Here is a 72089-nt window from a genome sequence, read left to right as displayed (position 1 = left end):
ATCCTGTAAAATAAATTGGAATCTTTCCTTTGAACATTTTACTCAGTCCCATGCTGCACAATGTATATTTACCATTGCATTGTCAGGTTCAGTTTTAAAAGCTGTACCTTTTTCAAGTGGTGTGAAACTGAAATGTAAAAGGAAATATGGTACTGTATTATGTGCAGAAGAAAAGCTTATTAGACTTCAGAAACAGTTAATAAAATCCAGTCTTGAAACAGAAAATATATTTGCAAAACAGAAATATGAGATAAGACTTTTGTCTCAATCAAGAAGACTTTTCCAAAAAGTGTGAAATACAACAGAGGACAAAGTTACATTTTTGTTTCATTTTTAACAGCTTGGAAAAAAAAATACTAGAGCCAAAATGTTGCCTTTAATGTTATTTTCAATATTCCATCATGATTTTTATCAGTCATCTCCCTTTTTAACAAGGCCTTTTTTCTCTTTCCATGTTGGGCCAACTTTACTACAGAGCAAAACAGATCTTCATTTCCTTTTTCATTTTTAGCATAGACAAATGGTGAGAAGAAACATACCAGTCTGATGTGATCCCACCCTCTCTTTCTCTTTTGTAAAATGAGATATCAATAAAACACTAGATCATTTCAAAGTGTTAGTTACAGAAAACCTAGCTATCTTATGTGCTGAACATAATAGGAAAATCACAAGCCATGTTTTAAGGAGCATCAGTTTCAACTGGTTTTACAAGGACTAGGCAAAGAAGGTGAAAATAAAACCGAGTATATTTAAAAAAAAAAAAAGAAAAATATTTGAAGGAAGACTTCTTTCATTATGGGGTAAAAAAGCTAAAACAATAAAAATACAGGACTTTTTAATAGGTGTGGGGGAGGTACTTGTAAGCAGTTGAAAAGAATCAGAAAATGAGAAATCACAGGTTGAAAAAAGTTTAAAAGGTGAAAATAATGAAATGTAAATAAATGAAACATAAATCAGAACCAGACTGGCTAAAATAAATTGAGCAGAATTTACAAGGGAAGAAAGAAATAAAAAGAAGCAGATTTATTTCAGAGCTAAAGGCCCTTCAAACAAATCCAAAATGTGTAGGAAAGTTGACCTAAGTGAAAGGATGTGCAGCTAAAACTGGAAACATAATTAAAAGTAAAGTGGTTGGAAATATTATCATGAACAAAAACCTGAATACTTAAAAATTGAAAAGAACCAAAGAATAAAAATTAATACTTCTGTCTGAAACATAAAACTCAAAGTAAATAAAATAGAATTTAATTCAAAGTACAAAAATAATATGACACAAAAAGCTGCAAGAAGTAAATGTGTTTATTTCTAAAACCTACCTCAATGGAAGACTTGACCTTCATTTTAAATATACAAATCAAAATGGGAAACCATTCTTTTCCATAAGTAAAACCAAAAGCTGTCACTTTTTATTTGCAGCACTGTTGTGTTTGGGTTTTCTCTTACAATTTCTGAACACAGAAGTTGGAAACACACTAAAAGCACAGATTTTTTTTTTTATTTACAGCCATTACATTGGCAAATATATTCCCTGAAACAAGGTAAGACCACAGTCCTTCCCTGATACCCCCTAATAGCAGGCTCGATATCTCTGACTGTCTTGACTGACAAGTGGCTACAACTGGACACAGAAGCTTTTTCACACAAAAGCAGACTTTTTTTGCATGTATTTTTATACCAAAGGACAAAATTAATAATTTCTTCAATGAGAGGAAGGATAAGAGAGAAAAATCAAGTTTCTATCAACTTTCCTGAAGTCCCATGAAAGCTGGTATTAAATTTTCTTAACTGACCAGCTAGTCGGGATCAAGTACATCTTTATTTTATGTACTGTTATAGGCTGCTTGAGGTAGGAACCTGTTCTTTTTCTGTACTCACAGTGAGCTCTGAAGTTTGCATATCTGATTCCTGTTGAGAAAGAGTAGATATAAAAGACTTAAAGATAATCTGGTATCTAGGTTAAATACTCTTTCTTTTAACTTCAGTATTTTTTTAACCTCAGTTTAAAACCAAAAACAAAATAAAAACTGCAGTGTGAGTCTGGTGAAATGAGGCTGCCAGACTAAATTTCATATATTTATACTATACTGGTTTTAAAGCTCTAGATTTGCTAAGTTTTTATTCCTTGTATTACCTTGAATTTACTGCCTGTATTAAGCATCTCTACAATAAATAGTTATATTTCTTGTTCTGGTATATGGATTAGAACTAAAGAAAATCATCACTTCTGAAATCAAAATACCATGTCACCTTCAGTCACATTTTTAAAAAAAGAAAACCTTTAAGAATACAGCATGAAGTTATTCTGAGCCACATTTACAGCAAGTATGCATGTGAAGAAAGAGACTTTCAAGACATAAAATCTTACTAATGAGTATTATATTTCCCACTATTGGAATAATAATGCACCATTCTCTTTTAAAGTAGAGTATTTTATTTCAAAATATTACCTGTGGTTACTATTGTATAAGCATCCCCAATGGTTTTAAAGTCACTTTTGAAACTCGATTTGATGCCAATAACTCTGAATTTGTGTTTCTTTTGAAAACTCTGAAATGTAGGGAACAATGTATTTGAAAAGAAGTCCTTATATAGGAAACATTCCCTAATCCAACATGGAACAGAGGATAGCTGCTCTCCATACTATAGAAATATTTTCTAATTTTGTATAAACAAAATGGAAATGAAACTGTTCTTTATGAGTGTATCCTTAAATGTATAGTAGCATATTCAAGGCTGGCATTGAGCAACAGAATTAAAGAAATGAATGTCGCCTGATGATTTGGCTAATGTTTTCATACCAAGAAACAACTTCTTTCCTATTCTCTGCAGGTCAGCTGGCACAAGCACTCATGATTGAGAAAAATGGTACTGTCTCATTTTGTTGAAAATGATAAATGTCAAGAACACCCTACACTGGGATTGCAAACCCTTCATAATTCATAGGCCAACATGCAGGGTCAGAGGCTTGTCACAGCAATAAGAGCACTGACACAATACCAGTCTAAGAGAAGATGATGCTTACAATGAGGAAAAGGAAGGATGGACATCTGTAAGTGTAGCCAAAGGCTACACTGCTGCAGAATCCTGGACAAAATCCTACAAACTATATTCCACAAGATATGAGCTTAGGTGTCAGGATCATTTAACTTTTTCTTGGTTTCTTTTTTGCCATTCTTTTATTATTTCAACAATGCCAATGCTGCTGGGTTTTGATGCATTCAGACAAGGATTCTGTGTTGCTAAGACCCTTCACTGAAAAAGGAAGGGAATGTTTACTATGGACAGTATGCACCCTCCCCTGCCTGAACCACAGTTTCTGAAAAACCTTTGTGAAAATTAACTTTTTCTAAAAAGAGGAAGGCACGGGAAAAAAAAGTAAAAAACCAATATTTGCGCTTTTGCCCATTCTTACTGTGCCAGAGAGGAGCTTTGCTGTTTCAAAAGTCTCTTAGTAAGTCTCCTAGTTAGAATATGTCCCTATACTTTAGCATAATTTTCAATATTGTATTTTGTTTTCCATAGTGAGTTAAATCATCTGTATCTAATATTATTATGTTGTACGAAAGCTGTCTGAAGAAACATTTTCAAAGTTTTATGACAAAAGGTATAGAATTTCCAGAAAGATGATTAGCTGCTCCTTGTCACAAAACTGATGCATGATTTGGAAGCTTTAAATACAGTTATTAGTTACCTAGGGAGAATGAACAGTTAGGAATACAATGTGCATTTGTCACTAATCTGACAGGGCAGTTGAAGTACAAGAATAAAGAATACAAAGGAATCTAATTATTATGCATGTGGTTAATGATTTTTAGTATGTTTACTGAGAGAAAACATGAAATTTTCTTCATTAAATTTGTAGATGGCACACAAAGAGAAAGTGTATTTATATTCAATTTATTTGGCAGCAGGGGAACTGCTGGGGTGGCTGCTGTGAGATGAGGTCAGATTAACCCACTATAGTCTTTTCTGGTGCCACATGTGTGCTCTGGAAGAATTTGAGAAAAGAGCAGTAACCAAGAGAGGTAATCAGCAAATCTTGATCTGAATGTTACCAGAAAGCAGAATATTTGTGAGAACTGTTCTGTAGTTGTAATGTGGTGTAGGGACAAAGGCTGTGGCATGCATGTGTTGTCCACCAGCATCGGTGCAGTCATGATATCAGTTCAAATTTGGTGGACAAATGCTCTTTATCAACATATGATTTATCAATGTTTATCAAACCTCTGTGTGAGGTTTGTGTAGACTGTGTGGTGAATGCATATTTTAATGATAATTTTAAAATATGTTCTTCACAGAGAGGAGAGTGGGATATCTGGGGGGTGCAGAATAGAAGTAACCTGAAGGAAGCTGCAGCCTGTGGGGACCTGCACTGGAGCAGCTCTGGAAGAATTGCAACCCATGGGAAAGCCCCTTGTTGAAGAAGTTCATGAAGTATTGTATCCCATGGGAAGGACCCCACAGTGGAGCAGGGGAAGGACATGAGGAGGAAGGAGCAGGAGACCTGAAGCATAATGAGCTGTCCACAACCCCATTCCCTTCCCTCTGCCCCATTTAAGGGTCTGGGGGACAGAGGTATGGGAGTCAGGAGAATCTGAGCCTGGAAAGAAGTGGGAGTGGTGAGGTGTGTTTAGTTTTGGTTTTGTTTCTCACTAGACTACTCTATTTTCAATTGGAAATAAACAAAATTATTCTTCCTCAGTTTTAATCTCTTTTGCCTGTGACGGTAATTGGTGAGAGATCTCCATCAGTCTACCCATCAGCTTTTAATCTGATATTGTTCCCTTGTCCTGCTGAGGAGCAGAAGTGACAAAGTGGCTGGGTGGGCACCTGACAGCCAGCCAAGGTCAACCCACTGCAGTACTGAACCATGGAAGGGTAGTTTCTTATCAATATCCCTGTTCTCTGCAAAGTCTCTGCAGTTAAAAAAAAAATCAATAAACTACACAAACTGGTGGGCAACTTTTAAAAAGCAATGAGTAAGAAAAAGGTACTGAGACAGCCAGACGAAGGATAATTGGTTGAAATCACTTTCTGATAAGTGCAATTTTTGGGAATATCATGATGAATTTCTCATGTGTAAGCTGAGCATAAGGATTGGAAGGTGCAAATGTAGATCTTGTGATTTCCTATTGTCTTCCTCTGTGAGGCACTTGAGAAATAATTTTTTGATGATGATGTCCGCTTCTGGAGTTTATCCAAGAGAAAAATAAGGCAATTGCATTAATTTCTGTAGGTAAGTGTGGAACAAATTTCTTAAAGTACAGAAATCTATAACAGGCAGAAATGTTACAATATACAGTCTCTGTAGGCTTATATAAGACAAATTCAGACTAATATTGAGGAATGCCTTTTTAACACAGAGTAGCTGGCCATTGAAATAGCTTTCCTAATGAAGCATTGAATTTTATATCATCTGCAGTCTTTAAATAAAGGCTAGATAATTTTTATAAAATGTCTCTAGCTCAGATGTTGCAGAGTGGATACATCACTTACCAGTTTAAATTCTATAGCTTCTACAAGCAGGTGAAGCTACAATGATTTCTTATAGACCTGAAATCTGTGTTAATTCTTAAGCCAAATAATAATGTGAGGGATAGGTTGGAAAAGTAATTGCCAAGAACAACAAGGAAACTTAGGCACAAATTTAGTGAAGTGCTTGTAGAAGTGAAAAAGGCCAGCATAGACTTGTTTTATAAACACAAAGGTCTGCATCCAAGAAAATGTGTGGATTCAGTGCATGACAAGTGATTTCATTTTAATGCATCTTACTATGGGTTTTATCTTGTAAGACGAACTGGAAAGATTTTGGAGAAAATCAACAATTCTATAGGATAGAGCTTCTTTTTTATTGTGGTAATTGTATTTAATTGTGTACATTTAATGTTTGAATTCTAACATTTTAGTCAATGGGTACAAATGGCAAAGAAAGGAAAGAAAACATGGTACAGGACACTCATCTTTCTGTATACTTACCCCCCAAAAAATCTGGTTTAAAAGTAGGATCACTAGCATTTCATCACATCCAGATTTTTGATGTTTTCTATTTTCATTATTCAAGTTATATTTTCTGGAGAAACAGCTCTAGAATAGGGTGAAGCCTGGAGTTTATCACAAACCATATTTTATATGTAGTCACAGATCATTTGTTACAACTATAGCCATGTCCCTCCATTCAGGCTGAAAATTTCACTGGTTTTTGGAGGTGTTTAGAGAATGCTTGAAGACGAAGAAGAAATTGCTCCTAAATTTATCCAGCTTGGAACAACTAGCATAGCATTGCTCCCTGAACTTTTCAACACAAGAAGCTGACTTTAACACAGCTGCTGACACCAGAAGAAGAACACAGCAAAAATAAGTTGTCTACCATTAAACATGGAGCAAACTTACGACAAAGCAAATAAGTGTAAGTAAGAACTGTTACGGCTGACACCATGCAAATGGTTTTGGTTTTTTTTTGCTTTCCAGTCTCTGTGTTCTATCAGAGTAGCATTATGCTTTATTTTATTAACAATAATGCTTTGCTCCAGAAAAGAAGAGTGATTAATGATTCATTTGCCATTGTTTTCTACTTTACCATGTGGTTCTTGCTATGCTTCAATTTAAATGCAGGGTTTATTGCCAACAACTTTGTTTTACATCCCTTAAAGATTGCTTTTACACAGTAGGAATAGCAAGGAAAACTGCCAAAGGAAGGCCAAAATTTCACGTAGCACTTGTGCACACAAAGGCTGCACATCCCAAGTCTGTCAGAGGGCAGACCAAGATGATCAGTATAGTTCCCTTTTCTTTTAAGGACAGTGTGGATTGTGGAAAAGCAATGTCTGAAGTTTGACATCCTGCTATGCACTTCCTTATCTGACAAATAGAAATTAGGGTATTTCCCAGTTCATATGAGGGCTGTTCAGATTTGGGAGTCATGTACAGTGAAAGTTATTTGGTATGAAGTCCATTTTCCGTTCTGGTTTGATTCTTCCCCTGGCTTTAGCAGCCTATCTGGTCTAGCCAACTGTATTCTCTCCTTTTCTGGATGGCATTCACAGGCAGCTCATTTTTCAGCTCCACACTGGAACAGAGTTTTCATGGAGTAGTTCTTCTTTCTCATAATTGAGGATGACAGCTCAAATGTTCTTAGACCCCTTGCTAAATGGATTTTGGATGGTCTCTTAAGAAGAGGCAGAGCTGGATACTGATCAGGATGTCTTGCTGTACTAAAGTAAGATGCATGGGTGTAGCAACCTTAACCTTTTTTTCATTTTCTCCTTGACTGCAGGAAAAAGCATTGTATTAAACCACAGCAATGTGGATTCAAATACAGGCAGAGTTTGGAATAATTTTATTATTAATTTTTTATTAAATTTTTTATTATTTTTATTATTATTTTTTATTAAATAATCAAAGTATCCTTTGATTGTTTCTCTTCTTTTGGGGCCCACCAATTCATTAACTGACTGACTAACTAACTAACTAGCTAGTTAACTAACTAACCCACTCTTAACTAAACTGGCACTAAACCTCCATCCCTGCATCTCTTAGAATCTAGGAATTTTAACAAGTGGAGCTGATGCTTTCCTTGGGCAATAGGTGGAGTGGCAGCCACTGACACGTTCCAATATTATATCCTGCTTCTAAACAAAGTTTATCCCGTAAAGCACATTTACCAAGAGTAATCCCACATCATTAAATCTTTTAGTATTCATAATTTGTATCAGCTGATTGCTATTATCTTTCACTCATCAAAAAAAGTTAGAAATCTCTTCCACATGTGATTACCCAGATAGCTGGGTGTTGACTATGTGTGAGTCACTGGGGGAAAGTATATCACTACTAGTGAAATTTTAGAAGATACACCAGGGTTCTCATTGTGTGGTTTTATGAAATTATGATGCATTCAATTGGTTTGCTTCAAGTTATCCATTATCCAGTTCCTGTTTTACATGAGGATAAAGAGTACTATCCAAGTACAAACCCCGACCATTTATTATAGCAAGTAATTCATCTCTATCCACAAAAACAAAAAGCTATTTCCCTAGAAATGTTGTAAAACAGATCACGCAGTTGATTTAGGAAAACTGAGCTTTGCTCGCAGTAAAATATGACTGGCTGGTAAGCAGACATTTCTTTTCAGTAGCATAGATAATGAAATTTCTGCCTGACTCATACTTGTGGATTGAAACAAAGAGTACAAAGGTCTCAAGGCAGGGTGTTTTTCACCTTTAGAAACATGTCTCCCTTCATATTTTAAAATTAAATTTATTTTCTATATATAGAGAAAAGAAATTGAAGATCCAGTGATAAACTAGTTTTTTCTGCATTTGGGGGAATTTCTATAGTCCCTTGTTACTAGACAGAATGAGACACTACAGCCTCCTATGTAATTTTTTCTTCTTATTTGGCTGGCAGTACTGTACACTTTCAGCAGCTACATGGCTATGCTTCACTGTGTCTTTTGTGTCCATGAGTTGTACGTTTCCAAAACTTAGAAGTCTGATTCAAAGAAACTATGAAAATGCACAGGCAGCAGAAATGACAACCTACAATATCTTCTGTGGTTCCCTATGGATGGGAGCCATGAATTCTGACTCCTCTTATTTTGCGTGGGTGGTCATTTGACAAGTTATCTGCAGGGATATTACTAATACACTGATACTTTTATTTGAAGTCCAAGCCTATCAGTTAGAATGAAATCATGCTGAAGAAAAAACACATTTTACGAGGGCAGTGAAAACTTTCTTTGAAATGAAACTTAGCCTCATGAAATCTGCAGCTCTGGCAAGTGTCTCCAAGTGGATGACCTATTCATCACCAGCAGTTTCTGTAGTTGCTTGAGGAAAACTATCAACAAAACACCTCATTCCCATGAGCATTAGGACATCCCTGCCAGAAATAGGCTCATTTTTATGGCTGCATAACCTGCCAGCGTCTAAATGTGACTATTAGCTGCAACACTGTGGAGAAAAAATGCTTTGATTTTGTGAGCTGAGTACTCACAGATCCCCATTACACAACAGTCCTAATAAGAAATCCAGGTCTCATACGGCCTGGATTTCTAGGAAGAGCTGCATGTACACTAGCTACAGAGGTATTTTACTTCATGCAAAAGCCACCAAAACTTCTTGTGCCACTCTACAATGGTAGAGTTTTTCTGAAAAAGCTAAACATATCCTTTCATTAAAAATAAAATCAGGCATTAATAAAAGGTTTCAATATCTGCTGTTCTCATCCTGTTTCTTTGATTTCTAATTTTTTTAAAGGAAATAACTGGGCAAAACATTATATTTTCAAGCAAATTTCAGTATCAAATAAGCATCTTTCTACCACACAGAATTTTTAAGCAGCTATCAACTTCAGTTTGTCAATTTCACAAAATTATTACAAAATCCCAAACCCTCCTTGAAACCTGCACATAAACCATTCTTTTTGTCCTGCAGTTCTCTGAGTGAAAGCAGCCTTTCCCACATTCCCCTGTATGTGAATTAAGCCTGAATTAAGAGTGCCAAATTACAATGTGGAACTTCTTGAGAAGAGCTTCATTTGATGTCCCTGCTGGATGCTTTTTCATGTTCCATTGTGTGTGGGGGCAGCCTCATGTATCATGCTGTCTAACCTATTCATAATTGATTACTTCAAGCCTCTGTCCATAAAGCTGAAATATTATGCACAAGACTGTATTGAATGGGCTGGATGCACACTTATGACTACACTTGAAAATGAAATGGGTAGATGCTCTGCCCAGAATATAGTGCTCTATACTGCCATAATGAAGGAAACATAATAGAGTGTCACAGAAAACTCTCAGGCTCTTCTGTCGTTGAGAAGAATAGTTTTAATGAGGATTGACCAATCTATCTATCTCTGTACCAATCCATATTTCTGTCTTCATTAATCTATTTCACAAGAGATATGCAGTGTTTCTCCAGATGTGTTGCATAGATTAGAATCTGTTCTCTTTTCAGCAAATCTTTTGACCCAAAGCACTTTAACAATGTACAATGAAGGACTCACAATAAATTAAAATCTACATTTGCTTACAACTCTGGTAATCTCAGTAGTATTTTTCTATTTTGCTTTGAATTTGAGCAAACTTTCAAATAAAAGGCAAAAAATTAACCTGAATCTCATAAGCCTTAGGAGTGGAATAATTTTATTATCCTGCAGATCAGGTATTGTTACTGTTATTACAATGATCAGATTCATGGTTGTACTATTTCATTCCCAGTGTAGTCATATACTGGTAGAAAATTGAATCAGTAGATCAATGACTTTTGCCTTTACAAAGACACTTTCTGTCCTGACCAGCCACAGCCTAACTAAAGAGGAAAGAGAAATTACTTATGAACATAAGTATGAAAGTGCTAAGCCAGCTTCCTTCAGAGAAAGTGTGAGCAGATATTTATGTCTCAAAGTAGTCCCAGCTTATGTGGCTTAAGATACAAGCAACCTCAGCAGCACCTGAGATCCCAGGCTATGAAAAATCTATGCTTTAGCTAAGTCAGATGGCTGTGACTGTTTTTGGTGGAAAGAAAAAGTCAAGGGATTCTCTACTGCTGGTGGAGCCGGCTGAGTCTAATACTGACTGCAGGAGACCTAGGACTTTATCACTGCTAATCTGATATAACTTTCCTTCACTCGAGTGCACCTAGAATTCCTTATGCCTTCTTTAAAAGAAACTCAACATGAAAACAGAATGTTAAATATTAACCAGAAAAAGGTTACTCACTCTGCTATTTTGACTATCTTCAATGTAAAAGTGACAAAATAATAATAATAATAATAATAATAATAATAATAATAATAATAATAATTATTATTATTATTATTATTATTATTATTATTATTATTATTATTATTATTATTATTATTATTATTATTATTATTATTATTATATTAAGATAAGGGTGGAAACATATTCAGACTTTATGCAGAAAAGGACAGGTAGAAGAGAGATAAATTCAATGAAATCACACAAGAAATCTTAGTCAAAGTTACGTTTAGATCTAGTATTCCCTGATGCATAACTCTGTATTTGAACCTTAAGAAATCCTCTCCTGTCAGCTACTTGTTGCATATGCAGAACTGGTTTCAAGCTTACATTGTGTACCTGTCCTGACATTCCTGGTGCTCAGCTGTTTGGACATTTTTTGCACCCTATGTCACAGCTCCACATGTGCCTTCTCTGTACAGCACCTGTTGCCAGACAATCTCATTCTCCCAAAGCACACTCGTGTGCTATATGTAACTGCACACCATCAGGAAATGTCAACACTCATTTGAATTTTCTACTTTTAAAGAAAAAAATCCCCAATTATTTTTTTCCACCTCAAAAAAAAGTAATAGGAGAAAAAGATAGCTAAACCCCTCCATTAAACTAGGGAACTGCCTGCTCCTTCTGTTAGTTCAAAAAAACCTATTAAAAAACCCCTTACTTTAAACACATTTCCCAAGGGTTATAGGGCTGGTCAGCTCTGCAGTAGGTATGTGAAATTGTATCAGTATCCATCATCTCTTAATCCCACAAAATACATTTTAAAGTAAGGACATATTTCTTTATTTGTCTTTATAAGGAAAGTTTCAGCTTCTTCCTCTCCTTTCTAGGGACTGTGATCTGATCTTTGTTTCTAAATCTGTCACGAACTTCATTTGTATTTCTTTCTAGTTTTTTCTTCCCTGCGCAATAGAGATCAAACATCCTATTTCATGGGATCTTTGTGTAAGTACAGATTTAAACTAAAAAAAAAAAAAAAAAAAATTAAAAAAGAGCATGCATCATGGGTCCCACAGTACTGGAAAGGGGCTAAAATGATCCAAAATATTCTTGCATTCTCATAGGCTTAAAAAAGTTGGAGAATCAGTGTTGTCATAAGATCAGCAAAGGGAGAAGTGCTATGTATGTTGTGCACAACTTGTGCACTGCTGGTGGTTTTGAGCAGTAGTAACAAAGCAACTCATTCCCAATTGCTGACAGCATCCTGCCTCCTGTAGATTGGTACCTGCCCCTTTCCAGGAGTAGTGTAGTGGCTGGGAAGGAAGTGTATCCTATGGAAATTGCACAGTTCTACCTGCACAAGAAGAATTCTCCCACTTGCTGATTTGGAGGTTTTTACAAGCTTACCAAGCATTATTCATGACAAAGATGATAATCTCTCAGGTTTTGAAACAAACCTACCTCATTGGAATAAATTCTCAAATCTGAAATCTGTTTTTCTTCTTTTCTTCTTCTTCTTCTTCTTTTAATTTTTAATTTATTTTTATTTTCTACTTTTTATGAAAAGAGATGAAAAGTTGAAGGTGAGGAAATACCAAGTTACACAACCTCCTACAAGTATACTCTTCCCTCCCATGAAAGAAACTGTCATGGGAAAGGATTTTTTTACAACTCAATTATTTTTAATGACACCTATTAATGAGTGGAATGGTCTCCTCCATGTAGAAAGGAAGCACTTGCCAGCAGAGGTGAATTCTTTCTAATGCTGGTGATGATGCAGCTATATTAGTTCAAGGCTAGACTGTCAACATAAATTAGGAACCAGAGTACTGTAAGTCAAAAAGATACTGGCACTAACAGCACTAACTGGCACAATTGTGTGACGTGAGTCAGGATGTGTAGTACATGACGGATTCAAAAATCAAAATCTTCATTCCTAGTGGTTGCACAGGGTCATATCTTCAAAGAGTTAAGCTGTGTGACACCCATTAAAGTAAACAGAGGTTTAAAGCTTAAATCTTCTGTCCCACATTCAAGACTTTCCACACTGTAGCATGAAGTTCTTCATACAAAGAATGAAATATCATATTTTCCCCTTAAAACTTGAAATCAACAAAATGAGGGGTAAATCCCTTTAGTTTATGATGCACTATCTCACTTTCTTAGCATGATATACACAAAAAAAATATGAAGAGAGGCATTATTTTCTCACTTTTGGAGTGGTTCACTTATTTTATCTTTCAAGAAAGGCAGGTGAAGAGGAATATAAGTGAGCATCACAGTTAATGTCTCTTTTTGTTGCTGTTGCATTTTTCTAACCGTTTTAAGAATTGTAATAAATCTGAGTTTAGGGTGATGACTGGGGCAACAGTGATGCTACCCCACAGATGACTTCTGTCCAAAGGGCCAACTGTAAGAGTGTTCATGATCTCTGAGCTTTTGTTTTCTTTCCATTAAAGAATTATATCCATGTCTCACTAAAGATCAGTATTCATTTGTCCTTTGTCAGTCTTGAGGGAAGAGTAGGTATCTCCCACTGGAGAGTGGAGATGGCAGTGGTATGGATAAACATGAGTATGTTTATCCATACCACTGGCTGCCAGTACCTTGCCTGAAGCAAACCCCAATTTTCTTCATTTCTAGGCACAGTCTTAAAATCTGTTACACCACGTTCTGGTTTTCTGAAATAGCTTGCCTGGGCAGCACTCAAAATGTCATATATGTCTGTAAATGTGCTAGGAGTCAAATTTGAGATCTGACTTTGGACACATTTGAAGTCTTTAAAGAAATGGTTTGCCATAGCTAAGTAATGATATACCGTTAAATAAAATTAGCTATTCAGTCTTATGACTATGATGATTAAAGGTCAACAGCACACCCAATCCCCTTCAAGGCAGGGAAACTTCCCGAGTTCAGCAGCAGCAAGCAAGCAGATTTAAAAAGTAAAGAGTGGCAAATTCTTATATTCACTTTGAAGACAGGATAAAGCTCTAATATTTCCCTCACAATTTTTCCAGAGATCATTAACATGCTTTAATAAGAATGTGCTTTATGAATTTAATACATAGAGTGAAAGTTCATGTGCACATAAGATAGGCTTTTAATTGATATAGGGAATTTGAGAACTGCTTCTTCTAGGCCAAAATTTAGATTATCCCATCATACATCTCTCTCTTGGTGAAATGCTACATGACTGAGCAGATATAATAATTTCATTACTAATAAACGAGACGTGGCCATTCCCTAGCCAACTCCAGCAGTCCATTCCTTTCCTGACTGTACAGCACCTCCTCCCTCCTGCATCTATGCTTGCACTCACTTTGTCCTGTGATGAATCAGTTTGATTCACAACTCAAAAAAAGTCATTAGAATAAGAGGTGAAGGAGTTTCCTGGGCTAATGAAATGGATCTGTCCGTGAGGGTCTGATGAATATGAAGTGGGCAGGAGTGAGAGTAGGAAGATAGAAAGAATCTCCTCCTCCTCCTCTTCACCAAATTGCTAGATTTGCTCAGTCGCTTGTTCAGCACATGCCACAACAGGTGCTTCAGTGAAGAATGGTTTGAAGTGTTGCAGAGAATGAGAATTAGATCCCTGTGTCCTTTACACAGCCAATACAAAGAGATGCAGGATGTGTACACAGTCAGTGCTTCTGGAGCAGACTCCTTCTGACCTGTGCAGTACTGGCACAAGTGTTTTCTGTCCAGCACAGCAGTACAGGCTCAGCTTCTCTGCATTCAAACTGCAATTCAGAAAACAAATGTAGATAATTCAACAGTGATTTTTTTTTGTGTGTGTGTGAGGCTGCTTCTGCAAAGTCCAGATGCTTCAACAAACTATTGAGTCCTGAAGACTGCTAATTCTGTAAGGGGTAAAAAACAGATATGGAAGGATACAAAATGTAATCTCTGACAACAGAAGAAAAAGTCTGTGTAATGAAACTTAAGAATTCTGATTCAGTTTTGTTTTTAATGATTGTTATAAAGTCATGATTTAGTGCCACCAGTGTTTCTTATACGGCTGTATGGCCATGTGTCTGTACTCCATGGGTTGTCTAATTTTCAGCTACCTGACAACTGTAAATGATGTAAAACCCTTAAGAGGCTGGATACTTCTGCAATTTTTTATTTGTAACATGTTTTCATAGAGAATACTGAATATTTCTAAAGCTGAAGGCAAAACCCCTTGTTTCTTTCTTTGGTGGCAGTGGAGGTGTAAGGAATTTCTGCTCTCAGCCCTTCCTTCCTGTCTCCACACCACCACATCCATTGTGCCAGCACTGCTGCTTCTGCAGCTTGTGGTGAAAATGGGAACCATCTGATAAATCCTAGGGCAGCAGAGAGGAATCAAAATCAAAAGGAAGCTTATAACAATGTGTGAATTAAGATGTGTAAGAGGCTAACCTTGAATTGTGACATCTATGAGATCTGTGGAGGCCTTGTTAAGTTTACCCTAAAAATCTGAAGTCTAGGGAAACTTTTAGAGTCTCTTATGAAAATATGTCTGAAGAGCCCTCTTATTTACTCAATTCAAAACCTCTTTCTAATGACCTTACTTTTTAGCTGGTTGCTGCTTCAAAGATTCTTTATGGAGAAATACTAAACTTATTTAAAAATAAACCTTCTTGAGGAGTTAAGACAGACCTTTAAATGCCAACTGCTCCATCTCCTTTTTGCTCTTCTCTCAGAAAGTAAGATGAACTGTTGATACATATATATGTTTATGTATACATCTAGGTAAAGGGAATGTGTACATATAATCTTTGCAACATTTCTGAAAGCCACTCTATTTTTTTTGTGTCAGGTAAGCAGGTTGGTTTTGCTGCCTATGGGAGAGCAGAACATTCATGACAGCTTTCTTAAATACAATATCCATATAATTAAACACAGTTTTATTCAAAATATTTCATACTTGAACAAAGCTGAACATTTAATTTCTGCAGTGACCCACAGACACTGATTTCTCACCTGTCTGTTGGGCAGCTTCTCCAGTGCCTCAGTTCCTTCTTTTTTTGATAACAAGGGGTTCTGTCACACTTAAGTCTCACATCAAATGTTGCCCATTTATAGGCATGTAATTTTGGAGCACTTCACTGTCCAGATGCTCTGCATATGGGAGGCTGGGTATCTGGTTTCCATTCCAGGGACCAGGCAGTATAATGCATATCATTTAGGTGCTTTGAGATTTTGGCTAATTTCAAGTCTGTGAATAATGGTTGGAACTATTCACATCCTTGATGCTAGGCAAATGCCCAAGAGATTTGCTAAAATGTTAAATCAAGTAACACAGTGGTCTCCAACTCAGAGCTTTCAGTCACTCACTCATTTTTCTTCACCTCATATTCTCATGAATACACTGAGTTTTCTGTGCTTTTAGGTAATTATTTTTCCCCTTAAACCTTCAATACATGGCAAAATTTCACTGCTATTTTGCCCTGATAGTTTTGTCTTCAGATCAGACAGCTAAAATGAAGTAATTTTGGAAGGCTGCATTTCCTTAACATCTTTCTCCAGAACATCTCAAAATGTGCTATGAAAAATAATCAAGCTCTTCAGTACAGTGTCAGAGACACTGAATACTTGAAGGGAAATTAATTCTGGCACAGCTCAAGTCTTTCTTCCCAGCTCAGCATTCTCCTGTCCTGATTCATTCCTCCTCTTTCCTTTTCCTCCTATGCTAACAAAACTTCAACTACCTTTGATTCATACCTCTGTTTAACAGCTATATCTTACTGCAGACTATTTCATCTAAAGGCTTGATTACACTATACTTCACCAGCCATCAAAATCTGTTTTCCTTCGGAAGTCCTTTTTTTTTTCACCCGTACCCCTTTATCTTTCTGATCAACTACTACCTGGTCAATTTACACTTTGTCATTTATTGAATCAGTCCTGTTTCCTCAGTATCTCTTTCCTTCCTCTTTTAATGTGTTCCGTTTAAGTTCCACCCCCTTTCATCAATCTTTTAACATGTTTCTTAATTCTTTATTTGCAGAATTGCAAACCTGACTCTTTCTTTGTATGTGTTTCCTTTTTGCTTGAATCAAAAATCTGAAAATGTACTAGACTGGCTTTGAAGGAAATTTCTTTTGCCTTTTCACACCATTCTTCTTTCAACTTCTTTCAGCTAAGAGAATATCTCACATCTTTGAATCTCGAGTGTTGGAAAACACATTCTTTTTTTTCACCTGTTGAGTTTGGGTTGGAAAGATTCAGAGGGCATCACGAAACCAGAAAATTACATCAGACTGAATAAAAAGGGAGAATTCCTACACCTGTTTTTTCACTGAATGTATTCTTTAATACCCTAATTTAAAGACTGTCATGGGAGCTCTCATTGTCATTCTGTGTGCTTTGCTGGATAAAAATCACTAAAGGCATATATTGATGCTGATTCCAGACAAGGTTGTCTTGGTTAGTCTTTTCACTCACTTGTCAGTAACAATGAGTTCAGTATAAATGGAAGACACGGTGGTTTTGTCAGAGCTAGTGAGAAATACTTCACACCTTCCTTACCAAAAGGGTTAAACAGATGCCCAAGGCACATTTACCAGGCTCTAAAAACCAGATATCTCAGTGGCTGCTTTCCTCAGAAGCAATGCTGCAGGCCAGAGCAACACCTTTCATCTACCTCCTGGCAACTTTAATCATTTACTGATGATGGCAGTGAGAAGCCCTGAAGTTTTTAATATAATTATCAGTGTTAGTAGTAATATTAGAGTCAGAGATTCTCCTTTCCACTCATTTGTCAACTAACTACTTTGCTAATTTAAGAAATAAAAATAGCTATTAATAAGACATTTTAAAATAATAATAATAATAATAAAGCATGTTAGAAAGTACTGTTTCAAAATACTGACTCAAGACCCTACTGCCTACTCGCAAGACCCAAAAGTGTACTATTTGACAATGGGATACTGACAGCTTGGTTTTGCTTTTGATAGCATTAAAAATTTGGGGGTTTTGAAAATAAAAACCCAAATATGTATGAAAACTGCTGAAGGAACAGATTAATAAATTTCTGAGCTTTAGCAACACCATGATCATTCAGATGTCTTGTCTTGATAGAGAATAAAAATATATTATTCTGTCCTTTTCAAAACTCTTGAGTGTAACATTTCCCCAGCAGACGTGACATACGAGCACCATCAAGTGGCAAGGCATCCCAATTACAGCTAATATTTTGACTTCTTTTTTCTCAAACCACAGAATCTAACTAGGCACTTAGATGTTGATATTAAATTTCTGTATTTTTTAAAAATTCGCATAACCGTCTTTCTGCTAACTTCTCAAAGATGTGGTAGAAGTAGAAAGCTTTATTTAAATACTCTGCATGTCACCTGAACAGGGCACTTGAGTGTTCCATGCTGGTTAATATAGGCAAGTATTTTCAGAGTATCTAAAATTCTTTTGCAAACACATCCTTTTTTTTTCTCTGCTACTGCTACCACAATCATAACTGATTTCTCCCTAGTGTACAAGACCATTGTTCCCCTTATGGCAGAATAAGGATTCATCAACTAAACTGTATCTGCTGCTTCCTGAGAACAGGGGTAAGATTGTTCTACCCTTTTTTCATGCTTATATATTTTCCTTTTTCTTCTCCCTATTCCCTTTCTTTTCTTCACTGCATGATACTCTGTAAGGTATCAATAAAATTTTGATCCATCAAAAAAGACTAAAATCAGGCATCAAGACTGTATGTCTATCCTGTACTTCAGTGCATTTGGGAATCTCCACTGATGAGTATGGAGGTAATTATGTGGCCTTCATTTGTGCCATATTAATGGTGACTGATTCTTTTAAATTTCTGTAGCAAAATCAGATCCCAAAATTAATATTGGTTAGAGGAACCTTATGCCTTCTGCAATAAATATATTGGAAATCTATTTTCACTTTCCACATGGATGATCTTATTCTTAGGCCATTTCCTAAGAACAAAATTGTGTAAGACTCAATTAGGATTTTCTTTAATTTTAAGTATGACTGACTTCTGCAATGATCTCTTACTTAAACCACCCCCCTCACCCCCCCAGATTAAATGTAGCTATAACTGACATGACACACAGACTTTCAAGTAGGTAAATATGAAACCTCTCTCTTCTGCCCTCTCCTTTTACTACTTTGCTCCCAAAGCTGAAGAATCAAAGCAATGTAGATTCCCTTGGCTTTAACAGCAAATGTACATAAAATTTCTTTTGCTTCAGTAGTTCTTTCATTAATATGTAAGAACCTGGATGTCACACTTTATAGTAATTACTTTTAGATTTTTTAAGTCTTCACATCTGGCTGTTTTTTTTGACCAGTACTGCTTCTTTAGGCTGAACATATTGTGCCTTTTTAAGAGACCATCATACTAAACCACAGCTAAAGAACTTCTGCACTTGAGCATGTTCAATCATAGTTATTATAAATGATGAATTGAACATCTGACAGCAGACAGGACATACATTCTGGGTTTTCTCAAGCCTGAAATATTTAATGAAGCTCAGGTGATGTGCTAACTGGAGTTAATAGGAAGCAACCAACCAAGAACTAATGGTTTAAATGAGTGGAAAATCTTAATACTTCTAAAAAGTGTTTAAGTAAAGAGCAAAAGGGCAGACATATCCAGGCAGAATAATCTTCAGCAGTTGGCTAAAGGAGCATTAGTCCCCTTTGTGATGCTTTAAACAGAAGTAGCTATTGCACCTTAATAGTAAGATCTTGCTCACATTCATTTTAAGAGCTCTTTCTAGCAGCAAACATTTGACCATTGAAAACTAGGGTTTATTAAAGTAAAAGCATGTGTCAGTGCAGGTAACTCATCTGTAAGAACAGAGTTCTGCACTCTGTGGACTGGGCACAGAGGGATGCATGGCAACTACCTTGAAGAGTCATGTTAGAAACCTCATGTGGTATGATGGTGGAAATTTGCTGCTGCTCTGCCACAACAGGAATATTTTGTACATGCTGGCTCTGTCTCTAATGGTGAGACATTACACACATGCTAATGTTGCCAATACATCAGTTATAAAAGAACAAGCTGCTTAAATTATGCCAACTCTACCCCATATGTTCCAATACGTGCATTTTAGAGGACTTCTTTAAATGCTTCTTTATGTGCACAATTTCTATCACATGTAAAATAAGCCTGATAATTAAATACAGCTTTTTGTCAGCTAATGCTTCTAGTTCAACTTTCTGATGATTGGAAATGATTTCAAAAGCTCTCAGGTTAAAAGTAGAAAATTATCTGAGTTTATTCTCCTATGGATAACAGAAGAGTTATCCATAAGGAATTTTATCAAGTTGCTAAAATGTTTTGTTTTAACATTCTGCTTCTTTCCATTTATTTGTCATAGCTTTTCCATACTGACATGCACGAAACTGTAGTCTTGAGACACAGAGTTTCAGAGACTTGCATTTACCTCAAATAAATTCATCTAGTTCTTTGATGCAGGGACAATGTAAGCAAGTTCTTCTGTTTGCTTAGTAGAGGTAGAAAAGTCAGAATTTATGCCTAATTTTAAAACACTTTAAGGTACAGAGTAGATCATGTACCAGCTTCCAGTGTGTCTTGCCAGTTTACAGCACTACATCACCTCCTGTACTCACAGTAAACGGCCTTGTCCAAAAGTTTATTTTGACCGATTTTTTGTTTTCAAGTTCTTTTAGCATCTCTATTCATCTAGTAAATGTCATTCTTTCAGGTAGTCCAGATGAGGAAAAAGCAGGCTGTGTTATAGTAAGTGTATTAGGATACCACAGAGAAATACCTTATCAATCTCTTTATTCATAGGTTAAAATGTAATGCCATACAGTTCTTAACAATTACTGACTGAAAAAAAATTATCTGCATAAAACAGAAGCAAAACTGAAGGAGACTAATTAAAAAAGCCATCTTGCTTCAACTTTTGAAACGATTACATACAGAATAATATACATATTTACATTACAAGTATATTATATAAATATAATATATATGTAATTTTGTAACCACAATAAATATCAAGGTCTTTTTTAGGCACACAGCATAGAAAAAAATGCAGAATCTGCACAATCCTTAAGATTCTTGGAGTGACTCACTCTAACATTGTTTTCACACTGAAAAAGCAAATATTTTACACAAAATATACAGCCACAGTTTACGCAGTCCCCAGTGAACAGGGAATCTTTGATCATCCTCCTATAAGTCTACTCCTTGATTTTCTAATACTATTGCTCTATACAGCTATTACATAAGAAAATAGTTTGCCGGTTTGTTTTTTACTCAGCTAATAGCCTAAGTAATTATCAGTGCTAATAAAATAAGTACAGCATATCTACATAAGGTATATTACAGGTGTTTACACAAACACAGGTTTGGTGAACTACTACTGAGCTCACCATTAATACTTGGGAGTCAACCTGAAATTCAGCAGAAAGAAATTGATTTTCAATGATATAACCTCAGAAATATTTTATCATTTGAGCAAGACCTGGGCTTCAGAAATAGAAAGCTTTAAATTTAGAAGTTAATTTAAAAATCAAATTCTTGGCTATCCTGGCAGATGTAGGCTGCCATTGCATTTGAATCTTTCCTTCAGTGCAAATAAAAACTCAGAATTTTCTCAACCAGTACGTACTGTCGTGACATTTTAAAGACTGTCACTGTGGAGCACCTGAGATCGCACCCTAGCAAGTGACGCTGACCACTTCTCACAGCAGGGCCGTGATCAGTGAGAGAAGAAACACAGCACTTTTTTTGTTCTGTGGTTACAAATCAGACTCTGGCATGTCAGGCATATCTGCCATCAGGTAGCCAATACCGTAACGCCCGTTTGGAGCCGTGTCCAAAGTTGGCGAGCCAGTCTGTTTTCGATATATGTTTTTGCCAAAATTTGGAGACGGCACTTCACTTGGACTCTTCCCATGAATCAGACTTGTATTATCTCCCTCCAGATTAACAGGTTCCTTTATTATCCGACCTCTTTTGTAGGATACAGATGCCAAACTACCAGAACTGTCATCAATAAGGTTGCAACGGCGTACCATGAAGACTATTGGGACTGGCAGTATGGCCAACACCATCAAAGATATACAGACAATCATTCCCCATGTTGGATAGCTGTGGAACTCTTCCGTAGCCTGAGAAACACAACAGAAAAATGATTAATACATCTTTACCAGAAAAATAACAAAAACCTGCAGTCCTCATTGAGGTCTGCAGTTTTCAAGCAGAAAACTCCACGGCACTCACAGTGTGGGCACCACTACAGATCTCAGGTTTGAAGAGTCATGGAGATGTAGGATTGCTATCTTTCAGGCAGTGAGCAGGACTAGAACACTGTTGAACAGTTTTTGAGAGCACTTCAGCAGCACACAAATGAAGATTTTCACTTTAGGCTTTATGCTACATTTCTCTGTAGCTTCCTGATCCTTTAAAGGAATTCCAGAACAGACAAGTGTGCAGTGGGTTCTGTAACTATGCCTGGAAAATTAGCCCCTGTTCCGTAGGCTAATAGTTGGTCTAGACAGGAACCATCTCAGTTATTGCACTTTGCATAAGCATCAGGTAAACTGTAATGTTGGGGCACTACTATACCCCACACCTCTGCTGCATCCAGGCATCAACGGCCAACAGGCTCTGCTTGCCTGACTTTGTATGTGGAAAGGAATTGCATGTTTGGTATTCTAAGGTATCTCTCTAATTTTTGAGGGCAAGACTCAAATGTTACAAGAGCATTTTTCTGAGAATCATGTAGCTGTCTGGATAGAGGCAGGCATACTATCAATAGTAAAGCCAACCTCCTGTGTTTATCCTTTACCGGTCTTTGCTGTGACTTCCCCCCAAGCTAATTTGGGAAAGTTTTGTTAGATGAATGTCTCTGACATTTTCTCTCTGTTTTGCATAAAAAGCCTGTAGAAATAGCTGAGGGCTCATGGGCCTACAACTAGCTGAAGTCTTCAGAGTTCCCTTGACTAAAATCTCTTTTTGAAGTCGAAGCTCAGAACTGTCTTGCCACTCACCGAGACAAGTTCTTATCAGAGCCAGGTTTTAATACAGCTGCTACACTGTGATATGTGTTCCCAAAGGGAAAAAATTATGACACATAAAAAACCTGATGTGATATCTGAAATGATTTATGCAGTTATCATCTGTTTTCTGCAATAAAATAAGACTTAATGAATGTGAACAACCTCTCCCATGATTATGAATTTCTTTATCATTCGTTAGGAAGTAAGTCACCCAGAGCATACAGGTTTGTGTCAATCAGTTATATTTTAAAGCAGAACTGCTTAAAATTAAAAAACTGTTGATTTTACATCAAAGTTACTTGAGATAAAAGCAATCATGTCATTATTTAGGCTGATTTTGAATTTCTAATTGTAACTTTTTTGTCTGCTCATGTGCTTCAAATGCTTCAGATACGATCACAATGATGATGATGATGGTATCATACTTAAATACAAACCCTACATATACATACCGTATCCTCAATCCAAGCATTGTAACCAGGAGGACTCAATCCCATTTGGACAATGGTAGCTACCAGCAAACATAACAATACAAAGGGTGAAACATACTTCCACATGTAGTAATAATACTGGCTTGGAGAAAACCCCAGCATATCCTTCAGGTCTTCCATAAATCTGTGAAAGGATTAAAATGTTATTGTTAGTGTAGACACTGAGATTTTGAGCACTATAATTGATACATAGCACCCAACCTGAGGGAATCAAGACACTGAAAAAAATGTGCATATAGAAATAGCTGTAGTTTAAATTACTTGATGGGCTGAAAAATAGAGCTTATACTAGTAGTTCAGACCAGACGAACAAAAGGAATCACTGCACAGTACAGTGATTTAGTAAGCTGCTTGCTGGACTGTGCTGAAGATATTTACACTCGTATTTCTTTTAGAAGATTCTTTTTTACATTTTCTTCTATTGTCTGCTGGGTTGTTTACCAGCACATCTTACACATGTGTAACATTAATTTTGAACCCACACACGTGCTGCAGACTGAAAAAAAAAGAACTTCATGCACAAGCTATGCTTTGCATCATATAAGCTGCTGAAATAAAACTCTTCCAAGCTATAAAACTGCTGCCTTTCTCCTCAAATTTTTAAGTTAAGCCATGAACAAAACTCCTATTTTCATACTCATGACGGAGTACGTGGTTCCAGAGCCAGTAGAAACAGAGAATGATTTTAGAAATAATACTTTTGGAGTGTGCGCAAGCAATGATTGTTTTAACTCCCTTGTGGTCCCACTCCTTTTTGAAATGTGCATCTCAAAAAAGCTCTATAGAAGGATGTTTTCCAATATTTTTTTACATATATAAAGCTTCTGTCATGTAAACTCTCAGAAAAAAAATTTAACTGCACAGCTTGAGGCATTCTATTGTTTGTTTACACTGAAATAAAACACATCATTAAAAGGAAGCTGAATTTACAAATGGATTGTGCCCTCTACAGGTAGCCTTCTCTTTCTGAGATCTCCAGTTCTTCTACCAGTTAAACATGAATCTGTTATCCTTACTTTAAAGTAGTCTTCCATTGTCACCATCCTACTCATCCTCTTCTAAAAGTCTCCTTTAGCTGAAGCTCCTTATAGCACTGATTACAGTGTGGGAGATTTTCCTTCTTGGCTACAGAAATTCACACGTTGTCTCTTTTCTATAGCACCCTTTGGAAGCTATGCTTTAGTTTTCTACTATCTGATCAAAGACTTAATGTCAAATAATTAGACATTTATACAGAACTTTATCTACAGGGAACCCTTGGTACTATCACAGCCAATGGCAGCCTGAGGCTGTTGATGCTGACAGTTTTTGCAAACTGAATTGCTAGGTTTCTGCAGAAACATACATCAGAAGAAATACTAGAAATACTGCAGAGGGAATACTCAGGTGGTCATTATAAATGAGAAACTTGGCTGTTAACTTTTCACTGTATCCTGTCAGAAGCCCTTCTGAAAACATGAATTGCCTGTACTGTGAGTCATAAGCAAAGGATTACCATATTTTAGCTGTGCCTAAACATCAACCTCCTCACAGGTGAGTTGCTGACTTCTGGCATATCTACTTCTATTCACAGTGGAGCTTGGACGTTACCAACTTTATAACCAGGTCATCTGTTTTATCTTTTGGTTGCATGTGTAAAATAATCTGTGTGGTGTTTTTATATCTAAATGATCATTTATAGATTATACATGCGGTCCAAGTTGGAATTCTCCTTGAGCAAGCAAGCAGACCAAGTACTACTTGCATAGTCCAGAAACAATGTCTGAAAACCATAAAATTAAATTTTCTTATAGCTTTGTTTCATTGTGATTAATGATTGCTGATTACTCAGATCAGACAAGTGAAAAGTCAAATGAAACCCCACTCCTTCTATGTCGCACTTTTTCTTCATGCAAAGGAATTACAAACATTTTAATTACTACAACATGTTATTACAGCATGTTCTGTTTAACCTGTGCATGGCATAAGTTAACCCTTCTATTCCTTAAGCATGGCATATACTGATCTCACTTACTAAACACATTCTGCTGATTTTAGACATAAAATTAATTCAACAAAAAAAAAGGGATTTATGGTCATTCCTCTTCATCCATCCCCAACAGGTCACTTGACTTCATTGTCAGCTGTGTTGCTTTCAAGTAAGCTTTGACCCTGTTTTTGCTGTCATCTCCTCTCTCACAACTAATGCAAAGAAAAATTAATTGCTATAATGCCCCAAACTCAATTTCGTTCTTAAATTGAAACTTTTTTCTTTTTACTGCCATTAGAGCTTGCTTTGTTTCTTTCTCAGGCTGCCTGAATACTGCATTGAAATACTCATCCTCATCTGTTGCTTAGACCATGGTTATTTCTGAAATCTTCTTGATGTCTTTGTTAATACAAATTCCCTATACTTTTCTATCTAGCAGCCTTTCTAAATTTCTAATTTTGTCTCTTTTGCTGCATTGTCTTGTTTTTGGACCTCTTGCAATTATTCTTTGGGTTTCAGTACACTGTTCTGATGTAGTGTATCTTGCTCCAATCCTGTTCTTAGTAACAGACTAGATTCTGGACCAGACTGTCATGCTTTCTATTTACTTGTATTCCTGTGTAAAATGCAGATGCTTCATACACTTTATTTAAAATAGTAATAATTATTGTAAAGAATGGTGTTGATATGGACAGGGAGATACATTTCCTTCACTTACTTGTCTATTCCATAAATTCGGATGACTGCAATATTCTCCAAAATGACCACGATAAGCAGGGGCAGAGTAGCTGAGTAGTCATCAAACATTGTCACAAAATAATTTCCAGAGCGCTGCACAAAGATCAGGCCAATAAAAAATGCTACCAAGCAGCAGATGACTGGAATAAAGGACAGAAATGTGAGCTATAACTACAACAAAGTTCCATAGACAATGAGGACCTAATGCATTATTTCATAAAAATCAAGTCAGTAGCATTTTAAGTCCTGATTAAGAGATTAATCAGCAGAGATTAATCAAGTGACTATTTCTCACTAAATGTAATGTAAATGCAGAGGTAAAATAAACCAGTAGGCAAAACATCACATATCATGTTAACTGGTCACCAGCTCAACTTTTGGAATTCAGAAGTGAAAAGAACTTAGAAGTGAAAATATGGGAAAAAAATAATATGAAGAAGTTTCTATGATTCTAAAAAGACTATGATTCTAAAAAATACAAAGGGTGAATAGACTGCTCCTAGAAGATCATTAACGACATAAAGTTCTATTAGATCTGTCTAAATGTATTTGTCCATTAAGCAACATTTCTGTCCCTTCTGTAGAGGCAACCCAAAATATATTTCTTGAATGGCTGATCCTGCATAATGGATCTCAATATAATTTTCTCCAACTAAATTTGTCAGCAACAGGACTTAATGCTTAAGTCAAATTTCAATATATCATGGAATCAGTTGTAGGCTGACAGCTGTAAGACTGATTCTTACAGTTTTAAGTGCTCTTTTTTTTTTTTTTTTCTCACAGGGAACTTAGGCTAAGGATGTATCTAAGTAGTCCAAAATGAGGTGAAATTAATCTGTGTCAAAATATAAAATATCTTTACAGAATACACGCATTGCATGAATCCAAGATAATCAATTATTATTGATTATAGTACTGAATGTAAAACAATAACACTGTTTTAAATACTATGGTAGAAGTCTTGAACTACTACTATAATGTCTTTATGGACTTTCCACCACTCAGCATGAGGCATTGTTGAATGCAAAATAAATTCAAGCATTTCAGTTGGTTTCTCTGAACTCAAAGAGTTGCAAAAGTACTAACAATCCTGTAAAAGTTGAAAGTTTCTGTCTTGTAAGTACAAAATCTATTGCAGCTATAATCCTTCTTAAATACCACTAGTACTGCATGAAAAATAATCCAGATATTTCAATTTTTTCCAGTTAATTAACAGGACAGCACATCAAGTTGTAATCTTTTGAGTACAACTGAGTTTAACTAAAATCATGCATGCACACCACTTAAAAAGGCTACAAGAGAAAGACAGTTCTTGAATGTTTCTTTATCTTAATTATTTTTTTTTCTAAGAGAGTAACAAGGAAAATACTGTAAAATGCTCCATTACTCCAGTGTAATGACTATAAATCATGGTACTTGCACACATACTTAGGAAGAACAGCTAATTTCTAATTGTTGTACTGGTTATTCATCAAGAAGTTAAGACCCAATTAAAAAAAAAAACAAACAGACCAAAAAGGGCTCAATAACTTAGGACTTCTGAAAAATCAATTGATTTATCTTTTTTAAGAATTTGATTTTTTTACCTATCAAATACTACTTGTTATCTCAGTAAAGTAAGGAAAGCAACTGGGGAAAAAAGCAGTTACTCTGCTGCATCAGGGGTTAACTCTCATAAAATGTATTATTATTTCTCTCATAGAGTTTATTATTTTCTTCATAGAGTTAGCCAATGTTAAAGCACCATTTTTTAAAATTTGTTTTCTATCCCACCTTTTATAGGCATTGATAGGAAAGCTGAATTTGTGCATAAGACACCAAATCTCTTGCAGCTGTCCTGAAGGTTTTCAGAAACCTAACTTTCACACCTTTGCTGGTGCTTTATATAAAAAAGAGAAATCCCTCCAAGTCAAGGCTACGTGAACATGCTACACCTCAAATAACTTAGGGTATTTAAGTAATAAAAAAAAACCCAAACAAGTAACTTAGGGCATTTAAGTAATAAAAAAAACCCAAACAAAACAACTAGATGTCTTGTTTAAGACTTTATAAACATTTAACAGGGAAAAATATGTTTCTCTAGAGAGTTACTGTACTGATTTTAGCATAATAAAAATTTCATTATAAATTAAGATTTCATCTGGCCTACTCAGGAATAATTTGTAGTAATTCACAATGTATTTTCACTCTTCCCTTTTCCTTTGTTTCTCCAATGTGTGACACGGGATGGAATGGAAAGCATTCTGAAAGAGCCCAAAAGGACTGACCATATAGAAACTTGTAACAGAAATTGAATTAAAATTTAAGTTTTTAGGGTGTTTATGCTACTATAACATTCAGGATAAGGTTTTATTGGCAGATATTAATGTGCCTGTGCATGGAAGTACAGTCTGAACACAGTGATTTACTGCTCTGTAAACCTTCATGTCCAAAAAAAAAAAATAAAATTCATCGTGCCAAAAAAAAAATTCATTTACTGCTCTATGGAGAAAAGAATGTTTGTGTAACTCACCAGTAAGAATTTCTTTCCTGACCTTGAAGGTATCAACAATGGGCGTGATAATGCCTTCAATGGTTCCAAACATACTTCCAAGTCCCAGATTTACTAACATAAGAAAGAACATGACTGACCAGAAGGGAGAAGCAGGGAAGTGGGTCATTGCTTCTGTAAATGCAATAAAAGCTAAACCAGTTCCTTGAACTGCCTGTCAATGAGGAAAAAAAAATTATATCATTAATTGTGAATTTATTTTTGGTTTTTTGGTAGTGTGACAGCCTGACAAGTCTGACTTTGTGCTCATATGCTGTCACTGATTAACTCTTGAAGGCAGAGAGGGAAATTGCTATCTAATACATAATTCTTCCAATTAATATTATTTACTGAAGCATGAGAATTTGTAAGCTGATTAGCATTAACACATTTCTTTCATAGAATCCTAGACTATGAGGTTTGAAGGTGTCTCATGGATCATCTGGTCAAAACTTTCTTGGCAAAAGCAGTCTAAACAGGATGGTCCAGCACCCTGTCCAGCTGAATCTTAAAAATGTCCCATGGTGTGGAAAGCACCACGTCCACTGAGAGATTAGTCCAAGGGCTGACTGCGCTAACTATGAAGAATTTTCCTCTCTTGTCCAATCAGAACTTCTTTCTCTCCTTCACTGATAATTTTGCATGACAGCTACTATATAGGACTGTTACAAAATACACTCTGTATTCTCCAGTAAGCATGTAAAGGATTTAATTTCTATACTTTTCTTTCAAATTTAAAGAGTGGACCACAGTATAGAAAACTTAAGACTTAGAAGTCTAAGTCACCAATTTTATATTTTATCTTCAGATGCTGATGCAACTATATAGAAGTCAGTGTTTCAATCTGCAATTGCCTCTCTAAAGCTAGAAAACTATAATTTCTGTAACAGATTAGGCTTACTGTAAGATTTAAAAACAGGATGATACTCATTAAACAACTACCTAATAAGCAGATAATAATTTTTTGCTTTAGTGAAGTAGTATTTATATCTAATAATTGTATCTTAACACTAAGATACAATTATTATTAGCTATAAATAAATTATATAAATATTATTATATAAATAAATATTATTATATAAATATAAATTGCAGTCTGAGACATTGAATAGGTAACACCTCTGTTTAGTCTTTGGAAAAACCCTCATGCTCAGTTCTTCTGAAGAACAGAACGAAGCTTAAAAAACTTATCACCTCCTGAGAAGAATGCTATAATGATCAAAATATATTATAAATCAGTGAAGACTATAGTAAGACATCAGACCTAAAAGTCCTCAAGTGAGCTGGAATGCAACCATGTTTCCATCCAGGTCTTTATAGGTGCATGGCTCACAGGTACACTGTACTGACACTCCATGTAGGTACACGTCACAGCTTACTTCAGGCTTACAAACATTCACCTCTTCCTAATCTCTGTATTCAAGACTTAATCTCACCTTGCCAAGCTCAGCTTCAATTTGACAGGATTTCAGACCAAGAGAATCAAACTGTTCTTCTTTGACTTTCTGTATAATGTCATAAACTAAATTGTAATCTTCTGCTGTAATGCTTGAGAAATTGATATGATGTGGGATCATATCTTGGCTGAGATTGCCCATTTTCAGAAGTTTTAAAATCTTCTCTGAATTTCTGTAAAACACAATAGAACAGAGAGAACAAACTCAGTGGTCTGTGTTAATTCATAAATTAAATAAACCGTAAAAATAATTTTAAAAAAAGAAATGGATATTCATACTGGGTAACACATTTTTCATTTATGATATTGGCTTTGAAGCCCAGAACTGCAAACACCACCAAAGTTGCCAGCACAGAAGTGAAAAAATTGATGAAGGACACCAGTACAGCATCAAAATGGCAGTTGTTGTCTCTCTTGTTGTAGCTTGAAAAGGCAATGACTCCACCAAATCCAAGCCCTAAGGCAAAGAACACCTGAGTAGCAGCTTCTCTCCAGACCTTGGGCTCCAGCATTTTTTCAAGCTGTTTGAAATTAGATATAATATATGTCAGCTATAAAATGCATTTCTATTATATGAAAAAAACAACAGAATAAACACTACATCATAAAAATGCTAATACTCCACTACAACTGTATTTTCATTATGATAAAATGAAAGCTGAATGCAGCCCCTGAAGCTGGGAAACTTAAGGGCCAGAATTTCTACTTATTTTATATTATCTAAACATTGAGGAGAAACATGCTATACATATGTTCCAAACAACAAGACACTACTGGAGCTATCTAACTGAAATATCAGCTAGTTATACTGAGAAATAAGAGAGGGGTTTTTTTTACAATACCTTTTTATTTACAGTATATGTACTGACTTCTGTTAGACTTAAGATGTATTTTAGATTGATCAACCCTTTTAAGAAATGCAATGAGTATGATTAAAGTTGCCTTGCTGTCACTTTTCAAATGAACAAAAAGAAGGTGAACATGAGATACACATGCTTATATGGAATTCTATTACATGAAAATAAGTAAAACAAAACAAAATACATGAAATGAACACTTGCCACCACAAGCTGTATAGTGCCTGAGTCAAATCTCTTAAGTCAGATGCCTTGAACTTCAACCCTTTGTTAAATGGGTCATGTATTACAGGGGCAACTAAGTCTTTTATAAAAAAAATTATCAGTATTGCTCACTCAGATCAACTGCATTGCTCAAAAAAAAAACCACTTTTTTACAAAGTTATGAGTCATCATCTATCTCAAATTCTTTTAGATACTGATTCACAAAAAAGAATTAAAGAAAAACATGTCAAATTTAAACATCAGATTTGCTCAAGCTGAATCAGGGCCTCTATTAATGCAAGTGACTTTTATTTTCTTTAAGCCCTACGTTTATTCATAGAAATAAAACTGAAAAGCATCAGCATAGATGCCAGAATTATCAGACTGACTGTCTTACTCTGAGGAGAAAGAAATCTGCTATTGTTACAACATTTTGGATAAAATGTCTGTTTCCCATGGAGATATAATATTTATTATAGATAAGCAGCAGAAAACTTCTTTTATTCACTTATATATAGCTGAAATACAATAAAATTGGGAAAAGGTGTTTATGACAATAAACATATTCCTGACTTACAATTTAGATTATAAATACAATGCACAAGTGGCTACTGCACGTAGTTCTAACTCAGGCACTGTTATGCCAGAGCTTTCCCACCAGAGGGAGAGCAAGGAACACTCTTAACTGTAACAATCTCTAATTGCTTGAAATACCAAAACCCTACTCACTTCCTATAATATATCCTTTGGTACCATCAGAAGTAGTGTGTTTTCGGATACATGTAGCCCAGACTTCCAAAATTAACTCTAGACTGATTTGCTATTAGGTATGGTATGTGAAATTTTGGAGTCTCTGTACTTCAGTTTCATATAATCCCACATAATCCCTAACAACTGCAGTAGTTAAGTGGGCTTTTCACATACCTTTCTTTAGGTTTTCCGTGAATTTTCTTATTTAGAATTTCTGCTTTGTTTAACAGCCATGCCAAACAGAGAAATTCTTCCCTTCTGCATTAGTCTTGCACTCTCACACCTGCACCAATGTGTGCCAATCCTCTCCCACTGATGGGAATTTGCTGCAATCGCCTGTGCTCAAAAGATGGCCATTTGTTCAGCTAATTGGGCCAAAAAGATGCTTCTCCCTCTCACATCTATCTACCTGGATCATTTTCATGCTAGATTGGTTTAGCATTCCTTTTTAGAGCCTGGGTGCCCAAATAAAGTGTTGTTAGCACATGGAGTGAATGAAACAACAGGTGTGGGACTCTGAATTTCTTCAAGTAGTCTCCTATGAACCTACAGTCCAAATTAGTGCTAAAGTACAAAAAAAATTATAATGGAAATATTTTGTAAGGTTTATATTCACATATAATACATATCACATACAGGACTCCTATCTTCAAATTTAAACCACAACTTAAATTTTGATACAAAACTGGAAACTGTGAGAAGAAATTAAGAACCATTTTTCTTTTTATATCATTTAAATGAACAGTTGAAACATTTGTATAATTAAGTATAATGTAACTGTAAAGTAAACACCAGCTGCAACTTTTTTTTTAAGTATAACTCATGAAGCAGTGAATACTGAAGAGGTGTTGGTATCCAAGGGCAGTTTTTATATTTATTTTCCCTCAGTATCTAGTGGTACTTCTCCAAAGGCACTGTGGTTGAGAAAACAAATTCTATCTTATAGAGGTCTGTATTTCACCTTCACTTTAGACTTTCTCTCGTAAGTAGGCATTACATTTCTCTCTTCCTCAGGTTTCTCAAATTTGCCTGAGCAGCCTGCAAGTTTCTGCACAAGCATGACTCTCTGAAGTGGTGACAGTGAATGAAGTGGAACATGACAGCATCAATGTGAGAGACAACAAAGGTCATTTGTATAGAATGACAGTTCTCCAGACACAAAACACCTGGAATCAAAACAACTGACAACACCCTGTCATCTGGCATTAGCCACTATGTGCATTGATTTTGATTATCTGATTATTTAGCTTTCATTTATGAAATAATAGTCCTGTTTTTCTCAGCTGTATTGTGAAGTGGACTTGTTGGAAAGTCCATTTCACAATACACTATGAAGCCCAGACTTATTCATTCCTGAGTATGGCTCTGAGTATTCAAACATGCTGTTCCTGCAGTATAGATGTAGTTGCAAGCATTTGAGATAAGTGTGGGTAGTATTTAGATCTTCAAGGTAAACAGTGATTCATAACATTCCTTATCACCTCCACAGTTAGAAAACCTAAAGCTGTGTAAGGCACGTTCCTGGCAAAAATATTGGCAGTAAAAAAAAATATGCTTAGAACTGCTGCTATCTTGGCAAGTCATAAGAAAATTGATAAGGAAAGCTGAGGAGCAAGTACTTACACTACTTCACTATTAAATACAGGTCACCTGTACTTTGGGCTACTATGTAAACAGCTTTAAGTTTTTTCTAAAAAGGAGGGGAAAAAAACACTCTTTTCCAAAAGGGATAAGTTAATTATTCATGCCACGATAAAAGTGCAAAGTAAAGCACTGACAACCCAGAACTAGACATTTCAATATTAGAAAATGGCAAACTTCTCTTTTCAGTATTTAAAGCTCTCTAAACTTCCTGAATCCTCTAAATTGCACTCTCAGATGTTTAGCTTTGCAGGGATGTATAGCTCTGGGAGCTCTCACTTAAGAGAGGTAACTCTACAGACCCTTGGAACACCTAGAGCCTTTGGACTTTAGGGCTTGGTATTGTGCCACTGAGATCAACAAAAATTTTGCAATTTAAGCAAACAGAAATACAGCCAAATGTTCTATGAGAACAATAAGCTTAAATGAGAGCATTCATAAATGGTCATGTTTCCACTGAAACTTTAATACCCTGCAAACAGAAATTAAGTACATACCTTAGGGGTGAACATGTGACGAATTCCATCCACTGACCCATTAAGGAGCAGTCCTCTGATCAGAAAGCATAAAAGTACCACATATGGAAAAAGGGAACTAAAATACATGATCTGAAATACAAGAAGGCAAAGAAAAAATGTAACATGACATTTAACATGGAGTTTCTTTTCAATATGTTCATTCACTGCACAGTATCCTTTGGATATATGACTGAATTGATGATCATATGGTCTAAGAAATAAGCAGAACACTTCCCCTTCCCCTTGTCTCTGCAGAAGAAAGCAAAATCACATGATTGTAAAAAGAAATTAAATTCTGTACTGTACAAAAACAATACAACTGCCTGATGTATTTATCACTAACCGATAAAGAACCTGTGGACTTCCAGAGAAATTCAGTATTAATTCAATGAGATGAAAACAAAGACAGAAGTAAACTGTTGCAGAAATGCTTCTCTTTACAAAAGCACTTTGACTGGATATGGCAAAGGTATGCAGCATGAATAGAAACTAATTTTGTCTTCAGAGGGAAAGGGGACAAGAATCAATAGAAAGTACATAACCAATGAATTCAATCACATGCTTACTGTCAAAACAACAAAAAATAGTAATCAAATCTAATATTTCATTACCCATGACAGAAAAGAAAATTTATTCTGTAAAGCTTAGTAAAATGATTCTCTAGTTAAACATGCTACTTATTTCCTTAACTGAAATGCCCCAAGAAGGTCACAGAAATTGCCATGTCAGTGCCAAACTTTTTAATAGCAAAGAATTTTGCTATTGGGACAAATTGTTTTCCCTCTGAAAATTCCACCGAGATCAAGAGATCTAGTAAATCTTTCACCAGCAAACCCAGCTGGCTGCATGCAAAGGAAGGAAGACAAGTTACCAGTACTCAGATGCAAAGGGATGGTAAATCATTAGTCAAAAGAAACAATCCAGAATCCTGGAAAGCTGCTGTGTTAATGCCAGAAGCATGCATATGTGAATGCACTGCAGTCATATGGTGAGTACACATGGAAACTTATTTCCTTAGACACTCAAACCACAGAGACTTATGCTGCACAATAAAGCTGAGGTACAGTTACAAGCAACATCTATGCTGATGAGAAGCAAAATGATTCTTCTTCAGATCTCAAGTCCCACTAAATAACTTCCATTTCCAATAAAACTGATAGAATTTTAATGCTTAACTACTAATATTCTTCTATTTGAGATTATACAAATGCAGGAGTGAGTCAAAGCACTTAACCTGCTCCTACAGATTTCATCAGAGCAAACAGACAGTGTGATGAACAGAAATGTCCTGAAATGCCCCAAAATTAAACAAAGTCATGCAGGTAAACAGTATACTCACTTTGCCTGAAGACTGAATGCCTTTGATCATGGCTAAGCATACCATGACCCAAGCAGCCAGCAAGCAGACAGTCATCTTCCAATTTAAACCCCCACTTTCTGACAGAGAGCTGGAAATATTCAGTGCTTCCCTGTACCAGTAATAAGTGGTTGCAGAACTTTTTTCACACTCAGGCTCCACAACTGTCAAAGAGATGTTAGCAAGTAAAGAAAGGGTTCGGGAGAGATATTTCATAACAGTGTTCTATCACTTCTCAATATTTCTAATTGTGCCATCATCATTTATTAAAAAGCTAAACTCAAAAACCAGTGTTAAGACATTGTCTAAAAGAAAAAGTGACTGCTATCAGTGAAAGCTTCTGGGTATATGTTTTAAAACACCCTTTTGGGACAATGTATTCCTCTGCGTTATGGTTAAACTTACTCCAAGGCAAAATTTATTTCTCACTTCAGAACTAAACAGTAGGCAGGCTTAGATGAAGACATATATTCCATTTATCACAAATAAAATTACATTATCTGCATATGATACTATGAATTATGTACTATGAAAACTACCTCTCTGCAATGAACACAAACTTGAAGACATATGGAAAATGAATTGTGTCTCCTTTGATATGACACTCAAATAAACAGGGACTTAACTACCATTATAAACAATAAAATATCTATTATTTTATTGATGATACCAAAGTGATGAGAAAAGGAGAAAAGAAAGTAAGTGGTTCCTACACAGATATATTTCATGAAAGTTGCTATGTATATTCCAGAAGTGATTCTTTGAATCATACTGTAATTCTGTTATAGTCATGTTACTAAACAGTTTAAGAAACTGTGTCTATCTAGACACGTAATACATAAACAGAAAGATTTCTTCAGAGAAAATATTTACTTAATAATCTTTATAAATTATTTATACCTAACAATCAAACCATACATGTATGCATGTCCTGAGTCAAGATAATTAATGGAAAAAAAGGGGGAAATACACTCTTTTTAACCTAACCTAACAGAGATGACAGATCTTCACTGAAATAACCTATTAAAATGGTAAGATGTTATCAAATATAGTAGTTTTCTTTTTTTAAGCTTAGTTCAGATGGTTTCTGCTCAACTTAGGCTGATACGCCGTGTCTTAATATTTAAGAAGGATAAGAGTACATAAACAACCACTGCTGCTCAATTAATGGGCAGTAGCTTGTGGAATACATTCAGTTTGACTGTCAACATTTACAAGTACTATTTCTGAATAATAACTGAAGCAAACAACTCTGGAAAAGACAGTACAAAAAGGTAGAACTTTTCAAACATCCCTGGTTGTTCTTTATTCAAGTAGTATATAAACCCACAAAAGATAATTAAAGAAAATTTAGAATCTGAAAAAAAAAAGGAAAAGAAGAAATAATTCATATTTCAATAGCAATAATAATACAAAATATCTACTGTTATAAGATAACCAAACCCAAAGGACAAGGAACTTTTCATGCTGTTATAGAATATGTCTTTTAAGAGATTATCTCATTACAGCAAAACTCAAAGGACTCATTATCTCATTTCTATTTACAAAGAAATTTAATTTACATAGAAAACAGTGCTCTTATAGGACACTTAAAAACAACAAATAGAACACTTTTGCACACAAATATCTTCTTAAATTGTAGTTTTTCTCCTTTTTGTTTGAAAACCTCAAGTTTTATATACTTTATATGATTTTTAAGAACCTCATGTTAATACAGACTTACAGGTATGAGATGCATTTTTAACTAAAGGACATTGGTCCCATGGTAATGGATGCTGAAAAGACTGTGAAAAGTAAAACAGGCTCCATCCAATAATGACATTGTAGTACAGGGCCACAAAGAAGCATACCTAGTAAGAAGGAAAAAAAAAAACAACCAAAAAGTTACATTTATGAAGCAAATAAAATAATGCCTGCTGAACTTCTGCATATCGCTGTACATCAGTCAATGAACCTAATTAACTAAATTTAGTTTTATTCAACTAAATCAGAAGAAGAGAAGGACTTGTCCCCTTAAAGTACCTGACATTTTCTAAATTTTCACTTTTCTCCATATTTATTTATTTATGTTACACATATACTGTTACAGACATTTTTCCTCCTGAAGGGTACTCTGTTCCACAGTTCCTAATTTCAAAAGAATCACAGAGTACAAGTTTACTGACTTAACAGACCTATATATGTCAAGAGTTTAAATGGCTTGATTCGAGTTCTAAGATCTTCAAAAACACTGAAAACTGGCCTTGATGCCCAGCTATAAATCAATGGGCTTTCCCTGCAGCAAAACAGGAAGTCTAAATCATAACATCTGAAAGCAAACAACACAGTGTTAAAAAACTTACTACGCAGCTTGCAAATCCAATCCCTCCAAGTTTGGGGCTGATATAATTCCACACACCAATACTCCCTCGACGGATCCTCTGCCCAACAGCAAGCTCCAAGAAAAAGAGTGGAATCCCTATTATCAGTAGCAAGATTAAGTATGGCACAAGATAGGCACCTATGAGGGGAACAAAGAATAAATCAGAGTAAATGGAAGAAGAGTCAGAACTTGACAGAAAAAATGTGAAAATTTCTAATAGCTTCCAATTTTTAGCTTTCATTGCAAAGCTTTTTTGATCACATGCAAGAATAATTTTAGCTGAACCTCAGTCATAAGTCTTGTAAGATATCAAAAACCCAAAGACACCTAATCTATAAAGCACTGTAACATGTTTGAGGCAAGCCTTTCTGCAAGTGAGATATTACTGAAATGAGTTACTAGTTTGAAACATTGGACATTCAATCAAACTTTTTAGAGATACAGAATCATCAGGAGCTAAATCAGCATTTCTTAGAAAACCTTAGAGCTTGACTTGTAACAGAGCAGCAAGACTGAATATAAAGGAAATATAGAAAACACTCTGTACACAACGTTCTGAGTGAGCTTCAATCATAAGAAGTTTCAGAAGATATTTCTTGATTTCTCCATTTCTCAGATGCTCAAAAAGGGGATTTCATACTGTACATAATAATGATGCTACCCAGCTAAGCAAGAAAACTTATTTATCAGCCTGTTGCCACAAGGCTCCAGACAGAAAACAGAAACATGAGGTGGAAGCGAAATGGAGTATTGTAGATCTGTATCTTCCAGTACTCACCAACTCTCTTCTTCAAGTCATATTTGAAAATGCAACTGTAACTTCACCTTTACATAAACATATATATAAAAAGCAATTCCTCTTTGTTAAGGTCTTATTCCCAGGAACTGATCATACACAATTCTAACTTAAGGATGCATCTCCATTTATTTCAGGAAGCCTGAATACAAGCAAATATATTCATACACTAAGCACACTGACAAGTTCCAAGCCTAACTTCTTCCTTGGTGTTGTGGAGTATTTAGTACCAGCGCTAATAAAACATGCAGGCATCAGCATAAGCAACATGGCACCTGACTTTGTGTGGCTCTTACACTGCAATATAGACCACTGTGCTGGACAACTAACTCAAAGGCCTTAGAACTTCTGTTTGAAACCATTATAAGGTTAAGGGAAAACCTTTGAGAGGTGCAGACTGCAGCGTGTTGAAGCAAGCTACAAAGCAAAGATCTAAAGACCTCAGAAGCTTAGATTCAGAGCTGCTAACTTGTATAATCAATGTCTTCATCCTGTGATGAAAGAGAAGCTGAGCAAAGTTCAGAAACCATTTTGGCATTTATCCTCAACTCCAGCTAAGTCCTACTTCAAGTTCCCTCAACCAGGGTCAACTTTCTAGGGCTTTTTTAGGAATCTATCAAAATGCACTGGCATTTTCATACCCTTAGTGGGCAATTTATCTCATGCAATACAGTTTATGTCGGAAAAGCTAAACCTTCCTAGGATGTGCAGGAGGTCTCAGATGTTCTGGTAGCATTCATTCCCATTTAGGTCAACTTACTATTTTGCTCCTCACAAAGTACACACTAACTGGACACCCCTTCCATTACAAAGATCTTATAAAGATATTAATTATGGATTAACTGCAGTCTTGAGTTCAAAACTAGGGGGGAAAAAGGAAGAAATAAAATCTGAGAAAAATAGGAGCCCTGACATAAGATGTTGACCACCTGGAATGAGTCCACAGGCACCAAGCTGGTCACAGGACAGCAAAACAGACCTGGGAAAGTTGGGGTTATTCAGTTCTGGAAAAGAGAAGGTTCTGGAGAGACCTACCAGAACCTTATAGCAGTACTAAAGGGGACCTACAAGAAAGCTAGAGACCTTTAATAAGGACTTGCAGTGACAGGATAAGGAGGAAGGGCCTTTAGATGAAGGAGGGTAGATTTAGATTAGATATTAGGAAGAAATTCTTTACTATAAGGTTGATTAGGCACTGGCTGCCCACAGGTTGCCCAGGGAGGTTTTGAACTCCCTATCCCCAGAACTGTTCAAGGCCAATTGGATGGGGTTTTGAGTAACCTGGTCTAGTGGAAGGTTCCTTTTGGATGGGGTTTTGAGTAACGTGGTCTAGTGGAAGGTTCCTTGCCTATGGCAAGGCAGTTTGAACTAGAAGATCTTTAAGGTCCCTTCCAAACCAAACAAATCTATGATTCTATGAAAAACCACTGTCGCACCAGACAAAGAATATTGGTCTCATATACCTCACAATCTATGTTATTAACATAGCCTCACAGGCTATGTTATCCATGAACTCCATGATAATATGCTATGCAATGATATTGTCTGACAGTGTCTACTGAAGCATTGTTTTTACTGAGGTAGCAGCTACATTCATATTCAGTACTTTGGTGTCTCTTGCAGTTCGTCTTCTATGTGCACGTAATGGAAAGAATGCAAAGGACTTACTTGCTATTAAGAAAAGAGACAGAAAAAAATAAATATGAGGAAAGCTGAGGAACAGAGCAACAGCCACATTCAAAAATGGGGGGGACTATCTGCCTTAGAAACGTATAACACAGAAACAATTAAATACCCCTGAGTGACTCTCAGAATTTCTGCAACACAGAATTTACATTGTAAGTGAGAAGCTTTGGCATCACTGTCTAAAAAATCTGCTTATACAATTCATTGAAAGCCAACAGTACACAGGTGTTTTATCATATAATGCTATTGTAAATTATACCTTAGATCTTAATTAGACAGATGTGCCATAGTTGAGCAGAGACAAACCTATACAGCTCAAAAAAATTGGGGCCTAGTGACTTACCCTGTATCCCACTGGATGACTGTACTAGAGCAGGAACTGAACCCAGCTCTTCAGTGTCCCAGTCCACAACCTTAATCACAAGGCTGCAAAGTTAAGCACACGTTTAAAGACTGGGCTGATGTGGGTGTTTTATGGTGCAGTATCAAATGTTAATTGCAAGATTTATCAGTTAGACTCTACTAAATGAGTTCAATAAATGTGGTGTTAAATCCACATTACATTAGACATGGCAGCTCTGGAATTCAGTGGGTAGCCAAACAGCAGAGTTCACCTCTATACTGCTAGGTTTGTGCAAAGCACCTGAAGTGCTGGTTCTTCTGATTATTCAAACCTCCTGAGCTTCCTTCTGATCTTGTTCTTCTCGCCAAAATGGACACAATGGAAAATTGTGCACATGTGAGTTTCAGTACAATAGAGCTTGGATATAGCTGGATTATACAGTTGTATCACAGCTGCAGAGGGCTTCTATGCCCCATAGTCAATAGGAAACCACAGCATCTCTGGGCAAGTATTTTGCTGAAGTCTTCCCTTGAAGCTAGACATATTTTAAAAAACTCTAAGACATCCTAATTTCATCCTAAAAAAGAATCACTATGGAAACATCCCAGCATGTCTCTTGCCTGTGCATGAAAACATGGGACCTTGCAGTTATAACACTGGACAAGGACCATTCTAATTTGAATTTGAGTAATAAATTGGCCTTGAACAACATCCTACAGTCAGTTGTCTGCTACACCTATCAGCTAAGCTGCCTTCTGAATATTACAATTCTGTGTAGTTCAGAATCCCCAGGTCTCCATTCTACACTTACAAAATTATTCAACTGTGAAGTCACTTTTGTTTTTGCCTGTTGTGATCTTAAACACTGGCTTCCATATTAAAAAAAAAAATCATCTCAATAAGGAAAAAAACCCTCATCCTTCTTTACTAGAATGAATGACAAAGATATAAGAGATTTCAAGAAGATTTCATGATTGTTAAAACTGTGCACTACTTTGATTTCCTTATTTTTTTTATTTAATCAAGCACCAGAATGGGCTATCTGGTAAACTGTCTTTCTTGAGATTACCATAAGGACTGCATTTGGCAATATTATTGACAGAAGTGGAATAATGACCTTGGTTTTGATCTAAGCTCTTGGTTTTGATCTAAGCTCTTAAAAATGCTCCAAAAAATCATAAAATTACATGATTCATTAGTGATTAAAGAGTTAGAAAATACTTTCAAAGCAGTAACCCAAGGCAACATAACCATTACCACCTTGATACTACAGATGAATTTTCTTCACCTAGCAATTCTTGCTGTAACCTGAAAAACTTATTAACTTTCCACATTCGTTTCAGCTGCTGCTGTGCTAGATTTTAATTAAGTGTCTGGTATCTGATTTAATTCTTATTCAATCAAGGTAGTTTACTACTGTCTTGAAGAGTGATCCCAGCTCTTATCGCTTACTAGACACTTTCTAACAGAATGCAAGCAAGAAGCTGACATTCAGATGAGGATATGCTGATTTTCAATGTCAAATACTTAAATTTTTGAAGTTATGACAAGTGAGCAATAAAACACTTTAAATTACTGGTACACTAAGCTTCAGTAAGTAAAATTATTTACCTCTACAAAATGGAATCTGCTTTTGACAGGAAAACTCTGATAAATGGTTCTATGTTTTATCTGCAGGTTTTTATCTGTATCCTGAGATATCACAGTCTTCCTGTCACTAGTTTCAGTTTCAGAATGTTCAGGTGTGCCTGTTTACAGAACTGTGCTTAAAGGGTGAGCATCACCTTAGCCAAATCGCCTCAATGAAGAATTACACTTGCAAAATAGAAATACGACATTTTCAGTACAACTAGTACAAAAAGTACAACTAAATTTTGAGTCTGATAATACTGAACTCAAAAAGATTATACTGTAGTTACCAGTGAACTCAAGGCACTGAATATAAATTACTGATCCAAAGCTACATAATAAAGCCTCTGAATCCCTACTCGAGTGTTGGAGTACAAGGGAATATTTGCTTTGCTCCCATTTCTCTTTCATTAGTTGCTTGCTTCCAAGAGCACTGCAGAGGAAAAGTACAACTGCCATGCTTTTTCATTAGACCACAGAACTTTAATGTCAATCTGTCGGTGTTTCAGTAAAAAATTCAGACTAATTAACTGTAAAAACTCACAATGTGACTCTACCCAAGTCAATCTTTTCAAAACATAATGACAGCATCATCTACTACCATTTTTCCTATTTTGCTTACAACTTTTATCTATAATTGTTTAGTTCTTTTGACTTTCTACATCACAGAGATATTAAAAAAGACTTACCTTAAAAAAAAAGAAAAGGAAAAAAATAAGAAAAATTAAGTTAATGCTCACAAAAATGCAACACAAAATCTTTGGACGTGTAGTATCTTGGAGATTCCTCACTTTTCTCCAACACTTAGTCATTTTAGCAGAATAGCTAATGTATTTTGCATTTGTTACTTCTAATTATGTAACAGTATCATTATACATCTGCTAATCCTACAAGGAAAAGACAACCAAACAGAAGAAACTTTTAATATTTTCTTTGTTTGAAAATAGTGAAAAGTGTGTTATCTCCTCCAGATGACAGTTAGGAGCAGCAGGAAATTGTAAATCTAGTTTGTCACTATTTATGAGCATCTTGGCAAGACTGGGTAGACTTGAGCAGTTCATTTTTAAGGCTATCAAGCACAGGAAGCTGAGGCAGCTCTGAACCTATGTTATGCTAACAGAGGTTATGGAATTGTTATATAGGAACTGTGCTTATCTGTACAAACACACATATTCACCTTCATGGAGCAAAGGAGAAATAAACAAATCCTACAGTGCAAAAATGAAATTGAGCATACTCAGCTCCAGCATAAATTGTCTTTATCAAGAATGAAACAGCTTTTTTATCTGTTAGGCTGCAAAGAGTGGAAGAGGTGCCCTAAGTGCCAGATGGAGTCGGGGCATTGTCTGCCTGGGATAAGAAGGGCCTGTGGTGAGGACAGAGTGATCCATAGTCAGGTCTCAAAACTTTACTGAACATCTTCAGCCCCTATTTCACAGAGCCTAAAACTCCTGTGCGCCCTCCCTCTCAAAGTCAGGAAAACCAGCACCCCTGGAGTGCTCTTAGCTGCTCCCAGAGTCTTTTTTCCACTCGATACATTTGGCATTACAGTTACATCCCCAGAGTGGATCCAAGTATCTCCCAGCTGTATACCAGCCTTTTCTCTCACCTCTCCCAACAAACATTTTTCTGGGAATAAGACAAGAGTCAAAGTCAGCAAAGAGCTTCCCAGTCTAGTATTAACTTAGTTAACTACAAAAAATACCAGGTAATACTCTATATATTTATGAGCTGCTATGAATTAAAGCAATGGGAGCAAGCGTTAAATAATCACAAGAAATAAACTGAAGGAAGTTGGTTTGGTAAAACAGACCAGACCCAGAAACAGAGATTGCAAACATATCTACAGACATCCAAATTCTCACTGCAGCATAGTGCTACTCAAGTTACTTTTAAAGATGGTATCACAGGTATCTCACTGAAGCAGTAGGGAGCTCTGACATTAGGAGTGCCACTGTACCATGGGCCACAGCCATAAACAAACTAGATCTCTACTGAAAACAGAGTGGGAAACACACAGATTTTTTTCCACAAAATTCTTGAATAACATATATCTATGTGGGCTAACCTTGCTGTGTCTTATCTATCTTTATTTTGCTGCTCTTGTCACAGAAGTTAAAAAAAAAGATAAAAATTGAGATTATGTCACAGTTAGGATTTGCCTTTTCTTTTACTGGTGGCTTTAGGGTTGTAAGAAGGCTGTGAAGGAAACTAATAAGTAACTATGGTTTTTACTTCTTTTTGGTTAAATTGGAACTGGATCTATTGGTTTACTACTTTTTAATATACTTCGTTCCCCTCACGTGGTATTTTCCAGATATAAGTTCCTTAAACACAGGGAAGAAAATGAAGGTCTAAACTGAAGGTAGAGACTTAATATACACTAGGGAAAGTTTATCTTATACCAAGAGACTTCAACAGGTATTTATCAGCTTTATCAGCAGAAGATTATAGAACAGTTCTGACACTGATGTTTGCATGGGTTACATAAAACCACTCCGATTTGACCTAGGAAATTTATGTGAAATATTATGTGTAGCAGAAAACAGAACCTCATACAAAATGTGTGTAGGTTTTCTTACCATGTGCTGGAAGTTTTCACTCCCTTCCCCTATTCTTCTATGCACTTGTGACAATTATCTGTCCATCTGCACACACATACAGGCACCAATGTACTTTACATATTTCCAAGTTTTGTGCCACCTTCTCCATCTTGCATTATGATTAACTTGAAAACCAAGTAAGCTTCAGCTCTAATGAAAAATTCCTTTTCTCTGTTGCTCAGAAGGCTGCCATTTGCTAAAATGGTGCGAAATTATTGTTAAAAGCCAAATACACTCTTGTCTCAGCATGTGCAGAAAGCACTGTATCTCCATAGACTACGCTATGCATCCAATTTCCTGCAATCACAGCACAGGAGAAAACACTTAACTACAATCTCAAGTGACATCGTCGTTACTTTTTCAAATTTGATTAATAAAGTGTCATAATCCTTGAAGATTGGCTAGTTTACTGTTTTAGGGGTTTTGTTGTGGTTTTTTTTTTTTGTTTTCTTTTCCTGAAATGTGAAATTATTAACTAAATTTATTTATATTTGACCAGAATTAAATTTACCCTCCCGGACAGAGTAACTTCAAAAGCACCTGAAGGCATGAAACCAACAGCCCAAGGAACACACCAATGGATCCCTTCTCTTGGTTCAAAGGAGAATCCAAATGGCTTGCAAAATTCCTGACTACTTTAGACACAGACTTTCAAAGGGACACAACTTCACTAAATAAATTGCTGTAGTACATTGTCCCTGAGACTACATCTTGACACCATACTTTAAATCAAACATTTAATGACTTTCTCTCCAGAATAAGAGAAAAAACAAAACTTAAATGATAGCAAAAAAAACCCAACAAACTACTGATATAAAAGGATTTAACTTTATCCTGAAGATAGAGTATTTAAAAGCATAAACTTAATTTTTAGTCCTTGAATTGAGAGAAAACAAATAAAGAATTACACTTTTATCATATTCTAAGCTCATTTCTATACTCCTCAATTACATCAGTTGTATCATTCAGCTTTTAAAAAAGCAGAAGGAGTAGAATGTTATTCTTCATTTTCTGTACACATTCACTTTCTGTATCACAAAAAGTGACAGGTTTGTTTTGAATTCAGCTTAACAATCAGCTGCAATAGAGTGTGCATTAATGTAGTATATTTGGCTATGGCATAGCATTGGATGAAATGCTAATCCTGCATTCATAGAGGAAGGAAAGTCTCCAGCCTCATACTTCAAACTGCATTCAAGACCACAGATGGTCAACTAAGAAACAGCTTGATGCCATTGTTTTAAGTGAAAGGTATGTTGTTTACAAAAATAGTAAACTGTCTAATAGCACAAAGACAGATCATCAGTAAAAAAACAAAACAAAAACCCCACTTTTTCCCTCTCAGAGTATTCTGAAGTTCTTGCCAGAAGTAAATCATGATCAAACGGCCAGGAGTTAAAAGCAATTAGAAAGTACAGCTGTGAAACTTAGTACCACTAAATACTAAATGATAAATGCTGCTTTGGTCTTTAAAGTGGATGTAGTTTTAATGTCTTGATTTATTGTCAAATTACTATAAAGAACACTTAAGCACAATAACCAGGTCCTAAACAATGCAACCCTCCATAATTATGTGTTATGGGTAGCCACTGGTTTGAGCAGTAGCTAAGGTTGTATCAAGAGCTTTCTACCCTAAAATGAGGAAATGGCATCTTGGAAGGATCTGCTACTTACTTTAACAAATGCCTCTTTCTAAATAAAGAGAATGCAGGCTTTTCCTCATAGGCCTTGGCAAAAACTGAAAGAAAAACTTGACGTGTTGGAGCAGGTTTGACTGTGGCTCTCTCTGCTAACTTTGAAATCTGAAAGGTCAGCATCATCATCTAGGTACAACCTTTTCTCTGTTGCTCAGAAGGCTGCCATTTGCTAAAATGGTGCAAAATTATTGTTAAAAGCCAAATACACTCTTGTCTCAGCATGTGCACAAAACTGTATCACAAAACTTACCTCCACCATTCTTCTGACACAGATAGGGGAATCGCCACACATTCCCCAATCCCACAGAAAATCCAACTTGTGCCAGAATATATTGGAGTTTGCTGTTCCAAGCAGGTCTTTCATCTTCTACATCTGAGCCTTCTTCAACATCTGCATCTTTTTCTTCTGGATCCTCAACCATAAGTTCACTCTTCTTGAAGGCATCATCTGAAGAGTCCTCATTAGAGAGCAGGTCCTTAACTGACTCAATGACCTCATCATCTAGATCTCTTTTCACTACCTTGCTGTTCTTAGGCATTTGTAATTTGAAACAAACAGCAAGGAGATGACGTTCAGCTGAAACAGATGGACACTGAAGCAGACTCTCCCTCTGCTTGGGATAAAATACTGAATAAAAAGACTGAAGATAGCGCCTTATGGGTCCTTGATACCAGGGAATCAAGAGTAAGGCCTTCTGTTTCTCAACACTTGCTCTACTGAAAGTATCTGTAGAAAAAGAAATTAAAAAGGATATTATATTATTATGCAGAAGAAACTTAATTTTGAAATTGTGTCCATTGTTTTACCCATTTTTGCATAGCTCAATGATTTGACAAGAGGAGAAAACAAGAAGAAAGGGATGTTAAACCACTTTCAAATTGTAGGAAATAAGTCCACTATTTGGACTAAAATATTTTATAAAATACATTTCATTCACTTGTTAAGGGTTTTGTTTTGTTTTAGTTCCTAAGGACTGACAGGCTAACTGCTCATACTTTGATACCATAACAAGATTCTTCATATCAGGCATAAAAGGGTATGCACATTCCATAAAATGTAGGAGCCCAACTCCCTTACTTCCTGACTTAATGGCTTTACTTGAATTTCTTTAAGTATATTTTAACCAAAGTAAATTAAGTTTTTCAGACCATATCAGAAAGTCATGCAGCAATTAAAATTTTGATAGAGAGGATGCACCTAGTAGTTCAAAAGCAATGGTAACTTATTTTCTTGTTATTCTTCATCCTGGAATATATAATCACAGTCATAGTTTGAAAGGAGATGCTCATCTCTTATAAGCTTTGATGCTTTAGATATTTTTAATTATTTCCTCTTTCTAAGAAGCTATCTGAAATATTTGAAATGCCAAACCCATTTTAAAAGCCTACTGCTTCAAAAGTGTATGCACAGAAACAAAAATGCCTGAGTTTGAATATGGGTTTTTCTTAAACACAATCATTTAAAAAGACAGACTTGCTTGCAGCTGCCATACAAAAGGTAACCATAAGATTTTGGGGAGGAATGTATTTCAATAAATTCTTCACTAATCACATGGGATAAAACTAGTGTGTGCAAAGCCATCTGCACAATTAAGAGTCTTAAAAAGGATTTAGATTATGTGTTAAGCTTCATGAAAGCTCTAAAGAGGGCTTCTGTAAAGAATACACAAGAAGTCTAATCAAGAACTGCTAACTGATGAGAATCAGAAATTACTTGAGGAAAAATGAGACCTTACAGCTTTTGCTTATGGACTTGCTGCAACATCTATCTGATCCATAGTATGAAGGCTGTGTCATGTCCTGACAAAATGCCACGCAGTGGAGAACTGCAAGGTACTCTTCACACAGTCAGAGAGGCCAAGCACCTCGCAGCCGCCTCTGTGCCAGAGCCAAAGGAGAGACTTTAAGCCACTGGAACCCAGCCCACAGCTTCTTATCAAGATGAGACTTCACAGCACCAGAAACAAAACTCTGCCACCACAAGTCCTATCACCAGCCTCCTAGCCAACAAGGCAATTACTTTTTCCAATAATTCCCAAGGATTTGGAAGTTGAAGTTCACTCCAGTTGCCTACTGAACTCTTGTTGTAACCTCTTTTCACTGATTCCCTAGACTCCGGTCACTGTCTTCTCACTTTCCCTTCTGTTACTGCCTCCTCTCAGCAACTCTAGCTCTGGCAGTCAGCCCAAATTTTTAAAGCATAGTAGAACCTACTTGGCTTGTGATCTGCTTCATGTTCACTACTGTCACTGAACGGTTCAGGGTCCTATAAACCTTCCTTCTGACATGTAGTGGGACTAGCACCAGGCTTTGCTTTGACTGATACCAGTTCTTCCAAAAAAAAAAAAAATTAGGTGTATGAGCTATACAGAGAACAGCAGAATAGGGGAAAAGTTGTTTGTACAGGAGAGAAATCCTAATACTCCATCCTGTGTATCTGGGCTAAATGAATGCCTATGTGGGCCTCTTTTCATCTGTTCTGTTTTTTGCATTGCAGTCTTCAAAGGATTACACCCTCTTCTAGTTCATACATGATTCAGTGGCTCTTAGTTCTGACTGAGATACCTATGTAGAACCAAAATGCAAACAATACATTAAGCTGAAGCATTTAAGCAGTCCTAATGGAGCTCTGGGACTATAAGCCACAGCACCTGATACTTCAAATATTACTTTTTGTCACATTTCAAACTTTTTTTCCCCTTTGTTCCACTGATGTAAATTAGAAAGCAGCTTCTCAGTTCCAGTAATTAGTAATAAGTTCAGGGATTACATTAAAATGAAACAGCTGCACATGTGAAACAACATCAGTAGTTGTCTCTAAGTCTGAAATCCTTCTCTAACTGTAATAACAAAAAGAGATTTTCAGCCAAAAAGACACAAGCCATAGATAAGTATTTACTGAAACGTTTTAAAAGGTCATACCTGTTTTAATTATTTTAGATAGAGTAACTTGCAGAGCAGCAATATGAATTATCTGGAGCTCTCACTGATGAGTCAATTCCAACAAAAATTGCATCACTCTGTGTCCTGTCATGCATTAAGCATTGCACTGCTATGCTTCAGGACAAGCTGGGCTTGAGACTTCTACTCCTAGCACAGTATCATAATAATTTCCCTTTCATTAACCTTCCATTAAGCAGTATGTTATCCACAGAAATATCCCTGTCTAGACTGCAACATTTGCAGGGCTTGAGAAAATGTGGGAGGCATGCTCAGCAGACTGGGGCATGGTTCTAACAGGACTGCTTTCTCAACTCAATACATTATCACTGGCCAGACTGCACCAAGGATGGAGGACAGTCCTTCCGGACACATCACAAATCCAAAGGCACTCTCCTACTGTCAGATTTAACAACTTTTCTCTGTATTCAAGGAGCTGGTACTAAAGCAAATAAGGAGTCCTCTCTCAAGAGATAGTACCATCAGGTACAAATGTTTGAAGTGTGAACCCAGCAGGTTTGTGCAAGGAGTCTACTGCTCTGTGCTCAGCACTCCCAGAGCGCAGTCAGTGACACGCACAGAAGCTGCTCTTTGATCCAGAACAAACCTGCACAGAAGACTGGTATCAAACTACTCAGCTTGAGCCAGGTAGAGATATGAATGCTCCTGTGTGAAGCCTGAATAGGGAGAAAGAGTAGAGTTACTCACCAGCACTGATTAGCTAAACACGAACCACTGAACAGGCTTTCTTTTTCCTCATCAGAGTGTTGAACTTGAGCACTTCACCACATAAAATGCTATTCTATGCTCCCACACCACTTGGATGCAATCCGGTACTGAAGTTCATCAGCATTAAACTAGGAAATATCACACCAAATTCTGTTAAACATCTTCAGTTAGTTCCAGTACTTGTTACCTTCTACACTGCCTTGTAAAGAAATACAGAACTGTATGATGAGACAGGTAATTTTGTAAATCCTTTGTAAAATGGGGATTTGTTATGTCGATTTTTAAATTGTACTTAGGAGAAACTATCATTATATTAGGACTCCAAGTCCTAAATCTTGTCAGCTATTTTAAAACATTACTATGACTTAACCAGTACCTTGGATTAAAAGTAAAATGCCTAAAATATAATTTAGCCTTATTAAAGCTGTTTGTTTGTGGGTTGTATTTTTCTTCTGTCTTGAATTTAGATCATGGAATTTGATCAATTGATTATGTTCTCAGCATCTCATCCTTTTCATGACTCAAATGATGTTACCTGTCAGATGAAAACACTGAAGGGAAATTTTTATAACCACATTTATTGGAGAATATACTATCATCCTGGGATTTTCCATGACTGAAATGAGCAAATAAGAATGATTTTCCTTTTTTTTTATGTAAAATTCCATTTATAAAGAAATCTAAAATTACTCTTAAACTGACCTGACAAACATCTGTATTGTTTGATGGAATTTAACAGAATGGAAATTGATGAACAGTACATGGTTCAGTTAAAGGAACATTTAGAAGATTATTCTGTCACTGAAATAAGAGCAATCAATAATCTAAGTTGGCATAAACAAACTTTTGCAAAAACTTTACTAAAACAAACATATGAACTAGATTTTAATTATGTCTTACTAGCATTGTCCTTGATATGCTATTATCTATTTCTTTCACATACTGAAAGATAAAACAGTAAGTCTTTTCTGACTTTTTTGATATCAAGCAAACTACAGACCCCACCTTTCTCTCTCAGAACACAGCAGGAATTTTGTTATTTTTTTCCATGGAAAAAGAATCAACCCAATGCACCAGCATGCACAAGTAAAGTAACCTTATTAGACCTCCACACCACTAGCAGATTAAGCAATAATAATCCTTTGCCACAGGGAATTCAGACCCAAATTAGCTCCCTGGGAGATCCAAGCTCGCTATAGAACTTTTGCTTCAGCTTCAGGCCTGCATTCAGAAATGCTGGCACAGGGAGATAAGACTTGCAATGCCTCCACTGACAAAACTTGCAAGCATTTGCAGTAAGACCCAAAGGAACATCATTAGTCAAAGCACCAAAAGACACATTGAAAAACATTGCTGCATGTCCTTTTCTCACAATCTTGTTTGCAAGGAATGCCTAGTAAGGGAGTTGTCCTGGTTCTGTTCAACACTGCGGCTCCTCTTCACCATTACGCTGGCAGTGAATCTTTGTGTTGGGCTCCTTCTGATCCATCTCTATCAGATCTGCATGCCAATCAATATAGAGATACCTACTAGAAGAACACTGTACTTCTGGTGCTCTCAGCTGTCTAATACCAATAAACAATTAAGGTTACAAGGCTGGAGATTTTCCCAACATGTACAGAAAAAGAGGCACAAAAAAATCCCCTCACTTACGGATTTGAAAGTATAATGAGTACAGCTGCCCCACGTTCTTGGAAATTCAGCACAAACCTCTATATAAAGCCATTTGTAAGGCAATTTCATGTTTAAAACATCCCACAATACTATTGCAACAACTGATATAACTAAGTATTAACGAACTTCTAGCAATGTTTTTCAAATATAAATTACAACACAATAATTCTTACATCACATTTCTTCTTAAACCCAGCATTTCCCTCTGAAAAGGAGAGCCAAAAATATTATTTTCTAACACAGTGCACTTTTTTATTTTATAATCTTATTTTTACTTCTGATGGAAACACAGTGATTTCACAAAATTACTTACATTTCATTTTTAATGTTTTACAAATAACCCTCAATACCTTTTTTTGGTTCAATGTTTACCATTGAAGGGATTAAAGATTTCAACATTCTATTCTTCAGAGCACTGCTTTCTTCCCTGAGGAAGCAGTTACGTACCGACATGCTGCTGTGAGGGTGGCAAAATGCAATAAAAAGCTGCAGCCAGTTCACATCACTATAATCTCAGTTTTGAAAGTAGATTATGCTAGTGTGGTGTACTAGTCCAGTCCCACAAGCTCATGTCTTACATTGCTGTTCACCAAGTCTTCCCTTTGACTCCCAATGAAGAAACCAGTATGGTTAAGCAGAGGACATGGAACTAAAAGTCAGGATTGTCACAATGATACGTTTATAAATGATTTTTATTGGTATTCATGCCAAATGTTTCAGTCTGTATGAAATCACTGGAGAAGAATCATATGCAAAAGTGCAGAAGAGGAGCCTTTTGCACCAAAAAGAAATGTACAAAATGCATCTCAAATATGAGTTGACAAGCTGGGAAGAAAAAGCATGATGGGAACAAGCAATACAGAAAATGAAAACTGAAGTTTTAGGAGCAACGGATGGCTGTAAGTCTACAAAAAAGAAATCTACGCAGACAGGATGTGGGGAATACCTAGTGACCATCACATCTGAGTGAAAAAGAGAGGAAGAAGACTGCAGGAGCAAACCAAGTTTCATGGGAATACTGTGACTGTGAAGAATGGCTATCGCTGGGGGAATCTGTGTACAGATAATTATTTCAGGAAGAGTTACACTGTGTTACAGTACTCATTGCACAGACTGAATTACTGCTGCAATGCAGCATTGTGTTCTTTGGCGGAAATTGGAATACAAACCATAACCTTTTTGCCTAGTCAAGCCCATCTTATAGCTATAAACTGAAGCAACCATCATGCTGCTCTTCAGCATGAACTACATGAGCTAGCATTTTTCCCTACCTAGTTTAATACAGCCTGTCAGTAAGATTCAATAGGTGCTTAACTCAATTGCAATTAAAGATAATTTTATTCTGTACAGTTATACTTGTATTAGCATGTCTCAGAAAACATCACTGAAGAATGCAAAGAAATCTGTTACACATTCACAACACTGTAAAAAATAAGAGCTCTGTGGGCTATGGGAGACTTAATCAAATCAGAAGAAAGTTTTTATTCTGGTGTCTACAACAGAAATCATTTATATTTCAGGAAAACTATTTAAAAATGCCAGACTGAATTCACACCTGCTGCACATACAGGTTATACAGTCTTCAGTGACATTGCATGTTTCATACTGCTGGGAAATTTTTTCTCCATTCATACAAAATTTTGTTCATGGCTTTATCCTACAACAAAACCCTACACAGACTCAAATGCAAAAAAAATCTGGTCCAGATTAGTCTCCTTAAATTTTAGTTACAGGAGAATACTTCCTACTATTATAGAACAAACACAATAAAAACAGCAAAGTTTCTTTTTCAGGTTTGTTCATTATCAATAAACTTGATCTTAACAGCTTGTATGACTACTGTCAAATCCCTGGCCCAACAGAAACATCTAGAGACAGAATGTTACAACCTAGAGCTCTTAAATGTCAGGGGGTTTTTTCACTGCACATAATCTCTAAAGAATTAATTTGCCTTATTGTAGTTTCTCACTTCTGGACAGGTTTCTCAGTATTTTCTTCTCTCAAATCAACCTCACTGAAATATTTCAGAGACTTACAGGATAAGCTAACTGCAACCTCCTTTTCAAATGGAGAAAGTATATCACTAATTCAGCAGTTTTTTCTTATATGTACTTCATTGAAGGAACAAATTTAGTAGTACCACTCCTTCAAGTGAAGCAATCTCAGCAATTATGAAGAAATTCTACCCCTGGCTGGTCAAACTGAAAAGGTGTAGCTACTGGCAACTTCAAACGAAATCTCCGTATTCTAAACTCATCATATAAGACACAAGAGAACCGTGAGTTTATTGTACAATTTTATCACACTTCTCAGAAGTGAGAGGTTGCAAAAGTATGTTTAATATTCCAATAAAGTATTAAAGTTACTTAAGTTGCAAAATCCATTACTGAAAATTAGATATTACCAGATACATAGTTGCCCCAAGACCCTAATTCTCAGACCTCTGTGCTTTAGAATGCATTAATAAGTAAATCAAGTTGTCCTTGGGAAGAATTTATGTGATTACTTCTTCCTCTTTTTTATATACAAGCAAAAAGCCAAACTGAACATATGGTTTAGCGGAAATCTTACTTCTCATCACATCTGATTATTTGATTTCATTGCACAAATCATGCTTTCAAGTTATGAACACTGTAAATGTCCTACTACAGTTTTCATCCCTTCTCCATTTTGGCTTAAGGTGAGCTGAATTATTAATATTGCAGTACACATTTCTGACACTTGAAATGCAAAACTATCATTTGCCAGCAGCAAGAAACTCTTTCCCCAAAGTGGGAAACAGACTACTGGCACCAAGACTCGAGGCACTGCTGTCCACAACATTACAGGAACTTTTTCTTTGCTTTCTTCCATACAAACAAGGCATCCCTAGCCTTAGGAGTGAAGGATAAGAATGCAGAGCCCTATTTCAGTGTAGGCTTATGGGAAGCTCAGTCCAGTTACTGCCACTGCCTAATGCAACTATTCTGGCAGCTGCATTTTCACACCACTGCATTTTCACACCACTTTCTACCGTCCCACCAGGATTTGTGCTTCCAGCTCTTCAGTGGAATAGCATTTGGTTGTCATTTTTCAATTATGCTTTTTTTCCCCCTAAATTATTTCAGTACGTTTCCTGAGTAACGGCAAGGTTACTTTGAATCAATTTTCAAGGACAAATGGAGTTGCCCAAACAGCCACCTGCTGATATGTCAAAGTTATTCTGCAACTGAGATTTCAGAGATCTCTAAAGTCATGTGTAAAAGCTGCTACCATTACTATGCTGATCTATTAAAATTTGAGACTGAAAACTTCTTCCAATATCAACAGGTATTTTGTCTTTTAAGAACATTACTAATGGAGATGAGTGAAATGGTCAGAACAATGGAAAGTAGTTGGAAAAACAGGTAAAAATGTCCTTAATGTTGTGTACACTTCTGGTACACTATTCTAGAGAATTTCTGAAAAAAAAAATCTTCCCAGAAAGATTCTACCACAAATACTTCAAGCGGTAGTTCCATACCACTTGAGCAGTGACTACTCCTCAACAATGTCATCTAAATCAAAAGGAAGAGGTGCAATCAGTAGATTGTGTTTCTGAATAATTTGTGATTTTTTTTTCTGACTAATTCAGCATTTGAAAAATTTTGAGCATACGGGCTTTTGCAATATGGAAAAAAGACAACTGCAAGAACAACAAGACATGAAAGGTCAAAAGGAATCAGATTATGCTGTAAAAGTAGTTTCATGATACCTTGACAGTTTCACAATCTCGGTTTCCTGTACTGGTGACACATCTGAACAGCTATGAATGGTTTGGTTTCTCATGCACTGATCAAAACCAATGAGATTTTTTGTTCTTGAGTCTGAAGTGCAGAGCTGAGCCCGAAGGGAGTGTCCAATATGCACTGCGTGCAGGCTGTGAGTCTATGGTTATCTTAATATGGGGTGTGGGTAAAAAAAAACACTTCCATATTAGCCAAAATGAAATTAAGCAATATTTCCTAAGTATTTTTCATAGTTTCCTTTCTAAGGTGAGGCAGATAATCGGAAATATACTGCTAAATAGACAGAAACTGATTATGTTGTCATTGCTTTTTAATCAAATGGAGAAAGCTGCCTGCACAATACAGCCAGCATACATTTATATGACATCAGATAACAAAATCTTTACTTCATTTACACTTTGTAGGGGGGAAATCGGGTCCATATCCTATGGTACTCCACAGTGACACACAGATGGTAACATACTATTTAGAAATTATTAGAATTATCTTAGAAAACAACACTACAGCAGTGAGCTTGTTATGCAGCAGTAGAACACTGAAAATTAAATCCTTGATGATAATGTGGTCTTTAACATGTAAAACACAGTGCAATTTACTTAAATAGATGAAATCCCATCACAACTCTCACGTGTGCCAGATCAGTGTGACTGTGCAGACATATTACAATCATCTCATTTACTTCCACAACAAAAGCAAAGCCTTACGAAGAAATTCCAGTTCGCTCTAACACTAGGAAAATGAGAACAAAACCGGGCAATGCGGGCATAGAAAATTAGAAGGATTAAAAATCGAAGAGAAAAAGAATCACTGGGAGAACACTGTAGGTATGAATCGACCCTGTGGACATGTCGTAGTACACGGCGGGCTACAACCATCAAAATCCCGCACAGAAAATAAATCCAAGAGGCACAAAGGTCGGGAGAAGGTCCTCATTACCATACCCACCCAAACATGGCTGACACCGGGGCGCAGCAGCCCCCGGCCGCGGGGGTTGCCCCCGCCCTCGCGGGGCGAGACGCGGGTGGCGCGGCGCCGGAGGCACCGGGCGGCCCCGCCGGGCGACGCCCACGCTCCGCAGCAACAATGCAGCGTGTCCGCCCGCGGCACATGCTGGGGCTGGACCCCGCTCCCCGTGCTCCCCGGCTCCTTCAGCGGCCGGCTCGCCCCGCTCTCGCCGAGCCCGGGCTGGTCCGTGCGGCGAGGCGCATCACCGCGGTGCTCCCGGGGGGGGACAGCCCGCGCTACCCGGAACACGCGCTACACATGCATCTGAGATTTTTTACGCAACACACGGGAAATGAATGAAATTTCTTTCACTCGCAAAAAGATGAAAGTTCGTCGTCCTTGCCAATGGCAATAATAATAATAAAACTGATTAAAACAGCCCCGTACATCCTTTTAACCCACCGCCGAGTTAAAACACATGGGCGGCTTCTAACCGGCACTCGCTATTGTTTCCCGAGGCGCCGGCTCTCTCCGCGCCAGCGAGAGGCTGGCATCAGGGCGAAAGCACCGGGTGGGCTGGGGGGACCCCCGACCCGCAGGAAGGCGGACACCGGGCGGAAAGGAACCCTCCATACATCCTGCCCCTTCCCGCCCGGCGACACACGGAGGCGGCCACGCTCCCCCGCGGCCCCAGCCGCATGGCAGGGCTGGGAAGGCGCGGGCCGCCCCGCGCACCCACGCTCAGCGCCGTGCCATGCCATGCCCTGCCGTGCCTTGCCCTGCCGTGCCCTGCCGTGCCATGCCTTACCTCCGCCCGCCGGGCGCCAGCTGCGAAAAGGGGGGGCCGGGTGCCCCCGCGGGCGAGGATGGCGAGCGGGGCCGTGCGGGCGCGGGGCTCAGCGGCGGGCAGGCGGTAGCAGCCACATGTGCCCAACCCTCACTGCGGCGGCGTTTAAAGACAGACATAAAAGCGGCGGGGGGAGAGGAAAGGGGAGGGCAGCGCCGGGCCGGGGGAGCCGCACCTCCTGACGCAGGGAGGAGCGCCCACCCACCCGCCTGCAGCAGCATCTCTGCCGGAGGCGGGCGGGGAGGAGGCAGGCGCGGCAGCGTGAGGACAAGAAGGCCGCCGCGCCAATATCCCCGCGGCCACGCTTAGGCACCGCGGGTTCCTCATTTTTATCCTCATCCTTATTTCCTATTCCCTGCCGCCTCCGCCTCTCTGCGCCCAGACTCGTGACGGTCCCCAGGTCCTTGTGGCTCTCAGGCGGGCTGGAGCGGCCCGCCCTGGCCTTCCTCTTAGTGGGGTAGCGGCACACGGGCGGGGGTGGCCTCCGGGACGGCCTGGAGGCGGGAGGTAGGCACACAGGAGAGAGCTTCCTCGGGGAACACGTAGGTTTTCCAAAAGAAGGGAGTTAGTGGGAATGAGGGCTGTGGGAGCCAGGAAGGAAGAGAGGAGGGTCTCAGACAGAGGTCTGTCGGAAGCAGGGGGGCGGCCGCAGCAAGTGCAACACCTGCGTGCTTGAGGCCGGCAGGCGGCCGGGAGCGAGGGCGGGGGCTGAAGGGATGGAGAGACGGTGAGAAGAGAGGAAGGCAGCGACCATCCCCGTGGTGATGGGGCACAGGTCTTGTAGTCCTGACTCCTGCAGTTGCTTCTGTCGCAGGAAGGTGATGTTTGGCTTCAAGGCCTCCCCGAAAGGTTCTATCTTAAAGTGTTCACTGCCCTTCGGTCAGTTTTTTCTCTGCTTGCATTTCTTTTTTGGGGAAAAAAAAAAGGCAGATCGATCCTGCCTGGCAAGGAAGACGTAGTAAAGATGAGGAAGTGAGCTGTTCAAAGGCGCGGCAGCCAGGTAGGAGAGGCCCATTGGCTCTGCTGAGGATAGGCACGATCGAATGGAGAATGAACTGGTTTTAATGCTCGCTGTGTGAACAATTATTGCAACAGCTTCAGTTTTATCATACATAACCTTATTACACCTCGTGAATCAAGGAGAGATTTTCCTCCAGAGTATGGAAGATAGTCTGCCTATATGAGTTGCATTTCTTTCATCTTGTACTGCGAAACTTGTGATACAAACTTATTTTCATTTTGGCTTCATTATTAAAAGTAATTAATCAGAGTATTGTGTGTCTCTTGCTATTGGTGCTAGTTCACTTAACTAATAATGTCCACAGTGTATTTTAATTATGTATAAAAACGGCCCTGTAGATAATAGATTATGTACTCACTGAATCTTCTTTGCAACTTAGGAAAAATGAACTTGCCTTGAGTAAGTTTCTAACTGTGAATTAAGCTTCTTTTACACTAAGTACTAATCAAAGGAAGAATTTATGCTTTCATTTGCCAGATCATGAGTGATACTTTTATTTAGTAAATTAACTAGTAATGTTGATCATATGATTGCATAGTTGATTGAAACAGGAAGAGGTCATTTCTGGATCCTTTTATGTTCTGTGTGCCCTTAATGGTGAGCTCAGATCTGAGGTAGGGTGCTACACAGACACAGAGAAAGCCTCATTGCTGGTCTGACTCTCCAAGTCTCTCTGCTTGTGACTCAGGAGATCTGAGGATAGAGAGAAAAAATCTAAGTGGAAAGCAAGAAATGCCAGCAAGACAAAAATTATTATTGTAAAAAGCAAAGCCCGGATGCTGATGTACTACACCATCAAACCTCTAGAGAAAAAAAAAATGCAGAAGGAGAGAAAATGACTGGAAGAAAAGCAGTTATGCCAATTTTATTTTTCTGCTAGGTTTTGCTATCTTGTCACTCATGTAGAGTTTTAAATGCCATGAGTTGGAAGAGACCCTCAAGGGTCATCCAAGTCCAAAGTCCTGGCTCTGCACAGAACAACCCCTCACATACCATGTGTCTAAGAACATTGTTTGAACATTTCTCGAGCTCTGTCAGGCTTCATGCTGGGACCACTTCCCTGGGGAGCCTGTTCCAGTACCAAGCCACCCGCTGGGTGAAGAACCTTTTCTTAATATCCAACCTAAACCACCCCTAGCATAACTTCAGGCCATTCCCTCAGGTCCGGTCACTGGGCAGCACAGAGATGAGATCAGTGCCTGTCCCTCCTCTTCCCCTCATGAGGCAGTTGTAACTGCAGTGAGGTGTCCCCTCAGTCTCCTCCAGGCTGAACAGACCAAGTGACCTCAGCCACTCCTCATGTGGCTTTCCCTCAAAGCCCTTCACCAACCTCATGTCCTTACCCTGGAGGCTCTCTAAGAACTTCATGTCTTTCCTATATGGTGGCACCCAAAACAGCCCCCAGCACTCGAGGTGAGGCTGCCCCAGTGCAGAGCAGAGCAGGACAATCCCCTCCCTTGCCCAGCTGTGATGCTGTGCCTGATGCCCCCCAGGACAGGGTTGGCCCTCCTGGCTGCCAGGGCACTGCTGACTCATGTTCAACTTGCCATCGACCAGGACTTCCAGGTCATTTGCTGTGGTACTGCTTTCCAATAACTCATTCTGGATGGATTCATGGATTTCCTGACTGCATCACCTGGTTTTTTGTTCTGGAGACACTGAGAAAGGTGCCTGATTCTTCTCAGACTGGGGCAAATCAAGTGCAAATCAAGATTGGCCCAGTCTGTCCATACATCCAAGGCTGCCCCATCCCAGGTGCAGAATCTGACACTTGGGCCTTTTGCATGCAAGTATCATTAATATTCTCAGCACATATAAATGACACTTTTTCACATGCTGGATAAATGTGGAATTAGTATTGCATCTTACACCTTTTGAATCTGTCACTTTTGTTAATATTCTGTCTTAATGATAGCTCAGTGCTGAATTTTACCTTAAAATATTGCACTCCAGAATATGGTAGATTATAAACTCAGTGATATCAGTAATTAACAACTATACTAGTTTGTGTAACAAACAGCCATTCCTATTTTTTCCATATTTTTCAAAAGGTTTCATGATCTAGTAATTCTAAATCACTTATGATCCTTTTCAACATTTTTTTCCATTTTATTAAATGTAGTATCTTTAGTTAAGAACTGTAGTAATCTATTCAAGAAAACAAAAATATGCTGTTTCCAAGAGTAGCAGTAGGATTAATTAAAAAGACAGAGAGTAAAGATGTTTTATATAAGTTGCCTATTATTACTGATTTTATGATAATGAATATGTTGAGGAACTTCAGCTGAACAGAACAGAGCCACTGGCAGTCACTGTGACTTCATATTGCTTCATCATTATGGCTGCTCTTAGTTCTCTAAGAGATGGCATCTGGTCAAGATTCTGAAGGAGATTTTGCCTTATTGCTCAAGACACAAATTATCCCTTTGACATAGCAAGCATAGTAAGCATGGATTTCCTGACTGCAGCACCTGTTTTTTGTGTTCTGGAGACACTGAGAAAGGCACCTTTTTCTTCCAAGACTAGGGGAAATCGAGTACATTGCAAGCATTGGGCCAGTACAGAGATTAAAATAGTTCCAAGGACACTGTCATTTGACGGTATGGCTAGTTAGGGTTTGAGATAGGTGTTTGAAGATAAATTTTCACTAAATTGAAAGTTTAGATGTAATTAATGGAATGGTTTAGTGACAATAATTTCTTTAGCAGAATAAATTAAATAAGTACCTTATTTTACTCAGAGAAGAAAAAAATAGCATTCAAAATGTTTAGATAGATACAAAGTATCACATAAAGTATAAGTGTAGCCATAAACTTATGAATTTTGGTTTTGAAAATAATACAGAACCTACTGCTTACTAATGAATGCTTCCATGTGTTATTTTCATCTATGTAACACATTATGAGAACCTTAGAAGCTATAATCTCTTTCGAGATCCAGTGCTTACCATAAAATCATAGCAATAAAATCATACCCAGGGGAAGTTCTTTCCGACCCCCAAAATTCACTGAGACTAGAAGAAAAAGATTATAGCAACTCAAAACTCTGCATGAGTTACAAATAATTTCCTCTCATGATGTGCTCTATCTGAGATGATCAGTTTTCCACAAAGTTGTCAGGGATGTATTTTTAAAATAAATTAATACTTCTATGATAGAATGAAACAAGTAGGAACTATTATTTCGATTACTACAATTCAGAGTACCATGTAAATAACAGAAACTAATATTAAGACAAAAGAAGAGCATTTCTTTTCAGAAATCCCCAAAAGACTTTTACAGATTTAATCAATGATAAAATAATTTCTGTGACAGCAAGGAATAAAAAGCATAGGATGTTCAATTGCAAGCCATCCATGAAAGATACTTAAATGTATTTAGGCATGTAAGTGGATGTTTCTATAGTGCATTTGAGACCATCAAAGGAACCTCTGAAATGGTGCTAAGGCACATGGAAAATAAGGAGATTATTGGTAAAGGCCAACATGACTTCACTAAGGTCCAATTGTGCCTGATATCACCTACCTGTAACTAGTATTCCTCTGGAACTGTATAAAGCATTTGAGACTGTCCTGCATGAATTCTGCTCTCCAAACTGGAGAGACAGATTTGGTGATGGAATACTCTGTGGATAAGGAATTGGCTGCCCAGAGCTGTAGCCAACAGCTTGATGTCCAAGTGGAGACCAGTGGTGAGTGGGGCTCCGCAGGGGTCGGTATTGGGACTGGCGCTGCCTAACATCTTTGCTGGTGGCATGGACAGTGGGATCAAGTGCACCCTCAGCAAGTTTGCAGATGACAGCAAGCTCTGTGGTGTGATGGACATGCTGGAGGGAAGGGATGCCATCCAGAGGGACCTGGACAGGTGTGACAAGTGGGCTAATGCAAACCTTGTGAAGTTCAACAAGGCCAGGTGCAAGGCCTTGCACCAGGGTCAGGGCAATCCAAAGCACAAACACAGGCTGGGCGGAGAATGGATCAAGATGAGCTGCAGAGAAAGGACTTGGGGGTGTTTGTGGATGAGGAGAGTGACATAAATTGGCAATGTGAGTTTGCAGCCCAGAAGGCCAACTGCATCCCAGGCTGTATCAAAAGCAGTGTGGCCAGCAGGATGAGGAGGTGGTTCTGACCCACTCCTCAGTTCTCTGAGACCCCACCTGGAGTGCTGCATCCAGATCTGCAGTCTTCCAACATAAGGAAGACTGTTCTATGTAGGGAGATGTCGGGAGAATAACAGGGTGTGGGGAGAATAGCAAGTGCTCTGCTCCAGAAAATAGAAGAAAAACAAGATCTCAGTCATGGGTGTCATTGCTACAGCTGTGCTAAAAAATACTTACTTTGAAAATTAGGAAGCCAGCAGTTTACTGAGTTGTTTTCTTTACATCACAAATAGATATGTATTGCAACACAGCATTCAAAAGATAAAATGTTTACATGGAAGTCTAATATTTTCAAATTGTCGTATACTCAGTTTTAGCACATTTTAAATTAATATAAACAATTATATATACACACACATAGACATCACATAATTGTTCAACATACAGCTGAGCTATGTATGTACTGTCCTGAATGAAAGTAAAATGATGCCAGGAAGTTTGTTCTTTTTTTTTAAGCTTGGAGAGGAGTCATCTAAAAATTATTATTGCTTGTAGAAAAATGCATCACATTTTAGATATTATATTAAAGTGTCAGTTCAGAATGGCCTTCATGTTAAATTCCTGCTTAAAAGTGCACATGGTACTTAGAATTGTTCCTTATGTTTGAGCTAGGTACATTTTTTTAAATATAAAGTTTTGCTATGCTTTGGTGTTTTTTTATCATTTCATAAGGACATGAGCCAGAATGGAATTGTGCTGTCCTCAAAATGAATTCTAAAATTCTTGGATCTAAGATAGCGTGAGCTGTGTTAATCTGTGCATTGCATGAAGAAAAGTGGTTTGATGAAAAGTGGTTTAAAAAAAATTGCAAAATGTCTCTTGTCTCATGAGATTTCAGAGCAATCCAGTTTGCCAGTATATTTTAACATATGTCCTGTGATGACAGGTTCTGGGCTTAGAAAACCCAAGCATATTTCTTAATCCCAGGACTGGCAGGGGCAAATGTAAGGCTCCACTAATGTGTGCAATCCTGTGAGTCATCACTGCCCGCAGAAACTATAGTTCTCTACTTGCAGCCTAATAACTGGGTTATTCTATAATAATATAAAATCCATGTTAGATTTTGCCCATGTCTTACACACACTGTGTCATTTTTAGTTATTGATGGGCAAGGATGGAAATTACTTTTTTCTCCTGCATGGAATTTTGTTTAAAATCTGTTTACAAGGGACTGGTGTTTTCCATATGCCTTGATCTGAATCCCTTATGAATCAACCACAGCTTGACCCTTCTGTCAAAAGACACAAGCAATTCATGTGAAATAATTTTGTTTTAATACATTTCAGTCATAAAGCAATGAGGATATGTAAGCCTATAGAACATTAATAGAATTAGAATTTAATTGTTGACTATCAGTTAAAGCCAGGGAGTGAGGATCAGGATGTGTGTTCATTCACAGGACTAAGAGACTGGAGGGGACAACTGGCATTAGCAAATCTAGTTCTGTGATACCCTAGTTAACCTGCCTGTATAAACCTGCCCCTAAATTTATCATGTTCATTCTTAAAACTACTTTGGTTTCACTACTGCATCTTGCTGAAGTTTCTCTAGAACTTCTCTCTTGTGATGATTTGAAACCTTTGAACAGTCACAGCTTATTCATCATTATTTTTTCTTGTGCCAAAAGGTTTTTAAACTGCTTTCTGCCTTTCTATTTTATGTATCATTATGTATTTTTGGAGGGTCGCTGCATCGTTCCCTCCCTTTGTTTTCGAAGAGTAAAAAACTGAGGGTTTTTAGAACAATGAAAGATGATACAAAACTAGCCTCATGCATATTAGTCATGCAGATCATGAAAAGATATTAGCTTGAGTCTGAAAAGGAGCAGGCATGTGATAGTTTACTCCAATATTGTGATAGAGAAGTGTTAGTCCCGAGTTAATCTGTTACATCTGTGCCAAACAACGAGTAGCTCCCCTGTAGCACAGTACAGTGCCCATGCAGTACACATTCTTTCCAGTTAAATACAGGATCAGAACAAAGGTCCACCTGCACAGTACCTGCCTTCAGCAGTGCTATGTGCTAGATGTTTGCAGAAAAGCATGAGGAACAGTGCAAGTAGGACTTCTAATATTATAGCAAATGTTTAGTAAATTTCTGATGGCATTTCCTATAATTAAAGTAAAATATTAGTTTACTCAATAAAAGATATGAAGCTAGTATGCATGAATTATCCTTAGCAAATCCATACAGAGCTTACCAATTTTTATTTCTCTTTGACTACTTTTTCTTTCAATTTGATCGAAAAATCAGCATATGATTGTAGTCAAATAAGTAGTCTCACTGTTTATCTTAAATATATTCATTTTCAGACGTATTTACTATTCTTAATTTATTCATTGTCAAAAATTACTAAGGAAAGTCTTAGAAACATGTATTAGAATCTATCATGCATAGTACTTCTTGGTATTCTGGGATGGAAATAATTTGGCTTTTTCCTCCCTTGGCTGTCTCCAGCTACACTTCCAGAAATGGAAGTTTTATTATTGAGATGTGCTCAATTTTAATCATTCTCATTAGGGAAGCTGCCTTTGCCACCAAGAGTTGCACCACCAATTTTGCTTGAAGACTCTAGCAAGTTATCTGAATTTTTGCATATTTTACTTCAGGACACTCTGTACTTACTCATTGCATAAGTCCACAAACTTCTGTAATAAGTTTCCTAACTTCTTACTCTTGGCTTCTCTGAAACTAAAATGTTAGTTACGGAATTACTTAACCCCTGTGTTTATGTAGACCAAGTTCAAATTTGCAGTGGTGCCTTTAGTTTGGACTAGAAATTCCATTTGGACTCGTAATTCCTTCAAATATCAAACTAGCTCACTCATGAAATTCAGATGTTGATTTGGTTTTTTTGGTTAGGTTTGGTTTTAGGGGATTTGGTTTGTTGGTTGGTTTTGCTGTACTAAATGCAAAAATACCTATTGGTGTATCACAATTACTTCACAGACATGATTTACCTACCACAGTGTCGTCCAGCCTAACATCATTGTTATTTAGATTCCTCTGGGGGGATGTGATAAGTTTGGTTGTGGATACCTGTTCTTCCAGCATCTGAAAAGAAGAACCTTAGTTTAATCCAGACTCCTAATTTTGCATCAGCTGAAAAAATTCTATTTCTCGGCCAGGCATTTTACATAGATAGAGATATGAGATCCCAAGTTGTTAAATTGGTCTCATTATGACAGAAATATTTTGACATGAGTTTGAAATTCAAGCTAACTGGTTGTACACTTTGACTAAATCCATATTATTAGAATTTGTGATGAATAAATGTTTGAAAATGACAGTGTTTGAATGACAATTTACTGCTAGGCTATGTAAAAATGCTAGTTTAAAAATAACAGGCCGTAGAAAAATTGACTTTGGATTCTAGATATTATTTTGCATCCTAAGTACTATATGAATACTAGAAAAAGACTAATTCAATTTGGGCATAAAACTTTCTCAAATTATATTTTTCTGAATATGCATTTACAAATGCTGGAAATATTGAACTCTTATTTGCCTGAAAATAAGCACTATTTTCTGTACACAGAAATCAACATAAGCAATATTTACACTGATGATATTGTAGAATGCTCTCTTTACAGAATACTCTAATTTAGTTTGCCCTTACTGGTAGACAAATGACGTATCAAGGAATTCATGTTGTTATGGTGAGAATTTTCTTTGACCTAGACCTTGAAGAGTCATTTTAGCAATGCAGTTCAAACTTTCAAAATGAGAGACATTCAGCTATACAGGGCTTGTGACTCAAAAGCAAACCTTAAATGCACTTTTCAGAGGTGATAGTGAAATTTGTAGGGACTGAGGTGCCAGACCAAGGTTTGGTGGCTGTGGAGACCTTGTTAGGTTAGTTCTTTTTTCAGGGCTGTTGCTTTAGCTTGGACACTACTCTGCACCTGAGAGCAGTGTGGGGTGTTCTACTGTGGAATTGAAATCACAAACTAATGAGTAGATTGTTAGCTTAATTCTCTGTACATGTGCTTTTCTTATGATATTATTTGGTTTACAGTGTTCAGGCCTATGGCAGATGGAATTGATCCTGTTCCTGGCAAAGTCAATGGCAAAATTTCCATGGTAAGTAACAACTAGAGTTTCCCAATCCTTGACAATGTTAAAATACACTTGAACAAAAGCTTTACTCTGCTGCAGGTATGAACTAGCAAGAAATAACTCCCCAGAGTAAGAGAAGTAGGCAGGAATGAATGCCTCAGGGCAGACAGACATGGAACTTGTAAGTTCTGCTGCTTTGGGCACCAGACTTGCTTTAAGCCAAAAGCTCTCAGGAAGTCAGCACATGTAACCAACATTTCAAGTGGTAACTCAGAAACTTTGTCAAGGTTGATGTCTGTGTAATCATATACAGGTGAATCATATACTTCAGGTGAAGTATATGATTAAAAAGACCGAAAGGTTCCTCATATTTACACATTTTATTCACAAAAATAGTAGGTTCAAAGTAATGAGTCTCTTGCAAATATGTACAAAGAGACAACTAATACTGGATGCATTACATGAAAGCACCAGTTAGAAAGCTGATTTTCCTGGTGTCTTATCTTTAAAATGCAGTGGCCCTATTTAAACATGACAAATGAGGACAAAACCCCTGCAAAACAATCCTTGTCTAGTTCGTAGTGCTGATATCATTGTTTAATCAATGAAAAGGATGGATTTTATTTTAAAAAGTGGAAATATATCATGGATTTCCAAAGGGATCCCAGTGAAAAAGCATGCATTATTGAAAAAGCATGTAATATTGTTATTTAACCTGTAAAAGTAAACTGAATACAAACAATCAAACTGTAGTTCTTAATTATGGGAAATGCTTATTCATATTGGGGGCAGAGAGTTACAATCATGTTTACCCAATAGAACTGATAAATGCAACTGAGTATTTTTCCAGCTGTTTTACAGAGGATTATGTTTTCAAAAGCTTTTCATAAATCTGTCAAAATAAGCAAAAAAGTTAATGGAGGACAGAGTGTCTTGCTAAATAAATAAGCTCATTGATATAGCAAAAGTTGGGAGGATGAGGTTGGGTACATACTTCATGGTGGCAACTTGAGTGTTGTGTAATTTTGGCAACCAGATTCACATATGCGTAAGAACTCTGGTGTTTGCTGGAGGATTAGCACAAATTGTGGATTTGGGGAAGCAGCAGCACCAAGAGTTAAGTTGAGCATGTAGTGAAAGAGTCAAGAGTGGACTATGTTGAAAAAGGTGATTTAGTGTAGCAATTAAAGTTCTTCAAATATATGTTTACGTGTTTCCACTTTTGGGTAAGTACTCAGAGCCCAGTTTTATTCTCTTCTGTGACAATATTGGAGGAATAGAAATGCACCAAAAAAGTGGGTACATCATCCTTTAGACCAGAAAGGAGGTCCAGAATTTAATTTTCAGCTGCCAGGTACAGAGTCCTGAACAAGGACTCTGGCAGGGTACGCCCATTCTGCAGTGCCATGCAGAAGCAAGTAGAAGGTTCAAGTAGATAGCAAGTACAAGGTTCACTTTGTGATACCAAAGAAGGTAGACACCTTCCTCACCTGTTTACTCACCACTGGCTCATAACATGTCTTTAATGATCAGTTAGGAGTGGGAAAATGTTCAGTTTTTATTCAAGAGAAATTACATGCTCATTTTTTGAAAACAGAGAATTGTTAAAAACCAAAAATTTAAAGACAATGCTTTAAAAAATCTTAGATAATTTAAAACTGTTAATATTTTAGCCTAATTATTTTCTGAGCCAGTAGAATATTTATACATTTGACAATTTGACTTTGTATTTTAAAAAGCAAATTATCTGTTGTATAACTTCATTAAGCCAGCTCTCTTGTTCATGTGGTTTGAATTTGCCTAGGGTTACAGTACAGTGCATACTTGAGGAATTGGCATTAGAAACTAAAATGGGGTCAGAGGAGGGAAAGATGGTTTCAGACATTTTAGCTTTGCATATTAAGAAGGTTTATTTTAAAAAAAAGGCAAACAGATATTCTTTTATTTTTTTTGCTTTGCAGTGATTTAGCAGATTTATGTTTAGTTTCTTTAAAATTTTCTCTCTTATATCTGAGCCAAAACACTGAAATCTCTTCTATGTCATCTCCTTTGATGTGAGAAATAGAAGGATTATAAATCACAAAATCCCTGTGAACAGAGTCTACTAAGTCTCTTGGGAAAATTGTGTAAATTAATTTGGACACACCACTGTGAAATCCAAACTGAAACAGCTTTTGTTGTAGGAAGAAAAAAAGATAGCTCTCACTACCTCACATGAGCCAAAGGAGGATAGCAATTTTGTGCAAAATGCTTGGTGGGAAAGAGTTAGCCATAGTTTATGAGTTAGCCATAGTTTTTATACAGATTAGCAGGTAAAGGGAAAAATAGAAGAAAAGCGTTGTTACTAAATGCTTCTGTATAAAATAAAACACCTGTGGTTCATATTCAAGTTCATGGAAAACAAATGAGCTAGTAAACATGTAGTGTTTGAATTTAGCAAAAGGATTTTGTTTGCCATAGGGGAAGAAAGAGAATGACTCTACATTTGTGGTACTTAGATGGATAGTGCTTATATTACTCATCATTGTACCATTTGCTTTTTTTATTGCAAGTCTGGCAAAAATAAGATCAATCATCCTACAAATGATGGACTAACATGAAAACAGCTTCAAAATTTAACTCTTTTTGACCAACAGGTGTTCTTATCAGATAGTACTTATAAAATTATACACATTTCTCCTGGAGCTGACATGTATTCTCTTTCTGTAAGAATGCATACACTGTTCCCCCATGTCTACACCTGTACATATGCATTTTCAGGTATATATACATGGATATATGTGTGTAGGGGTATACATACATACACTAACCTATGGATAGACCATATATTAGAGAGAGAATGAGAGAAGGGGGGTAGGGGGAGGCAGAGACAGATGTATATCCATCTGTCAGGTCCACCAACTCCTACAGCTCAGCGCTGTTTGCTTGTGTAGACTGGGGCTGACAAAATGCTGTTCGTAAGCACAGAATGGATTTGCTTTGGGAATTATGTGCTCCGTGGTGACAGGAGACCAGCCAGGCCTGAAAGTGTGATCAGTGGAGAGAGTTAGTCCAAGGGTGGCATCAAATCTGGAACTTTGTGTCTCCTGGACGAACACCTTTCCATCCATAACTACAAGGAGAGACTGTGCCTCCAAAAAAGGGCATCAGGATAAAGAAGTGCATGGTAGAAATGCTATTGGCTTTCCATATCTGCGTGAGTGAATTCTTGCGGGAATTACTTAAAAACAGGTCAAAGGAGGGTGATGGTAAAACAGCATGCAGAAAAAAATCTACTTAATTGATATTTTTACTTATTTTATTTGATTGACATAATTCAGCAGCTAATGCCAGATTCTAGACCATATATTGGATGACATTATGTCTGTTGCATATAATCAAAAGAACGATATCCTGCCAGCTTCCCAGTTTTAAGCCACAAAATTTGTCTTCTGGCTACACAAATCTCAAATTTAAAATGTTGCCCTAACTTGCAAATATGCAGAAATTATTTAATATTTTGCATCTTGTTGGACTAAATATAAAATGTAATATTTATTGTTCATTATCCAGTTATTTCTTTTCCTGAGGAGTAGAAGAAAGTAATTCTGAAAGGTATTGGGGGTGAAGATCAGTGCCAAATTAAATCTGAAATAAAATCATCTGAAACAACCAGCAAAGTTGTACATTCCTCTGCCATATTTTGGTATACAGATAATAATCCTTTCCCTTAGGATATAACCCTGTTCTCCTGACAATAGGTATTTGCTTCTGGCTATGAATTCTAAAATCACAAGTGAGTAAATTACTTCAAAAGTATGATTTTTATCAGTCTGAAATGGAGGTATGCTTCTGAATTATAGATATACTTTAAAATTGGTTGCCTTTCATGTTAGTGACATGTATTCAGATTCCCTAATATATGGACACAGACCACTTTTTATCTTTTTACCTTTCTATATATGAGAAAGAATATCTTGTCTGTCTGTCTGTTTGTTTGTTTGTTTGTTTGCTTTCGGTGATAGTTCATTTAGATGATAGTGTAGGGAATATTCCAACTCACCCATAGGAAAAAATATACTTTCTGTCACATCTCAGATAAAACAGTAAAATGAAAATATTACTCAACCTCTTATTTAAATGACTGAATTGTCCAATAACCTAAAAGCAGGTTGTATATATGATTTAAAACAGACACAGGTTTTTGGCCATGGAAACTTCTGAACTTTCTTTTATTATAACAATCAATTTCAAAATTAATTCAGCATTCAGGGTATGAGGAGTAGGAAACATTTTAAAAGTCAGCTTGAATATACTATATTTTATTTTTTATATAATTCAATCTTTTTCCTTCTCTCTTATTTTTAAGTTGACCAGTGGGCTATGAAATTGAAAAATATACTGCAAATACATTCTGAAAAAATGGGCAATGAGGGACTGTCTTAGAGTTACAACTCTGTGGGATGAATAAGGCAATCCACAACAGGTTGGGAAACCTTGGAAGCATAGACTAGTCAAAACAGTTTGCCTCCCTGATGATTTCCATAGACTCTACAATAAAACAGTTATTACTCAGAACCCAGTTTTATTCTCTTCTGTGAGTGACAATATTGAGGGAATGGAAAAGCATCAACAAAGTGGATACATCATCCTTTAGACATATGATAACCAGAAAGGAGATAACCAGAATTTAAATTTCAGCTGCCAGGTTCAAGATCCTGAGCAAGGACGCTGGCAGGGCACACCCATTGTGCAGGGATAGCAAGAACAAGGTTCCCTTTGTGGTACTAAAGCAGGTAGTCATCTTCCTCATCTGTTTACTCACCCACCACTGGCTCACAACACATGTTTAGGGATCCCTTAAGAGTGGGAAAATTCACCAGTGCTTTGTGTTTTAGTTGGTTGGGGTGTTTTTCTGCTTTAACATCTTGTTAGGAGCATTTCATCATGTTCAAAGCTCTGGGCAGCATCTCATGTTACTCTGCATGTCTTAGCTTGGCTGAAAGAGCTTTTTGCCTAAATTTTTTCCCTCCCAGCTAAGGGAAATTGCTCTGGCTCCTCTTTTCCATAACTGAAAGTTTGTTTATGTTTGGCTGGTGCATTTTGTCAGCAAGAGTAAACTGGTTTCTTTTACATCTCCATTATTAGTACAATACCAGATGGATGTGTGTTCCTGCTGTCTCATCCTCCTCTCTTTCATTCTTTTTCCTCTGCTTATTACACAATTCATTTTTCCAAGACCTATCTTGATGTTCTGTGGGAACTCAGCACATCACTCCGGATGTCCAGAGTTACCGAGAAAACCCTTGGGGGTCTCGGAAATCCTGGAATGTTGCCAGGAGTGTTTGGTGGCTTGATTTTGATCCATCCACAGAAGTGACAAGAGTTTGAGGACATGAGAATCACTTTAGAGTGAAGGGTGTAAAAAGGGACACATTTATAGGGTGAAATATAGACTTTAAGATTTTTGGTACAGGGGGGTTATGGAGACAAGATGGAGGGATCAGGGCGTGTCTCGTTCCTTCTTCTTTTTTCTTCTTGTCTTCCATCTTCTGTGGTGATGTTGACACTTGGGGATTGGTTCATGGTGAAGGTGCACTTGCTAACATGGGTGAAAAGTATTGGAAAATAAAGGTAAATA

The 72089-nt window shown here is 37.1% G+C and overlaps 1 protein-coding gene and 1 long non-coding RNA gene across 2 annotated transcripts in view; one reads left to right on the top strand and one right to left on the bottom strand.

The window, feature by feature from the left end:
* Positions 1-20457: 20457 nt before the first annotated feature.
* On the bottom strand, positions 20458-57394 carry SLC6A15 (solute carrier family 6 member 15). Its single transcript, XM_054631328.2, has 12 exons — positions 57193-57394; positions 46580-47056; positions 37556-37713; positions 36937-37063; positions 35196-35377; positions 33836-33946; positions 30166-30407; positions 29867-30059; positions 28413-28605; positions 25881-26040; positions 23155-23317; positions 20458-21811 (listed from the first exon to the last, which is right to left on the bottom strand). Exons 2-12 carry the CDS (start codon positions 46866-46868, stop codon positions 21440-21442), a joined length of 2190 nt encoding a protein of 729 aa, XP_054487303.2. The 5' UTR covers positions 46869-47056; positions 57193-57394; the 3' UTR covers positions 20458-21439.
* Positions 57395-66426: 9032 nt separating this feature from the next.
* LOC143694048 (uncharacterized) overlaps positions 66427-72089 on the top strand; it is a 37918-nt gene continuing 32255 nt past the window's right edge. Inside the window, exon 1 of the long non-coding RNA XR_013182223.1 lies at positions 66427-66493. This is a non-coding gene — a long non-coding RNA (uncharacterized LOC143694048). The remainder of the gene's footprint in view (positions 66494-72089) is intronic.

The sequence above is a fragment of the Agelaius phoeniceus genome, chromosome 5 (genome assembly GCF_051311805.1).
Source record: "Agelaius phoeniceus isolate bAgePho1 chromosome 5, bAgePho1.hap1, whole genome shotgun sequence".
Lineage (NCBI taxonomy): Eukaryota > Metazoa > Chordata > Aves > Passeriformes > Icteridae > Agelaius > Agelaius phoeniceus.
The sequence above is the reverse complement of the archived record's forward strand: the minus strand, read 5'-3'. Positions and strand labels throughout refer to the sequence as shown.

Coding starts and splice junctions, on each gene's coding strand:
- SLC6A15 (XM_054631328.2), bottom strand. CDS start 46,868: ATGCCTAAGAACAGCAAGGTAGTGAAAAGAGATCTAGATGATGAGGTC. Junction 30,408..33,835: donor GTCACATGTTCACCCCTAAG/GTATGTACTTAA, acceptor AATTTCAAACAG/CTTGAAAAAATGCTGGAGCC. Junction 28,606..29,866: donor TTGAAGCTGAGCTTGGCAAG/GTGAGATTAAGT, acceptor CCTCATTGACAG/GCAGTTCAAGGAACTGGTTT.